The 69570-nt window shown below is 42.6% G+C and overlaps 1 protein-coding gene across 1 annotated transcript; it reads left to right on the top strand.

The window, feature by feature from the left end:
• The first annotated feature begins 33940 nt into the window (after window positions 1–33940).
• LOC128709307 (RNA-binding protein Pasilla) lies at window positions 33941–67009 on the top strand. Its single transcript, XM_053804293.1, has 6 exons — window positions 33941–34739; window positions 40795–40869; window positions 57935–58123; window positions 59236–59876; window positions 60949–61459; window positions 66750–67009. The coding sequence occupies exons 1-6, from the start codon at window positions 33941–33943 to the stop codon at window positions 67007–67009; spliced, it is 2475 nt and encodes an 824-aa protein (XP_053660268.1).
• The last annotated feature ends 2561 nt before the right edge of the window (window positions 67010–69570 follow it).

Here is a 69570-nt window from a genome sequence, read left to right as displayed (position 1 = left end):
AGCAGACATCGTAAGGACCGTTTTTTTGTCCAATTTTGTACTCGTAACATACCCATTCGGGAAACAAAACCGATCGTTGTAGTAATGGATATTTTGAATTTCCCTTGCGAATTTATAATTTTGAGGATTTTCAAAAGAAATATACGGTTCAATGAGCTCTAAGTTGCTCATAAAAGAATAACACGTAGTTATTTCGAAGCGTTGTGGATCATTTAATGTCCTTTAACTTCCTTTAATGCTACAATGTGTCAATGCCTTTGCTCATCACATGCATGCAGATACATAGCGTTTACAGGGTTTTTAGTACAGTTTTCAGGATCTTTAGTACATCGGTGTCTTTAGTACATCTCGATTTTTCTGTTGTTATTAAGCAAGATTTGGAACTATTATGCCCATTTTTATCAGTTATCAGTTGTATAAAGAGCTCTCTTCACGATTGCTTTTTTTAACCCCTTGCGTTTGTAAAGGATTGATTATAGTTATCGTATTTGTTTCTCGTTTTTCTCTTGCGTCCCCTAGCGAAAGAGATTATCCCAATTTCCGATTATTCATTTTCCCAATATCCAATCATTTATGCATGACGCGTTCGTCACGTTCTGTCTACTTATTTTTGTATTTTCGTATTTCACTCCAATAGGTGGTATGTTTCGATAGTGCTGACGTCCACCAAAAACCTTATCAAACGCGTTGACAAATGACCGCAAAACGTCATTCATCATTCCATTTTTTCGGGGGGCAAACATTTCATCGTTTGGAAGCGCAGCATAGAACGGCCTAGTTTCCCAATCCCTTCGTTCAATAGGCTAATCGAAAAGGGCAACCGTGCCGTGCCAAGGTTCGGGCGTTTAATCAATCATTGATTTTATTTGCCATTTTTCGCTCTAACTTTTTTCGCCACCAGGTTTGGTGCAGGATCGGTTCATAAAGGGGGTTTGCGGTGCGGATGCGGTGGGGTTTGAATTTTAAGTATAAGGTTAACAATATTCACCCCATCTATTTGTGCAACACGGAGCTTAGTAAATTAATCGCATATTAATTAGAAAGTTGATAGCAAATGATCTCATATTTCTATTTTGAATATTTTCAAGCAATGCTCATTTATATGCAAAAGCATTACATCCTTTTTACCCTTCAATGGCTAGCCGGTAAAGTTCGTTCCCAGACTATCGATTGAGTAATAACGAACATACTGTTTTCACTTTTTGTACGAAGGATGAACAATTTATGGTCTATATTATCACACATAGCCTGGAACGATGGAAATTGTTTTGTTTCTTTTGAATGAAACAGAAAAGATAAAAACAACCACGAAAGTAATGTGTGCAAATGTGTATTACTTCCGTAGTAAATGGTAGTCTCTGTTGTTCATTCAACAGTGCATCGATGCACTGTGCAGCTGTAACTGCTTCTGCTTCCATCATTCACAACGGCTATCGGCAACAATAGCCCATACATACCCACAGCGCAATCATTCCGATTTGTGATCATTTCCACCGTTTGATGCTTTTTTCTTCAATCCTGCACACATCGACTCCGCTTTGAACGTATCTGACAGCATCAGCTTGCCCTGCTGCCAGGCGCATTACAAACAAAAGGCATCGAGTATGAAACAAGGGCACCACCAAACGGCAATGCTCGTTCAATGGTTCGGTCCAGGTCCACGGAGGGGATTGTAACGCCATCGTTGGAACTAGGAACGAATAGGTCCCATCGTGTGGGTACAAATGGGCAATGGGAGGGTTGGGGTTCGTTGAGCGCACTTTTCTAATTCATTCGCTCGCGAGTTTCCATTGTAACCGTCAGCCGGTAACTGACAAGTCCGGGGCCTTATGCCGTAGGTGCATCGATAAATAGAATGCACCACCTTTGCAACATGTGCTGATGGCGTATGTATGTTAGTATGTTAGCCGGGATCATTGTAGTGTGTCTGCAACAATGCTTGATGAGAGCACCGTTTTTGAAGTGATGCATAGATGAACCACCACACAGACCGATAGTTCGCCATGTGTTTTTGCATTACAGTTGATGGAAATGGTGGAGACCTTCTTCTCTAGTGACTCCTCCGGGATGAACGCTGTTTCCGCATTTCCGCAAAAGTTTTTTCGTTTCACACGGGAATAATCTTTAAGAATAATTGAATTTTTCCCGAAATCATTATCAACTTTGCATAAAAAATGTCCAAAAGGTGATAGGGCAGTCGACCTGTTTTTGCTATTTTCGCTAGTCACACTCAATTACACTCACTTCCGCTGCCACTTATCTGCGCAACCACCTGCACACATTGCCAAACGAATGGGCGTTTCTGTTTCAAAATGTTTAATTAGTTTATTGTCAGTTTTCTGCTTTGCTTTGACAATGCGGGCTATATGAAGTGTCGCTTTTGCAAACGTGGTGAATCATTGTGCGCTGTAGCGTTTCGGCGTAAGTCAGGTTTTCCGAAAGCATAAACATACCCCAACATGTTAACCAGCAAATGGGAGTAAATCACCTTATCAGGAAGGCCCATTTATCAACTTTCAGTACTTTTTCTAACACAATCGTACGCTAACGTGCTTCTAATGCAGTGTGACCTGTAAGGCTCTGAAATTAGGTTACAATTTTATGCATTTTAAATGGGTTTGTTAACATTATGCGATAAGACTTTAAGTAGCGTGAAATTCGTACCTTATCACATATTATATGAACTGCCAAAAGGGAGCCTTCCTCGCTAAGTTGATAAATATTGTCGACATTATTTCAATAATATTACTCTTTATATACTTTACATAACTTTACGAAAAACTTTAACCTTATTTTGCATTTATATACGAATTTTCCACCATACTTTTTCTTTTCTTTTCGTCCCCCATAGGCGTTTTACAAATTATTCCTGAAGCCTTCCCTTGGTGACCCATTTTCGATGGGATTCATTTCAAAGATTACATTATTGTTTTATCGTCCTTTCGGCGAGTTTCATTCGATTCTCATTCTGCACACCCAGTGCTGTGTGGGGTTTTTTTTTGCACGTAGTTGTAAAGGATCCACCACTCACTCATGGAGAATCTCAGATGCGAATATGTTGTTAAAAATGGCCAACTTAACGTCCTGTTGGTCCGTTATAGGTTGTCTGTTTTTTCTCCCCAATAGAGAACTTCAATAGGGAACAAGAATACCAAACAACAGAGACACAGTTCCTAATATAGCGAATCTGTGCCCTGTACTGCTTTGATTTGTAGTGCTAAGGATCGTTTGCAGCTGCATCCATTCCCTCAGCCGAGCAGATATGCTCGGCTACCCAATTCCTTGGCAAATACAGGGTGGCACTCCCTCGGGAGGGAGTCATTCGAACAGTGTTGGCATCAAACGGACTTTAACAGCTTCGTCCGTGTCCTACATTCGCCCGCTGCTGGTTGTTTGTTTTTTTTCTACCGTACACACTCTCACACAGATATAGCGGCATGGATACGCTAGAGGAAGGCTCTCGTTTATGCTCGATTGCTCTATTTTCTAGTGTGGCATTGCGCCAAGATTGTGCAGATGGGGTTCAGGATTATACCGGGCGGGTTTCCCGCTGTGGATCAAAATATATATATCCTTTTTTCAATTTCCTTTCTTCTGTGTTTTCTTTCTTATTTTATTTTTAATCGTTTGTTTTTGGTAGAATTCTTTCCTATTTAGTAGTTGCCATTGCAGTTTTGGGCGCATCGTTCATTATTTCATCTATAGTCAGCAAACATGTTTCTAATCACAGCCTTTGGGTAGCTTTCGGACCGACTTTCACACACAAAAACATACCGTGGGTGCTTCCCTTAAGCTCTTTTTTCGTCGCCTGTAATCATAGCGACAGCTTAACACCTTCTAATACTACTCCGAATGGGACTTACGCGGTCACAAAGCTGTACACTCGCAAAGCCTGGAGATGCACTCCGTACTAAGAAACTAGGAACCAAAAGCCACCAAAAGCTTCTCTTTGGAGCATCGAACCGCAATGAAAAGCAGCAATACTCTGCCGACAGCGGGCACCATGGCAACGATGTTTCCAGCTCTTTTTATTTTCCTTCCGCCGTATTTAAATAGGAAGAAATGAGTCGAGTCTTGCTTCGACGGTTAGCAAGGCACCGAACAGCAGGCTCTGGCAGGTTGTGGGTTGAATTTTGTGTGTCAGGGCACAGCAAAGGGAGGCAAGCGACATCTGCGCAATGCATGCGACCTTGTAATAGAAACCGAGAAAGCGAAATCCATGCCCAACGCTGAAGCTTTTCACTCCGCGCATTTTGTTGCTGTGTTTTTCTTTACTGCTACTTCTGTGTCGAAGAGAGCTTACGACTGGGAGAGTATTCAATTTTTGCGTACATTTTCTTCTCTTCACTCTCAGTGTGTTTTGTTGTTACTTTGCTGGGAGCTGTTGCTACAATTCGTCGCATCCGTATGGAGCAGGAAAGCTTCGAGGAATGGTTTCCTTTTTGTTTCTTGTTTTGCCCACCATCAGGTGAACAAATAAGGGTTGAAATTGGGTATATTGGAATGAAACAAAAGCATAAAAACATAGAACAAAACAATACTGGATTCGATAAAATACGGTTCCCTTTTCCACACGACACGAAACACATATTTTTACACGGTGGAACCAGAGAACAGCTGCGCATCGTTATGTGGAGGCCCAGGGTTGATACGTGTGAGCGGAGTTTGATTGTGTGCAACGGAAGCTACCATGTGACTTATGGATAATTGATGGCCGTTTTTCCGCTTTCCAATATCGGTTTTCCGTTCCGTTTTTTTTTTGCTGTTGATAGTGGTTCGGAAGCGCACGCCGCACGTAATTTAATAATACGCTTGCATACGTCACCCCTTAGCTCCGTCACCCGGTCCGTCCCCTGCCAAGGTGCATTTCCGTCACAGTCTTAGCTCGGGGATATTCATTTGCAAACGATCACTCGATACGTGATGTGGTTATCCGCATTTAATGTACGTGGCAGCGTGAATGGTGGTACAGTCCTTTTCATTTGGGGGTTTTGGCCTGGGCCATAAAGTGTCATAATACAATCGTTCACTTGTCATGATACAATCGTTCACCACGACATGAGATTGTCGTAACACTAGAATAGAGTAGCGTTTAGGACACATTTCACACTGTAGTGATTTTCCTGTACTTTAAGCAACTTAATCAGTTAAGATTTTATACAAAAACACCCTAAAATTTATTTACATCAGTGCACTGTAGTGTTTCATTCATTGTCTGCCATCTTCATGTCTCTGTTGTACTGTTCGGCATACTTTTAAGAAAATCTTCTTATCTCAACTAACTTTTTTTTGTCAGAACAATAAGTGGTGACCTCAATACAAACGCTACAGCAACAGCTCGACGAGCAACTTCGCTTACCTTATTTATTGCCCAAAAGCTGGCGTTGAACCCTTCGCAAAAGTGGATCAATCGTGGCACGTCACGCAAAGAAAACGAGCTGCTAAAACCTTCGCACCGATGTACCCGGAGGCAACGGTGTGAGTGATAGCCCTGCACAGCCCTTTAAAAGCTGCTGCTTGGTTATTCAAACGACAGGATCCGGAACACTTGCCTTCTCGGTCATGGGCACCGTGCCGTGGTGCGGTTATGTTGTGGCATGGGCAACAGCTCAAACTGACCGATGTGACCGAATGACCGAAAAGCATCCTGAAAACCGGCCGGTCTATTTTCCCAGGTTTTCTTTGGGGTACTGTTGCCCGTGGGTGTAACTTTTTCGGAAGGTGTGATTTATGGTGTCAAGTAAACCCTGTTTAGTCGTCCATTGGACACCAATGTTTTGCGACAATCTGACATGTTCCAACACACATAGAAAATACCCAAGAGACACGTACAGGGTGGGATAAAAACATTCCGTAAGTTACAATATGGTCTTTTCTGTAAAAGACTCGTAAAATTGGGCCTACTTGATAACTTTTTTTTTTGGTGGAGTGCTTCCTAATTTCCATCGAAATTTTTGACACACAACTCCCGCAAAAGTGCTCCCCATGTCATTGAAGAAGCACCAATCTAAATAATTTATCTCGCATCATTTATGCTTCATTTGTTTGGTGGTGTTTGAGAAGGTCGCTCCGAAATAAATGAGGTTCCGAACGGACACGAATCAGGAACCAGGAGTCCTATTTTTATACAACTTTGCTCCTGGTGTGGGTGTGCCACATTATACACAACTCATTTCCGAGCTTATAAATCATCAACGTCTGTGTCACGTTGGCTGGACGCTTACGTACAATCGGGCGATCGATTGTCTGTGGGACCGTCACATAATTAAATGTTCTCCCGTCTTGCGTCCGTTGATGTCTCCCCTGGAAATACACAGTGTCCGCACCGAAACGCGAACAGATCGGATGGTATTATTTGGGCAAAGGGCCAATCTCGCTGGGTCCGCAGTGCGTCATCTTCCAACAGGATCAGGAGAGATGGGGGTTTGTTGTGCTAGGCGGGAGTAAAAAGTCATTACGGGTGCTGTTACCTACCGCGTACCGCGTGCCGGTGTACCGGCGATGGAGTTTAAATCTGTGCCAACGGATCAATCTTTAACAACTCTGCCACCTGCCAGACACGTGTACCGATATCTTCATCTACCATCATTAAACGTCACGGAGGTTCTGGCCGACTTCTGGGTTCATTTGCTTATTTGCTACCGCTAGCAGTGGGTCACGTCCCACATTCTTCTTTTTTTTTCCTGTACAGCATTAGGTCCAGCGAAGGGTAACGGTGGCAGGGCAAGATTTAATTAAATCGGAGATTGTATCACAAAAGGATACAAAAATAAATAAGAATCTACATGCATACCGAGGATTGTCGAACGTTTGGTATAAAAATTTGCTGTAAACTCCAATTGTGGCCCCGTGCTTTGCCCCCAAACTAGAGCGTGTAGAGAACACGAAACAATTAAACTGAATTATACACTAAAAACACACCAAAACGGATCAGCATACTGATTAAATCGTAGCAAAAGCCAATTTATTAACCAAATTGCGTTCTAGCTTTACGCCCGTGTTGCGTGCTGTTCCTCTAAGCCTAGCCACTGTTTAAGATGGATGATTGGGATAGAGTTTTTTTTTGTTGTTGTTAGCGAACTAGATTTCTTTCCCACAAAAGCTAACCGACACCTGGTAATAGTTTCACCACCGGGGAGAAAAGTTAGATCCCTTCATTTCTAATGTGCGGGACATTAAATTTCCATAAGCTCATCCGGACCATCCGTTTGTGTACGTGAGCGGTTTCTGTTTTCGGTAGCTTCCCGTTGGCTTTTATCCTCGGAACCACGGGCAAGACCGGAAGGATGAAAAGGCGTTTCCTGTGCCGACTTCCGTTCAAATGTCAGTAAATCTTGCCACGTTCTGAAAGCTTCCAGCAGATGGTTTATCCATTAAAATGTTGGGCCCCAAAAAAGTTTTCACCTTTAACGCAGAGCAGAGAAACAGGAATACAACATTGACCCCCCCGAAGGAAAAGGTTGTCACAGCAAACACGTGGGAGGGTTTTGGGGAGGGGAGAAGCGAAAGAGAAAATAAAAATAAATTTCAAAACAATTACCAATCGATGGTCAGCGTCAGATCGGTATCAGAAATAGAAAAAAAGATGCAGGTCATCTCAGCCTTTCGATGGCCCGGATAGGACAAATCAAGGACGTGCAAATGTGCATTCGTAATGGTATGCCGCTTTTCAGCTCACCCTGCCCCACCGAAAGCTTCGTGGCTTCGTGTTTGCTTGTACACTTGCCTGACGCCCTTGAATCTGGGGGGGGGGGATCTGCTGTACCGAAAGACTAGCTCAAGGACGGTCGGACGAATCGTTTATTTTCGGACAAGCTTTTGGTTGTGTTCCTCTTCGTCTTTTATGCTGCAGTCCCAAGCCATAAAGCTGGTTGCCCATTTTGTACATCTCATTTATTTTCATTTGTTCCATTTTTTGCTGTTGCTGAGCTGTGCTTTACACTGCCCGTTTATCGTTTGCACGGATTGTTGAATAACGAAATCGCGCTATAGCCTAGTGCTAAATGTGCAGCTTCATTATCACCTTTGGATGCCAATTTGAGGACGTTCGTAATGTGTGGTGTGGCCAAAATGGGAAATGCAAAAAAAAACACACACTCGTTGAGTAACATCAACGGATGATATTCGTGCTCGGTAGTGACGAATTTATGGTGTGACAATTAGGTAGGTGATAATATGGAGTGTCAGTATTGTTAACAATTGCACACAACTAATTGCAACAGTGTTTCTGCGTATGGTGCAACTGAACGGTGTAGGCGCACTCGCTTAACTTGAACGTTAAATAACAGTTAGCTGACGCATTCAAAATAATCAAACATTTAAAAGTTATAGTCAAGATTTATATGAAAATAACGTAAAAGTATAAAACAAAATGCAATACTTGATTAAGCGCTTAAAAAATATCATTACCTTAATGCATGTTTCTAAAGTGCTTTTTATACCATAAAAACATAAATGAATGTTACATTTTTTATTTCGGATCGTTTTTGCTTTCATGTCTTCTTAGCCACTCTTCTTAGCCACTTAGCCAATTTTAGATTTTTACTAAAATTATTTGTATAATAATTAATTTGATTGAAAATAACTCCACAATCAACGTTTAACGCACGGCGCGTATATTATTGCCAAAAAAAAAACTCCCCTACTTGCGTTGACAGCTGACATCGGCTTCAAATGTTTCTCAAAACAAAAATGTCAGCGCCGCCATGGAACAACACGATGTGAGAAAATAATTACAATAATCCAATTTCGTGTCGAACCGATTAAAAGTGGTTGCCGCTCGTCGCTTAGCCGTGGATGGCCATTTTAGTGCTGCAGTTGCGCATTGCGGCGACAGTGACATCGACGTGTGAGCGAACACGTGCAACGAGCTTTCCGTCGGTGTGTTGCAACCGGCAGGCCGGATCCGCGAAAGTTAACAAACCGTGTACCGGTACTGGTGCCGTGGGGTGGGTTTGCAATGGAAAACAATATTAAACATACCATCCGGTCGCGGCTTTAAGATTTTATGAGGATCGTTTGAATGCATGATCAAGTTGGTTACGGACCCGACTGCATGCCACCATAACGGTGGGAGTGTATTGTGTTGATTTTGTTATCCCAACAAAGAGCTCTCGCGTCCGATGGTGCGAAGATTCGTCGGTCACTTCGGGGTTGCGAAACGGTCGGCATACAATTGAAGGGATAATAGCAACCAAATCTCAACACGAACACAAATTGTATCAACTAAGCACGATTGTATGAAGCATAGGACTGTTTACCACACCTTTAGGACCGGCCACACCATGCGCTTCAGTTGCACGCAGTTTGTTGGGCAAAGGGATGCCAGCAGGTTAATGCAAAATTGTCTTCGTTTGTGCGCCCACTCGCTGCTACCATTTTTATCCATGGTCATCGGTTTGTTTTTATCATGCATATTTTTTTCCTTTTAGATGACACCCATTTTCATGATCATTACACACTCTCATTCGGGACGATTCATGCCAAATCATCATCATCGAGCAGCGGTTCTGACCTGCCGCCGATCATACAACCGTACCCGGGCAGCACGATCGGTAAGTGTTGTTGTTGTTGTTGTTTTTTTGTTTTGTCACATTTTCCACAGCTTCCTTGACGGTACTGACACTTGCTGGCTTATTGGATTGCATTATTTTGCTTTGCAATTTATTAGCAATGCAAAAATTAAGTTAGTGCAAAAGGGATGTTTTTTGTTGAACAGGGTGGTCAGGATCTCTGCCATACGGAGAAGCGACTTTTCTGGCATAAATCATATACTTTTTCCTATTAAACAACTCTATCGGGGCCCCCCACACGGCGAGTACCGAAATATCATAGCGGATTCAAATATCATAAAAAACCACTCCTGAAATAATTTTTGAAGAAACAAAGTGTGATATTTAAATAGCGAGAAAAATATGCGAGTAGCATATTATATTCAAAACTGGTGCAAAGTTGAATATAATTGAACAACATTTGCGTATTTATAAACCAGATGTAAATACTTTGGTTATAAGCCAGGACGGCCATCAAGAAATAGCTACAAAGCTGTTGAAAAAATATGCAAATCCACGAAAATCAATATTTATGTATGAACAATACGTTAAACTTACCTGAGATTTAAGACATATTAAAGCTGCATTTGTTTATGATGTGCAGTTGTGATGATGATGATGATAGTGGTAAATTTTGTAAAGAATATCTGAGGAAACATTTAAATTTAATGCAGGTTTTCGAGATATTTGGGTTAAGGATTTACGAAAAATTCATTCATTCATTCATTTATTAAAGTTATCCAGCTATCAAGCCTACATAACAATGATAATAACAATAATAACAAATTGAAAAAGCCGCCATGAAAGATAACAAAAAAGAACGAAAACGTAAACGGTTAAATTGTTTTGAGGAAACTTTGGTTGTTTCATATTTCCCAATTCCACATGTTTTTGAGATATTTTTGAGACTTCAAGAAATTGCTTCCAATTTCGAGAATGCTGACTGTATGTCTCCCATTAAAACAATTATGTATTAATAAACCTAGAATCTCGATTATATCCTATATGTTGGCGCAATGGATAGTTTACCAATGTCCCCCATATTTTTAACAACATTTCGTAACAATTTGTTTACATATCTCCTTTATCCATAAATGTTGATAGACATACTACTCTCATCTTCTGATCTCTATATTTCCGTTTCATTTAAACACATTCATTTCTACCCAAATCTATACTCCTAAATTGCACATAAATCTATCGCCCAACATATGCCCCGGGGTGTACATGTAATGTAATCGGTAATTGGATCAACTGTTCAGCGTCAAGCGAATTACTTTTCTCCACACGTCATTTAAATCGCCACCACCACGTGTTCCCTGTTAAGATGAAGATGAATTTCCTCATTACACGTTAATGTCACCGCTGCTTCGTTCTGGGAAACCGATCACAGCACCGTCTCCCAGCTTGCATTCGCTTGCCAGTTCCTCGAAGTGGGGGGGGGGGGGGGACGAGCTTCTTTTTTGTCTCCCCAAAAACGCTTTCCGTTAATTAACGTCGATTTGTGCTTCCGCTCGATTCGAAACGAAAAGAATTGCCACCGACAGCCTGAAGGACAGGGAAGATAGATGATACCGCGAATCCTGATGTCGTCATCGCTTTCACGTCACACGGGTCGCTTTCGCTTCGGTTTCTCGGATAAGGTGGAAAGTGCTTTTTTAGCAAATCGAAAAAAGGTACCCTTAAAGCCTGAAGCACTCAAATCCACGTAATTCACTCAGTCCGTGAACCAGCTTTCGTTACGCTTGAAAGCGTCCCCCTTCGGTAGCCTTAAGGGCAGCATTAGGCAGGAATGGTTTGGTTAATTTCCTAACCGCAATCGACCCAATCGGAAGGGGAATAAAAGATCGCCCGAATGAAGCAGGCATAGCTGGGAAAGCTAAGCTCAGGGTTCTCATCCCATGTCTTTTATTGGGTTTAAAATCCATCAAAATGGATTTCATTTCATTTTATTTTGATACTTCAAGGAGACCCCCAAAAATCAAGTCAAACTAGTAAGTAACAACAAGTTAAAGATTACCTGCATTGAATTTAGGGTCAGGATTAAATTAACTTCTAGTTTAACTTTCTTTAAACTCTGTTTTACCATGCAGTTTTTTGTTATCAATTATTTAACAAATTTAATCGATTTGTCAAAGAAATACGATTGTATAGCATTTTCTCAAACACACAAACAAACACACAAACACAACTTCCGCTCGTATAAACCAACGCAATGCCCCTTAAACAATGCGTAACAGGTTTTTCAAATCTTTCGGTCGTTTTTCATCTTACAAATATCCCATTCCCCGACAACCACTGTTGCAATCCATCCACAACTCACGATCGAACCTTACCCAATGCCGTTGGTAGGAATCTTGTTTACCTTCTGCGCGTGTATAATCGTATAATCACATTCCCCTCCCGTCGCGATTGTTTATTGGACCGATCAGCTGTGTTTGATATTGTCGTGGTGTTGGTGGTTGTCCGTTTGCTATTTTCACGATGCATGCATTGGTAAGACAATGTCATCGCCATCATGAATATTATCATCCACCACAAAAACTGCATCATTTGGCCAGCGTCAGTGACATCACTGTGATGTGTGGCCTATTTCCATGCGCTTACGTAAAATCGAAAAGCGAAAACCGGTTCGAAACTCCAAAAATGGAGCCACCGAATGGCATTGACAGTGAGTGAGCACCAAATATATTGCGCACTGTTGCCTGCAGGTGCAAGGTGGTTTGCAATACATAAAGTGAACCTCATTGACGACACCTGTTATCTGCTCGATTTAAATAACTTACTAAGTTAATTGAATGTTAGCTTAATTTTATAACCAAAGTCGCAGATATTAGATTGTTTTTAGTTTTATAATTATGTAATTGCACCGTACCCTTCTCGATTAACTGAGAAAAAAGGGTGCAAACCATGAAAACCCAAGAGTATCGTATAGTAAAATGGGGATAGAATATCCAATAAGAGCATCGCTTATAACTACATCACACACCTTTTCCGGAAATAATCCAAATACGGTGCTCTTAATGTGTCAAGGTGTTTGTCCCACCTCGGCCCGAGTTGACCTCCTACCCAAAAACGTGCGTTACCTCATATGGATCGGTTCGTTTTATCCTTCCGTGCTGTTACTGTAAACCCACGAAACCTGTTCACCAAATTCGGACCAATTTGACCGGTAATCGTAAGGTCAAGATGAAAAGGGAAAGTCCCATTCAACCTACTTTTATCCCACCACCGCTGTGAGCTGATAGTTGTGCATCATCGCTCCTTCCGAAAAACGTCAGAAAGAGCGCCATGAGAAGCGTGACGTAAACAGTGCGCGGCATTGTAGTAGGTCACGTTTTGCAGAAACCAATATTTGCCGCATGGTGAGGTGAGAAAATGTTATCCACAGTCGATCGCCACTACACGTACGCGTACTATCCATGTAAAACAACAATTACCAGCATGACAGAGTGGCAAAAACGACTCCATCGAAAAGTGGAACCATTTTGAATTGGAAATCATAATGAATAGTGAGAGAATAGCTTTCAAACGAGAGGGTGAAATATCTTTAATGAATGTAATAATGCGCGCGTCATGTACAGACCGCACCAACTCCAGATGATTTATGATCGCGTACTAACACCTAACACAAAGTATTTGTCTGCAGCCATCATCCAACACAGCACCAAGCGAAAGGTTATTCGTAAAAATCATTCTCCCATCGATTTATGCGCCGAGGAATGAGTTATTTCTGTGAGAGTGACCAACTTTTTTGCTTTGTTTTTGGTGCGTTTTTTTCGGTGCTGCTCGAATCCCGTAACAACTCCAAAGTCATACATCATCGAGAAATGGAAAACCAAAATGAATGTTTTGATTTTTCTAATTTTTAAGCGAACGGTTCGTCGAATAAAACGAAGCCGCAACGACGACCCATTAGAAGGGGTTGTGAAACCACAGCTAATAAAAAGGGCACACCATTTGTGTCGCTGTAAGTGTCGTTGTTGGGGATAAGGATGGTTCTTTTAGTATTTTGTTTTCATCTCATCTCATGTGTGTGTATGCTGTGGTCAGGGCAAATGGTGAGGGCAAAGGTGGTATATTTTATGACATCCGTGACGAGTAATAAAATAAAGAGAACCCCTTCCACCGAACGCGCTAAATACGCGAGATGGCTGAGCCGCTTTCGACCGTGAACGCATACGGAATGCATGTGTGGCAGTACCACACCACGAAGATGAACCTACCGGCCACACCGGCAAAACCACCGCGGGTGGTGGTGTGTGAGCGAGTGGTCAGTGATTTTTAAGGCCGCAAGTGTGCAAACCTACTGCGGCACCGACCGGCGTACCGACTACATCTGTTTGCATAATCGCACACCGAACTGGTTGGTGGTGGTGGTGGTGTGTTTGTGTGTGTGTGCAAATGTACTCATCATCTTCCCATTTCGATTGCTTGTCGCTGCGGAGTTTACTTTGGCGGTGCTTCCGTTGATTCTTTCCATAAATTCGGGTGGTTTTTTTGTTGCTGTACTTACTGCTGGACTGTTAAAAACAAACAAACAATACGAAGTCACCAGCATGGGGGCCTGCATACGGGGCTTGCAACACACGAAACAATAGCAGCTTGATGACGACAATGTCCACTTGGCCGGTGGAGGGTCGCGGACGATGGCGACGACGACGAGCGTGTTTCGTCAGTTAGCGTTCACTGGATCGCCATTCAAAAGAAGTGTTCCATGATGTGACTGCCCATCTGTGTGTGTGTGTGTGTATGTTTACCCTTACCTGACCGGCAGGGGATGATTGGTGGCAAATCTTACGCATCATAACACTTTACCGCACTTTACGCAATCAAAGCAAGCGGATCGACAACGGATTGAGTGTTAAATTCCGTGCGATCATTGCGGACGATACGATGAGATCGGTTGGTTAAGAGAGTGTGGTTGTTGAAGAGGAATCTTGGAAACGACAAAAAAAAACAGGAATAAAACGATGGAAACCCCCCCCCCCCCCCCCCCCATGTGAGCACAACCGAAGCAGGCAATCCAATTGACCAATTGTGCTGCAAACGCTACAGTGCCAGAGCCGTGTTTATCTTTGCCTGGTTCTCGCAACGAAGATGCGGGCCCGAGACTGAGATTCATCTTGCTCTCAGAACGCTCCGAACTGTTATAACTATATTTTCATCGATACAGTGTGTTTGCAGGGATGTGTGTGTGTGTGTGTGGTGCGTTTTATTTCTGCTGTCTTCAATACCCAGCGTCAGAACTTTGATAGACTCAATTGGATGCAATTTAGCATACTTGTTGAACCCGGCAAACACGAACAGAACGATACGATCCACTTTGCCGATGTGCCACCAAAATGTTTAGACGGGGTAGAGAAGGTTGGGTGAAGGGTGCGAGGCACGGCGGATGATATACGTTAAATGTAACGTGCAGCGTTAACGTATCAGCTGTGTAAAGTGCTGCCGATAGCGCCCGGATGTTTCCATTTTAAGTGATTTGAATTAGTAACAATTTATTCGGCTTCACTACAGCGTTATTTAGGCGAACCCTCTCGCGTCGTTCTATTTTTTTCATGAAGCATTGACTGTCAAATAGGTTCTTTTGCACAGGGGATCTGTTTTAGGAGGTGGGTTGTTATTTGGTTTTATTCCTATTAATTCTATTTGATCTTCTTATGCTGTTTGATATTATCAGTAAATTCACATTGATTAAATATGGTAATAAATATTCAATTCTGGGAGTTTGTAGTCCATCGCCCATATTTTATTCTCTTTATTGCTTTTAATACATAAAGTGTATGGAAAGCCTGTTTAATTTTTCTATATTTATTATTAATTTCTAGTATAGAAATATTGCAAAATTCTTTACATAGACAACACTTTAAAAATCACAAAGATCACCACACCAAAAGTACGGTGTGACGTAAGCGAAAACAATAAAAGCACACTTCCGCGCCAGAACTCGTCGCTGCACCGGTTGACAGCGATCCGTCAGCAAACCGGAAACAATGTTCCACTTGTAAGTGATGCCATCAGCAACTTTTGTGTGAATTATGCTCCCTGTTTCTCGAAGCATTCGTGCTGACTAGGCCCACTTAATAATGCCACTGTAGATGCTGGACCAATCTGTTCCCCCATTACCGGCCATCCAGTGCTGCATCCCATCGGCAGAGTGGGAAAACTTTTTTCCGAGTCACACTATCGTTGGCACACGGACAAACACACATACACACATACTTTTAAAAGCGAACAGACAATCGAGTGTGCCTTTCGGGAGAAACAGAAGTCCACTCAGTCCCGGGATGGTTTCCATTCTTGAGGGTTCCTTGCGTTCTGGTTCCTATACATGTATCGCGACAACCATTATCACATACCGGTTCGGTATTTCCCATCGTCTTTGTGTCGATTGTTTTTTTTTTTTTGCTTCATTCTCTATTGCTTTTTGGGAAACTCAACAAAAAAAAAAGTACTCCGATGCAGCGTGTCATATGACCGGGAGATGGATGGCATGTGATAGTGATGCTGGTACTTCATCAAGTGGATTATGTTTAGTTGTGTTTGATGCTTTGCTGGATCAGTTCCCTTTATTGCTTTATTTCGTTAGCTAGCTGCTTTTTCTTACGCTTCCAAACACGTGTTCGATGGTGAAGGGAAAATTGGATATTGGATGGAAAGTCGGTCTTAATGTGAATGGCATAAAATTATTGAGTCATATTTTTCTTGAGTCGTTTTTGGGTGTGATTCGATAAGAAGTCAATGTAAACTTTTACACTTCGTTAACAATCAACAATAGACAAACAATTTGTTCATGTTTGGTACGATGTTTCTTACCCGTCTGCGTGATATTTTACGCATTAAACAACTTTAAGCAAACAATTGCGTGAATACCTATTACTAAGCACACACTGTTTCACGAGAAATGGCTTGAGTAAAAAAACCTGAAAAAATGTTGTATGTATGAGCAATCAGAACAAGCTTATTTGCCCTTTGCCTTATTGCCTGACTGTTACTGCTTGTTAATTTTGTGGTACATAGCACGAGTGGTGTTCGTTGTTTTTTTTTTATTCACCGCCCGCAAATCGTATACGTAGGAAAAAGGTATTTGAGCTCAAATTTGTCGCGATAAGATTAAGCATGGACTGGCCGACCGACAACCAATGGGATCGGTGTCGTGTTCGAGCGTTCAAGTAACGCTGCCGCTCCTAATGGTAATACGCAGCGTATCTTATGCCAGCATCTTATCAGTATAGCACAATTCCATACATTTACATGCTTGGTAGTCTCGTACATTATTGTAGAGTAAGCGAAGGATAATAAGCTACCAATCGGTCAGATCATTTTTCTTAAATCAGGAAAGCGATAATGTGACACAAAACTGTTGAAACATAAACGTCTGTTGATTTCTCTTTGAAATCCTTGTTGTATTGCTTTTCTTGGAAGAGATAATTTTTTTTTATTGGCCGAAAGACGGCTATGGAAGAGATATTGTAATCAGTAAATTTTATGGTACCGTCAAGAAATGTCCTAAAAGGAAGAAAAAAATAGTTCATGTTTTTTCTTCTTCAAAGAAGGAAGATACATCTAATCAATATGAAATACTTGTCGTAAAATATGAGCACATTCGAACATAATGTGGTCATGGCATGGTCATCATGGCACATTACATATACTTGTTTATCAGGCGCTTCGTGTGGGTCTACCGTGGGAGTTCTATTAACTAGACCGCTGCTGGTACGTATCTAAAAGGGCTTTATCGGTTGAGTTGTCCACATGGTGTCATTCTCATGGCATGACCAGCCTACGGGAACCTGGAGAGTCTAGTACACTGTACGATACGAACTGTTCATCTCTTAGAGTTCGTCATTAAAACGTATCTTCCACTTTCCTTCCACGGGGCCAAAAAGTTTTTTGTGCATCTTCTCCTCGATCGCTAAGAGGGTTTCGAATTAAGTACATTCGAACCATTTATTACAAGGATTCGATTCGATGTCGTGCCACCATAATTTTAGTTTTTGCGTCACCTTACGAATACCTGTCAATACCCGTGAGTTCGCAGTTGCCTGGACAATCGACTGGCGTCTCGAGAGTGAATTTTAAACAACAAATTCGTGTCATTAATTTATTTGCATTTAGTAATGGTCAGTCTGCATGGCTTCACGTATACATGACATGACATAACCCATCACAACCGAAGGGTTTGAGATCGATTTATTTGTTTTCTAGCCATTCGGATGGCAAAACTGTGGCGGCCAAATCCACGACTATTCTTCAATGCTTGAGTAACAAATGTTACCTACCGAGAAGACACCCAGTGGTCGTTTCACGCATCGATGAATTCTATTGCTTCTTGCCTGCGCTGCTGTAGTCACTGCTGCACGGCTTCCTTTTGCGTGGATGGAATTAGAAGAAAATTCCTCTAGAATGCAGAACCGGCAAACCTGTCCCACTTACGTGTTCCATTTTGTGGTCAATGTAAAGTAGGGTTTCCTTCTTTTTATTGTCTGTATACCTATAACAAATGGCTCATAAAGGTGGCGTGTGCAATTATATGTGTGTTGGGGGATGTTGTTACGTCTTGCCACATCGCAACAACGCCGACGCTAAAAAGATCGAACGTATCAATCGCCCTAATTCCGAGTAGCAAACAATGCAAAAAGAAAAAGGGTTCTACCGCTTTTGCCCTCGGCCTCCGGGGCGTCAAGTCCTAATTAAAATCCAATAAACGGTACAGTGCGCCCGCCCACCATGTTGACGCCCTGCCGGCGTCGTAATTGAGCAGAACCACCCCGCCACCAACATAAGGGGTGTCCGGAACGGTCGTGAGGATTCTGGCAAGCGAAGCAATTTTTTCTTCTACCTGGTATAACAGTGCAATCGCTACCGGGTGAGGGTGGTGCAGCATGAAAAAGGACAACCCAGGGCGGATTCTGGCAAGGATCTTGCCAGAACCCACGCGCACTAACGCTGATTATATGTGTGGGCTCTAGTGAGGAACATACTACGGCCACAAGGCGAGAAGGAGTGTAATGAGAATTTTGAATGAATTTTAATTAGCTGCCAGTGTGTCCCTTTTTGCCGTGCTTCACATAACAACGTCGCGTCCGTCCGTCCATCCTGATCAACGTGTGCTCCCTGTCTCCTACCCCCACCAATCCCACGTCCTGCACAGTCCCACACGGCACCGGACGGCCTAATTTGACATTGAACGAGACATGGCTCTTTGGCACATTTGGCAGGAGAGCTTTGGCCGCCCGTTAGCTAATTAGAATAGGTAAGAACGTGGAAATGGTAGCACTAACCCTGCAGCGAAACGTCAGCTTCAGCCATCGGGACCCTTAAATGATGGAAACTCATTTTTTACAGTGTTTGTTAGGTACCCTGGGGAACATTTTGGGCAACTAAACAACATCAAGTGTTGCATACTCCCCAATGAGCAATGAGTGATCAGCGATGAGGGAAATAAACTTTTTTTTTGTGATAGGAACAACTATATAGCATCCACTGTAACGATAACCGCAACGCATGCATGTTTACTGTACTGAATTTTAATTGAATTAACCTACAAATGACCAATGTTTACCTTTGCAAAGTGCTCTGCGGCGCTTATTGTCAATCAATTTAATTGCACTCCATCATCACTAATTCAGTTACGTTCAATTAGTTCCAATAAAAGCTGCTTTTGAAACATTACAGCGTGAACAAAAATAATTTTGGTCTATTGTTATCTTCCACGTTGTGGTTGCTGTGTTTTTTTGTTGTTTTACCCTCTTTCCACTGTTGACTCATCACTCATCAATTAGCATTGGATGATTGATTTACATACACCTACCCTAGATGCGGTTGACATTTTTATCTGAATACTCCAAATTCTTCTAGCCTGGAACATGCTAGGAACATTTGCTTTATTTTCTACTCATGTTTTTTTTATATTTACTTATTCATCCTCTCAAACATTCAAGGCGAAAACCATAAAACGCCCATGCAGCTTTAGCTCGGTTTCAAGTTTTTAAATGCCCTCGTGGGCTTATTCAAATGACCCGCAGTGTGTTGGGGCGTGTGGTATGCCGCAGCGGTAAAACCCACACAGCCACACCTGAGATTCACCTGATTAGAGTCTGATCGTTTAATCGATGACTCGCGAATCGCTGCCGGGCCTGGTTGGACAACGGTCGAGTGCGGCAAAGAAGGGGTAGACGATCAGGGAGATGAAGTTGTACGACGCATAAAACTCACTCATACAAACATACTTACACCAAAAAAAAACTTCCATCGTAGTATCTTGGGGTGGATCGGAGGATGGTGAAGCAAGTAAAAAAAAATTAAACAGGAATTCCCAAACCGAATCAACCTTCGGATTCCGATTTCGTGTTCGTTTCCGTGCCCAACCGGTTCGATTTAAATATTTTTTTAAGAATTATTTTTCGCCATTTGTTTGCTCACACCTTAGCCTGCCTGTCCTTGTTTGCCTGTATTCGTTTCTGCTACGGACAGGCATTTGGCTCCTTGTACCCCGGCAGTGTTATGAAAAGTATTTGAATTTGAATTGGTGGTTCATGGTTCATGGTTCTCGGGTTGTTTACTTTGCCTCAGTCCCATCCCTACCTTCGTTGAAATGTCTTTAAACGCGTAGTAAAATGGCCGGTTCACCTTTTCGAAATGGTGCTTATTGTACAGTGGTTTAGTTCTTATTTTCGATTGAATATTCGAATTCGATTCGATTGAATTCGAAATGTTGACTTGTTTCGAAAAATCATCAATCATCGAAATATTGACATTTTATATTGATATATATTGAGCTATACTAACAAACATGTCCACAAATTTTTCCAATACTCCTATCTTCTCGATATATCCGGGCCTCAAATGTTCTATCATTTTAAATTCTTATCATTTGATGTCTATAGTTAGTATCTTAAGAGCCTCCCAGCCTTTGATCCCTGGCCTAATATTTCCAAATTATAGACGAACATCGCAAGGTAATTTTCAAGGATTAGCTCAAATCATTCCTTTTTCTGTTTCGCAATATTTCCTCTGCGTTGTTTTAATCCCCCCCTTTAATGCATCGTTAACATAGGACCTTCGTGATTCGCGCCATCATAATGCCATTTAGTTTTGCTTTATGCATCATTCATTATGCACATGCCATGCAAATCATGATTCTATTTGGCATATTAATTAATGTTTTCCATTAAACACCGTAAGCTAGGGGACTATTTTTCAATTTGCTATTAAATGATGATTAATGGGTACTTTTGAATATGGGATTGCAACATGAAACAATTAGCATCCATGTGGTTAGCTTTGGTTTGCATCATTCGGCAGAAAGTGTATTTCTTCAACACAGATGACCAACAATGTTTCACAGTGTGTTTGATTCTTAGTATTATTTTGTGTTTTTGTAAATCGTTCCTTCCGATTGTTCACGATTTCCCGCTGTCATCAAGGCGGACGATGCGATTGAAATGTCAACAAGCGAGCGAGAAAGGCATGACAGGGTTCTGGCGACAGTAGTTGACTAGAAAAATGCGACAGTAGCGACAATGCCTGCCGTTGCCATTCTTACCATTTTCCCAGTGACCTAGTTTTCATGCGCTGATCCGCATTATGAATACTGTCCCCCGGCAAGGAAGACTTCTGCCATCGTAAGGACACAGAACCAATAATATTGCTGCATTCTGACATCTTCTAATGCAAAAAGAACCACAAACAAAAGCTAATCAATCAAAAGGTATCCAGAAAAAGAGTTGCTCCAAAACAACGCGAATGTGCCTTTTGCCTGTGCGCTACACGTCATCAATGTCCAAAATGTATTGCTCGATTGGAGCATAGATAGCTCCATCATGGATTTTGTTCCCACTTTTTCTCACTCCAAACAAACGTCAGGGCACATGGTTTGATGTGCGCTTTGGGGATGTTGTTTGTGGAATGTCACTCTTTTTTTTTTTTGGTCATCCCCTGGCCCACACATAACATACCATTACATAAACAATTTGCTCTCCCTCGTTGGGGAATGGAGATTTCGTTCGCATTCCGTGTTGCGCTCAGTCCACAAACCACGTGGATAGCGCGCTGTGAGTCCGCTCTCACATAGTGCGACAAAATCCGTCATCACCAAACCTTGACGAACATTGGGGGGTTCTCACGCTCCAAGTCGCTCTGCGTGTTTCTCTCGGCGTCTTCAGCTGATGCCCGCCATGGCCATTCGTCCAAAAGTGTGCGCCCAGCTGACGGGAGAGGGTTGGTTCGCTGTACGGTTGGAGATTTCCATCGTCGGTATACGGTACCAGGGCACGGGCACACGCACAGTCGCAATCGGTTGCGGGCACTAGCGCTTTTGGGGCCGCCATAACTTCCTCCCATCCTTTCCAGCTGATGCGTTTTTTGGTGAGAAGAGAATAAGAGCCAATTCGCCTGCTCTCTCTCTCTCGTTTTCCCTCTCTCCCTCTCTTTTTCTATTTAACTCTCATGTTTTTCTCTCGTTTCCAAAGTATTGCGCCAAGCTGACGGTTGCGCAACCCCCGAATGGGGTGCCTCTTCCATTTCAACCCCTAGCTCAAACGACGTCTGTTTGACAGCGCGCCGTTTTGATTTTTTTTTCTCGTTGGTTCTGTTCGTACTGCAGCAAATTTGCTCGATGTTGATGTTTGTGTGTGTTGAGTGCCGTGCATGAGTGCTGCTAGTCGGAGAGCAAAAGGGTTGACAATCAGTGCGACACACGGGCAAAAAGGAGGTGGAAAGTCAGCGAGATCTGATCACTCGCGCTGCCTCGGCTCAGAACTCGGATGCCCAGGGTCTAAAGTGCTTTCCCTCCTAATCGGGCCGAGCCTTCCGCGACTCAACCGGTCATTCTCTCAATCGCGCCCGATTCGCGTACCGTTCGGCTGTTTGAACCGCGGCAATAACTGTCACTTCATCCTTCACGTATGTGGGTGTGCTTGCAAGTGTATGTGTGTGTGTGTGTGGTTGTTATTTTTTTCGGGCTGAAAGTTGGAATTCACCCATTGTGTTTTCCACAACGCGTATAGTGTAACGTTTTGTGACAACATCACACCATCGTAGTAGCCTGACACGAAAGAACACTTCCCTTCAAGGCAACTGGATAACTTCATTTTATTCCTTAACAGTGGGTTGCTTTGTTGGAGACTTTTCTTGGTGATACTTGTCGGTTCAGTTCAGTTTTCAGTGCCATCGGTATTGCAAGTGTACACTAAGAACAGTTTTGTGGTTGTACAAAAACGATCGAAAAAACAGTGTCCCCTTTTTGTTTTACCCATCAAACGATTTCTCTCGCTCTCCAGCCAGTTAATTTTTTCATTCGCGATTCCATCGTTCGTGAGCGTGTGTTGTGTGCTTTGCATTATTTTGCTAGTGTCCCGTCATTGAGTCTGGTTGGCCGAGAAGGTTCTACCCCGACACAGAACATGTACAAACGCTCGACGTGGCACATTCGGGAGATGTAACAATATCTGCAGCAAAACAAACGTTTGCCCCAACCCCAGCTCCAATTCCAGTTTCCTTCTGGTAATTCCCTGCCAACTCCCAAAAACAAGAGTGTCAATTTTCCAAAAGGCGTTCCAACGATTGTCCTCCTGCGACTGATTTCAGTGTGTTTTGTTTTCCGGTACAGTGCGGAAATGCTACACTTCCACTGGGTGGGTGTCCCATGGCCATAGCAGCATAACAACATTCATTCCGTGAGAGTGCGAGAAACGGAGAGGAGCTAAAGATCCCACAAGACACGTCCTCCAGCAGTGGCGCAGTGTTGTACTTTTTTGCCGCAGTTCTCGTTGTTGGTGTTCCCTCTCGGTGGAGAGTGGCAACGAGGGGAGATGTGAAGTGTCGGAGGGAAAACATCGGTAATCCGGGCGTCCCTGTATGCGAATGGCTCTGGGTGTTCTGTAACACCTACAGCAGCATTGGACAGACGAAACGGGCGCATTAGCAGAGAGCAGGACAGCAAAGGAGAAAACATTAAAAGTGACAGATAGAGAGCCACGAGTGGCAAAACCGAACCTACATGTGTGTCATAATAGTAGGTGCCAACCCGTTTCGTTTTGCAATTTGCCTGTGACTTCAGTATCAACATAGTTGCTTAAGAAAAATGCCCACTACTCATCCTCACTAGCGCTGGTTCCAGCCGGACCAGACAGACGCACATACACACGCGTGGAACGTACGTCATTACTGCTGCGTACACCGACCGACGGTAGTTTGCGTGTGTACGTGCGTGTGGTATCATCACGAAGGATAACAGAGCCTAGTTGCCCGGGGATTCCAACTGTCTCGCGAACTGTCGCCACACAGTTGCCAGTGCCACCAGTGCCACCAGTGTCGATTTCGGTGTGATTACCATTACCATTTTCTATCCAGCACCGGTCCATTACACTTCAAATTTTCCGAACCGAACAAAGGATCAGCCCCAGAATTCGGTGGACTCTCGCAAGAAGCGGCCAGTGTCCGTTAAACGTAGCGAAAAGTGAATAGTTCATGGCGCTCGGAGTGCGATAACTTCCGGTGTTGCTGAAGAATATGTTCATTCGTGGTCGCAGCCCCGTACAGGTCAGCGGCTGCTAGACGGCACAGATTCTCGGCGGTTTAAGCCCGTGTTTGCCGTGACCGTTTCGTGCAGTACGGTCGAACCCCGAACGCAATAAGGTGCGCTGCTTCAACTCACTGCCGGGAAAATCGATTCCACCGCAACGTTCCATCGTGTATGCCGCGTGTGTGTGGGGGCACCCTGACCGATACACGTGCGCGCACCGTCAGTGACCGGAAGCATTTGCGAGCGCCAGCAGTACTGCGGGCGCTTCTAAGGCTGCAGGTTCCGGCGACGGTCCGGTTGGGTTTGGTTTCGGTTCACAAACACACGGTCCGGTTACGGCTAGCTGCCTCATCCTGGATACCTTCATCGTCAACGGTGGTGCACACCAACGTAAGCAGTACATTTATTGTTGTTTTCTTTTGCTTATTGTTGTGTATCCTTTTGGGTTGTTTCCTTGTGGTTTCTTATTTTCTCAAACTATTGGTTGGTTCATGTTGTTTGTGTGAAGTAAGACTCCTTTCATTCGTCTTGTTTTTGTTAAATTAAGTTACACTGTTGCGTGGGGGTGTTCCTGCCATAGGGTTTCAGTAAATTATACAACCAACGCAACAACGCTGGAAAAACACTTTTCATTCTGAAAGGAAAGTGTACACATACAATATTGACGTTTGAAGGTGATATGACGATAGAACGGTGTGAGTGCAACTGAGGAGTTGGTGTGTGTGTGCATGTGCTGTAATCATTCATTCATTGCGGCAAATGCTTTTGGGTCCGTAACATTCTTCACTGAACCCACCCCCCTCCCAACCCCGTCTAAAGGGACGAATGGGTTAGGAAACGAAACCGAAACCAAAGTAGGACGATTACATTCCAGCTGGAGCCAGGAGCTGAACCAACATAACGTTTAAGTTCACCTGCATACCCTTTCGCTGTCCTGGCACTTCTCCTGCCTCTTTTGTTGAAGTTTGGTTCCATTTGAACCTTTTTGCACAGCTGTCAATAAACTAACAGAGAAGAAAACATAACAAGGGGAAAAGTCTAGAGAGAAGGCTTTCCTCCCCGTACAGGTGCTCTCGATGTCGATGGCAACATGCTTTCTCTTACCGAATGTACATAGCATGCAAAAGGAAGACACAATAAGGGAGCAAAAATCAGACCAACCATGCCAACGTGTGTCCTTGCGGAGTGTCCTCTTTCTTACAAAAAAAGCACTCTCTCTCGATTCAACGGGACGAAAAGTAGAAAATTATTTATGTAAAATTTAAGAACCTTTTAGTGGCGAATTGAAAATGAGTTTTCACTTGCAGGTTCGAGCAGTCTCTCTATTTTTCTCTCTCTCTCTCTTTCTCTTCGTCTGCTCATCGACGATAACGGACAACGCACGTGTTTTCTCGGGAAAATGTGTATGCTCTCCACTGCACATCAGGTCGTCCTTCACGGTACGCTTGTGTTGGTCAACAGAATGTCCTGTTTCGTGTTACCCAACCTAACACAAATCCGACCGTTTTGTTATTCGCTCTCGTTGTGCGTAGAATAAGCACAATGCTCCCAATGTTTTAGTCATGCCGAGGTAACTCATTCCGAGTTTCTCATGGGTGTTTTTGGGTTGCTTACCCTAATGCCTGGGCATTCCCCGTTGTCTATTGTTTCTATTGAAAAAACATGGTATCGAACTCATGCATAGAATGTCCACGAGGCTTGGTTCGGGTGAGATTTCATCCACAGGCGATCCTGTCGTGGGTTCGTCGTTCATCAGCTGTTTGTCACCCGCATATCGGTTACTCTTTAGAACGCTCTTGATTCACCCCTGCGTCACTCACACACAGGCACACTCAACATCGCTTCTCTTACCCCAATGATATTGATCCTTTTTGGCAACACAGATACGACTTTGTTTAATCTTACTCATACCTTAACCTTTCATCGTTTTCATCCCCCACAACTCGGTATGCTCCATCGGTGCGTGTGTTTGTGTGTGACGCTTTTCGTGTCGGGGTTTCGATTACGAACGTGTGTGTTTGTATAAGGCGCTGCAGTGCGATGGCAGCCCGAAACTGATGACACCCCAAATCCACCACTGCAAACCATGCGCTGTGTCACTTCATCGTTGTCCTACATTTCGCTTCAATATGTCAAATGTCAGGATTGGGGAACATTTGGAGCAGTTTGCTGACTGCGTTTGTTTTTTCACCGTCCCCTTATTTTCTGGCGGTATACTCGTGTCGTGAACGATCCTGTCTCGTTGCCGAAGTTTATGCACGTTGATCATCGATATGCATTTGTATGTGATGTTCAATCATGCGGGATGCCAATGATCGGTCAGCTGTCGCATCTGACGTAATGGTAGCGTTATCTTAGTCAATGATACCTTGTTAAAATTTATTGCTAACTTTATCGACTCTACACCATCTGCTGTATCAATAAACTTCAACGATAAGCACCGAATTTAATCCCCTTAAGTTTGTGATTAATACGTAAAATTTCGTAGAACTACACTATAAGAGACCTATTTATTTTTATTGTCCTCACAAAATAGGTAAAAATTTGTAAAAAAAAAAAGAGCGAAGATGAAATTCATTTTATGCTAAGCCCCCAAAAAGTCGCTTTCAACTGCGTGATAAGAAACAAATATTGAAATATCGTTTTTACTCTCCTCTTCGTACAATCGGGCCACCGTTGTTGAATATTTCTTATATTCTATCAAACGCGAGCTACTTTTTTGCTCACTTGGTGCAAGAAGTTCCATCGAACGTACAGTGATAAGGAAGTGAATAACTTCACTCTTTATATAGCTGCGTATATAGTCGCTTTGGAAGCAATTTTTCGTATACTTCCTCAGCGTGTTTGCGATAAGGTTCTTATCAATCACACCGCTGCTACACAGTTTGAGTCTATTTTGGTCGCTTTCTTCTTTTCATTGTTATGCGTTATTGTGGCCGTTTATGTAGCGCTCATGACCGGAATGCGGAACCCCTCAAACCATTATGATGTGATGAAGGTATTAGCCAGCCCCAAAAGCAGCTCTCACCAAACGGCTTATCTGTGCTGTTTTTTTCTTTTCCTTCGATAAATCAATCCACTATTCGGCCATTTATGAACCTTGATCGGTAATCGCGCCATTTGATATGGTGTGCACGGCGGGTATAAAAGAGCTCAACGGTGCTCAACATGTTCCCGGGAGTGGGATTTCCGTTTCTTCGTGGGTTTCCCCTGGTCTGCTTTGAATGGCCCGTCTATGTAATTGGTCGAAACCGAATGATTGCTGCAGCTGCATATTGTACTTGGTGTTCTGGTGATTGTGTGATCATCTCGTCACTCGGATATTGTTTTGTTTAAATCATAGAAACATCCGGCTACTTCCAAAGATGAGTTACGATATATCAATACTGTCCCAGCTTGTTTCATGCTTCCACTATCATTTTGCAATAGAACAATTGCAGCAGAACAAACCATCGATTGTAACTAGTGTTTTGACCGAACAGTCGAGTTTGCCTTCAGCAGTGCAACAACACGCGACGATGCAGTTGTGCAAACCTAACGTGCCTGGTGTATCGGTCGTCCATCGATGAAGAATTGCTCAATTGAATTTCTTACCTTCTAACCTTCTCGCTGGTAGTGGCAACCGCCGACTTGTCAGCCTTCGACGACAATGATTTCAACGTACGTTTGTGGGTCGCAATGAACTGTTGAAAGGATTTGTTTAAGCAGTTTTTGCCATTAAACGTTTAATGCTGTACTTCATTCCTTTCAATATAATTCTTAAAAATGATTATGATATTGAATTTGAATCACAATCGATTAAACCTTTTCACCGAAGGAAATGTCATGACCAGTTATGCTACGATTGACCACTATTTAACCAACGTGTCAGCATTGCAAAGCGGTTTACCAACTCATCTACAAAAAAAAACAAATTAGCTACACATCAGAGGAAATAATATCTAAGGCTTTCAATTTTTTTCCACACACATTCGTGACCAAATGGGCGTTTAAATCAATCACGCACAGTCCGCAAAACCCTTCTATTATCTCGTGCAAATTAGTCGCTAATTATCTGTTTCGACAAATTTTCGCACCCACCAAAATGTATGCACCCTGTGATCATGTCCGAACGGCGTTGAAGTTTCTTTACCGAGTTTCTGCTGAAATGCATACTCGCGTACATGAAAAGGATCGTTTATTTTAGCGTGACCACTCACTGACTGACGGGGCAAAGTGAATGCAAAGGGAGTGAACTGAACAAGTTTGATTTTTCGTTTCTTGCATTCTTTATCGGCAAAACTTTTCTCGGATGAAACTTTTTAAAACGTTTTTGGCATACTTCCAAACTATAACTTTCATTGTAATGTTTATAACTAGCGCAAACAGTATATTAATCAAATCTTTCATATTTTGTGTTGATTAAAGCTATAAACAAAGATTATTTGACCCTGTTGCTCAATGCAATGATTTGTCGAAATCAAAAACCATTTTATTTTCACAACCCCTAACATCTTCCTGCTCCCCACACTCACATATACATACAAACAGCTTCCAGCGGCTCCATATTGATTTAATTTGGCGATCGGGTTTATTCCATTCCTCTCTTTCTCTTTTACAAATTCTATTTCTCTTCGGTCTTATCGCGCTCTCATTTGCACTTGTGTCGACGCACAGATTACTATAAACGATCGAGATGCTACTGTCACCATGATCATTTCCATACTTACCGATCATGTTAAATCGCTAAGTGTAAAAAAGTACACCAAGGAAAAACACCTAAAATCCATTTTGTTTTGCATTTATATATGTTTACGCTTCGACCCCTAATACGATTTCTGCTCGTTCCGATAACAATCCCACCGTTCAACCAGAACGTTTCTTGCTCCGGAGTTGTGGCGTTGCGATCTAGTGGCGCCTCACGATCTTCATCATCCCTTTACCCCTTCAACCCCGTCCCCGACAAACCTTCCAGCCCCGGTGGCTCGTTGTGCCCCTTGTTGGCCGTTCTATGATTGTGCAAAGCATGGAACGGGGGAAACAACTGTGGTAGGAGGAAACGAGAGCGAAAGCAAGAGCGCGCGAGAGAGCGGGGTACAGCGATCGCAATCGAACACGCGTGCGAGCGAGAGATCCGGAACCCTGGACCACGCTGACAAACGACGACGATGAGGGCGTCCGCCACCACCAAGCGCGTGTCAGTTTCAGTCCAATATCGGTCGTGAATAGAAATAGACAAAAACGGTTGACGGTGCTGTTGCGGCTCGCACCAGGGTTGCTCACTAATTCGTGCGAGTTTCGTATGTGTATGTGTGTGTGTGTGTCTAGTCGTGCGTGTATATGGGGCCCGTGTTGTTGTTGCTAAAACCGTGACGTTGAGCGTATGTTCAAAACATGCTCTCTCCATAGCATACCTTTTCCTTTTCTCGTGGCCATCGTGTGACCGTGACAGACCGAGGCACAGTCTAAGAACAACCCCTGCCTTCTGATTACGTGTGTATATGTGTGTGTTTAAAGGGTTGATAAAGCTTCTATTGATACTGCTTCGACATCACTAGCGACATTTTGTCCACGTCAGACTGCCACCACATTATTGAAACTGTTCTGTGACAGAATTGGGTGTAAGAATCATCTTTAAACAAGACACACGAGAACAAAAAACTACGCACAGAAGTTCTCACATTCACACACCCATTCTGGGTTCGCACTTATCCACTTGTCTCTACGAGAGAGTGAGAGATAGAGTACTGTTCGCGACAAAACAGAGCCAACAAGCGTACGCGAGGCGGAACCGTCAACGTCAACAAGTGTCAACCCGCCATTCGTTCATGGAGGCCCTATGACGGTGGAGTTTCTGCGGCAGATCGGAAAGGGGCACACGACCCGGGTGTGCCGTATGCGCTTGGTGCCGATCGATCCGCGGTGACACGATTGTATGCGTTGCGTTGTGTGGATGCGCGCGCGAAAAGCCTACGATCATGTGCTGCGCTGTGTGCCACACTATCGCTCCGCTCCATTGTTTGTTTATCTAGCCAAGGCGTTACGCGTTCGTTCCTGACGCGCGCGCTCACGCTCGCGGATGTGTGTGTGTCTGTGGGTGATCTTTTTCAACCCCAAAAACCCCGACAGTCCGATCGTGTCGTGCAGCTGGTGACACGTACACGGAATTAGTTCTATCGCTCTAAACCCCAGAAAGGCTGACAGCTTCTGTGTGTTTTGGCTTTACATCCCTTTACTCGAAACCCGTGTTTGTGTGTGCGTGTGACGTGTCCCGTGTGCTAGGCTCCAACATGCTTTCTTGGTCGAATTTAAAATAGTGCTTTCGTGTGCCTTTCTTCTCCAGCATTCTGCATACATACATGGTGACGCTTTGTTTCAGTCAGCCCAACAGTCGCCGAAAAAAGAGGTTCATTCTGTGTTTAACTGCAGCAAGCAAAGTTGCCAAGTACTAGTAGGAAAAGTTTGCTTTAGGTAGTGTCTATATCCTTGCATCCGTCACCCGGCACCTCTATCAATTGCGATGTGGCGCCTGACATACGCAACGGATCACAACGAAGGCAAAGCAATGGAATCGCACCTGCTAGCAATGATCCTGCAACGTGAGTTAGACGTATTAACACTCCATTCCAGCAAAACAAAAAAATAAACAATCGTGAAATAGTATGTCCCTTCGAATCTGTCGTGCGATTTACAGAGTTGCAATGACCAATGGGAGGATCATATTTTTCCAAACATTATGTTTTGCACTCAATTTTAAGGGAATTACATCCCATCCTGCTGCAAACGTTCAACTATATGAAGGTGAAACAACAACAAAAAAACATACACGCTGGCAGCTTCTCGTCCCATACATTCTGGATGCGTGGTTGTAATGTTGCTTTTGCGATCGTATGCTCGGTTCGTATTGCGCGATGATAAGAAAAACAGCTTTACAGTCGAAGCAGTTGATACAGTGCTCGCCATGAACTACTGTACTGTATTTGTTTTTTTTTTTCGTTCTCTCCATTCACACACAAATGTCGCGTTGAATGGTCCTGTTTTGTTGGCATCGTTCACATTTTACACAGTTTGTTTGTTTGCTCATATGTGTCTGCCTTCGTACATAGCGCACACAATGTATGCACTGGCGATAGCAAAGAAAAGTTGTCTGTTTTCTGTGTGTTTCAATTTCTGTTAGTAACTTGATTTGTTTTCATTTATATAAATCCTCTATTCAAGCCTCAACTAATCGCTATAAACGCTCGCCACCCTTTAAAAATACCTTTACAACTTGTTTCGAACCACTGTCTGTTTTATTTAGAGCTATTCTATAATTGCGCCGTTTGACGCCCCGTCTATTGCTGGAACTAATAATGTACTTCCGTCCAGCTCAAAACATCTATGACATATCGTTGTGAAGCGTAGTTCCGGGGAAATTAAATCGACATTAGAGTTCAACAAACTGCGCTTATTCTCCCTAAAACCAAAAAATGGAGAATTGTTTACATAAAAAGTCAAAACTTAAGCTCAATTATTTGATTTTTCATTTTTTTGCCCAAACAATAAGCACTTTCTACGCGGTTAGTTTGAAATGTTTCCAGCGTGGGACAACATTTGAGCACACTAAAAACAGGGTCACCCAACCTAACCTGCTGCTAGCACTTGGCAATGGTGCGGTTGTGGTGTCGGAAACTCGCGCTTAACGCACACATGGTGACGATCGCTATCGCCATGACCGTCGACGGCATGGGTACCACCGATCCCCGAATTCGATCTGTTTTATTCGTCGCACGCCAGAAGAAAAAGTTAACGCATTACGATGATGTTCCCGTCATAAGGCACATTGGGATTGCTGATGTGTTCCCATTCTTCCCACATGTGCTCCCTGGCTGCTACTCCAACGATCACGCCGCGATCATCTCTTTCGCTCTTTTGCTGCTCTTACAAGGCGGGAAGATGTACCACCGAAAATGCAAACGCAATCTGCAGAGGCCGGTTTATTTGAATATTTAAATATTCAAACTTTGTCGTTGTTTCCACCAGGGGTTAACCAACACAAAAAAGCACGTTTAGCTGTTGGGTTTGAGTTTCCCATTTGTCACATTTGTGGTCTCTTTTCGTTCTGTTCGTTTTATGCTGTCAGCACTTTCCGATTTGATTCTTATTTCTTTCTTTCCTTCATGCGTGATATAGATTTTTCGTTCGTACACAAATGAGTTTGTCATCCGTTGGCAGGGTTTGGGGCGGACATTGGTGGTCAGGCAGAAGCATGAAGTGATAATGAAGCGACAGTGTTGCTGCAAGATGCTGCTGACCCCGACGGACAACATTTCGATCGAAATAGGCTTTCGTGATAGAGCGAAAACAGAAACAAAACTGTTCGGAAGAATCTCCGAAACTAACTTTCGATGAAACAGCAAACGGAACGGAAGAAACTCAACCAAAGAAGCAATTAAACCGTTTCGATTGATATTTCGGTTTTTTTGGATTTGTCTTAAATGCGCCTTCCATGCTCTTTTGTGGCGTATATGGATGTTGTACCACGTTATCGCTTGGTTGGGGAGTCGTTTTTATGGAACCTTGTTCCTAGAAATGTTTCAATATGGTAATTTAGAACAGATTAAATAGATGATTGTTTCACTAATGAGAGATGGAAAATGTTTACTTAATCTCAATTACTTACTGGTAATGTTTCTGACGGCAAACATACAATCAAATGCAAAAGGAAGATTTTGAACCTTCTTTAGTATTTAATAATGCGGGATCTTCATATTGTCGAACTCATTTTCGTGTTGTTTCTTTTCTTTGTGATAAGAGTTGTTTTGTCATGATTGTTAAACACTCACTTTACTTCCATTGCTTCTTCTCATTTGCATATCGCGAATGTTCTTCTTTATTAGGCTACCCTTTTGCTTCCAAATTGGGGCTATCTGCTTCACAGATTTCGATATTTCTATATCTCCGCTATACCTTAACAAAGTTATGCTTTGATTCGTATTCTTCATTAACTCTGCTTTATAGCATCTTGAGATGTGAAACGTAACGAATAGAATGCATATCGAGCGAGAAAGAGAGAAAGAGACGCATAAATTATTCATCGTGCATTAATTAACCCACACACACAGGCAAACGAATTATATCCTCCACCATTTTCTATTAGGATAAAACCCGCCTGTATCAACCGAACCTGTAGCTGATGTTATGAGATGTGCTATAATTTGAGTGTGTTTTTAAACAAATGTCCCCCTTTTTGCGTATCTTCATGTTATCTCTATTCTTTAATATAATTTATTGTCGCTCCAAGAAGCTTGCTCACCACTGGTAAATAATCAATCGGCTTTTAGGGCACACATACCTACGTCATCTACTATACGCTGGACAGCAAGCTGCGAGTTCCACGAAATGAAGCGACCTGGTACTGATATGAACGATTGCACAGTGCAGTAAATGAAATGTGACAAAGGTTCCGCACACGGCGACAATGCTGTACACGTCGAAACTACCAAAGTGCAATTATTTTCCGATCGAGTGTGAAACCACATTACGGGCGTAAAGTGAACCGAAAGTTACACCCCTTGCACCGCAGGCCTTCATCCCCTCACCTGCCACTCTTCGTAGAACGAAACGAGCGGGCGTTCCAGCAATTGCACGATCATTAACCTCAGCGCGACTGTTTGGCTGTGTTGTGGTCATTATAGTTTCACCGCAAAACAACTACTGGAGCAAAGAAGTCCTTCCGTGATACTACTTGCCCTCACGCGTACTGTGTGTGCCTTCACTACGCTGTGGTGTTCAATCGTATGGGCCTTATTATTGGTCGGGGTGCGAAAATAGAAAAGCGTGATTACACACGTATGCACCTGCCCGGTTTCGGCTGGCACGGGGAAAAACACAGTCCCAAATGTTGAACCACGATCAACAGCGGCAGTATGCAACGGGTCCGCGGCAGGATAGTGGACAACCGCAAGCCGGCACGAACGGTAGCCATTCGTCGGCAGAGAACTCTCCTGACCATAACTGTACCGCCACCAGCTTCTTCATGTTCGACGAGCTCAGCTCGGCACTGCACGATGAGCGTAACAATGGCAACAGCAACCACCATCATCGCCAGCAGCAGCACCGGGTGCAGCAATCGCCCGCGAACGGAAGCAGCCCCAAGTCTGCGGTCAGCTCCAACAACTCCGGCAGCACCAACAGTTTGCTCAGCAATGGCGACAGTCTAATGGCACGAATCAATCAGCTCAATCAGCAGCAGCAGCAGCAGCATCATCACCAGCAGTACAGTGCTAGTGGTACCGGATCACCGTCGAATGGTGCAACGATCGACGGTAGCACAATAGGAGTGGTCGCAACCATGCGCACTTCGCCCACGAATGGTTGTGGCAGTGCGGCGGTCAGTGCCCTTGCACAACAGCACCAGCAGCAAATGCTCGCGTCCGCATTGGTACGGAGCGGTGGTGGCGCATCCTTTGCGCAACACTCACCGATCGATGGTACGGATGGCACAACATTCCCAACTGCCGCAACGGTCACCAGCATCCAGCAACAGTATGGTGGTGGTGGTGGTAGTGCCCAGTTCCACAACAGCTTTGCTCAAACCGGTCACCAGCAACAGCACAAAGTGACCTTTTATCAGAGCCAACAGCAACAGCAGTACCATCTTCACCATCACCAGAACACACAGCAGAGGCCGGGTTTCGGTGAGTTTTCACTCTTCCAGAACCTTCCACTGGCAATCGAACAGTGCGATGTGTTGTTACCTATCTTCTTTTTCGTATGCGAATTATTGTTTCGTTCGGAGCCGAACAATCATATCAATAACATTCTAAGCAGAGAGAACTCAATTAATAACTCATGCAAGGGACGCGCAACAGTTAAGGCAGATTAAGGGCAGCAAGCAAGCCCAACACGAAGCTCAAGAAAACAAACTGCGGTCCCTTACGATCACTCAAAAATCGCTCGCTCTGCTGCCATTTTTTTGGGTTAGCTGGATATGTTAATAAATACAAGAACAAAAGAGAACTCGATTCATCTTCAGCATCATCGTACACGCATATGCATGTGAAACTCACCAAATTTTTACGAAACATTCTGCCAATCGAACGTAACAAAACAGACAAACCGTGACATCATCGCTTCACCACCAACTTCATCGCCATTATCACCACCTACCGATCATGATGCCAGGAAGGAGGTTTGTGGGCTAGCCGGAAGGACATATACGCATACCACACAGAAACACATGCACATGCACCCAAACTGGGAGAAAGATAGCTATCGGGACGGAACTGAGCAGCGTACTCACCACTGTCAATGGGACAGCTTTCATCATAAGTAAAACTGCGTCACCTATTACTACTTCTACTGCTGTTATTATTGCAACTATTACTATTACTTCCGCTATCACCATTATCACTTCTGCTACACGCGCCAGTCATGTTTAGCGGTATATTATCACGTTTATCATCCAGTGTACTAAAAGAAGAAATACATACTTTTTTACAAAGCTATAAAAAAGAGAAGCGCCATCTGATTGGTAGCTGAATATCTTCACAATATTCTACACCGCGTACAAACATTTCTCTAAACAACACATTGCGTAATGGCGATTTAAAAGGTGTAAACACTTCATCAGCTCTTATCATCCTGCATTCTGCGTACGCTTCAGACCAATCTGCTGTAAATGAAAAATATTCTTTAGAGAACTAGCAACGAAAACATTTATTTAGACACAAACACCAACTGCCAAACATAAATATGTTCAAATAAACATATAACTGCATTATTAACTCATTTAGGATCGGAAATTGAGGGAAATCAACAACAATGGTGACACATTTCATAAATTTATGAAACTTTTATGCACAGCTATCCTTACAATTAGCTAGAAAGATGTTAAAATATTTACTTATTTTGTTACACAAATTTTCCACCCTCGGTACAATTCTTTCCACGGCCAATGCTTTTCGCATTCTACATTGTGGGCACGTCAGAGTTAAGCTGCCATTAAAAACTCATTCAATTTCCATTTATTCCTTTGCCTTTAGGAGCACGAAATTTAGAACGGTTTTTATTAGGTTTCATTGAGCTGTGGATGTAACAGTAGATTGTAGGTAATTTACTATGCGCGTAAAAGCTCCAAACTACAAACGGGTTACATGTGCCATTAATTTGCTCTTAAAGTTAGATTTTAACAACCCGATTTTAACATTCTGAATCGTTTCATAGCGTAAACGCGCTTATGATAATGATACGCTATTATGAAGCAGTCGTTTAGTCCATTGCTGCCACTAATAGGTTGCTGCTGTACAGATATAGTTATTATAGAGAGGAAGAAAACTTCTTTTCATCACTTGCTGCAGCTCTCGACCAGGCCAAGGAAACGTGTTCTATCATTCCATATATATATTTTTTTTCGTTCCATTCTATGCATCATCTTTCGGTCCTTTCAGCATAATTAATGACCCTTTACGGTTGCTACTCGATGCACCTCTCAAACGCGATGCCGATGTTACTAAGCGAAGGTCCTTAGTCGATCTGCTCATTAAGCAAAATGCTTCCCTAGTCTTCCAGTTCGGTATCGCCCCAAGGAAGGCGTGTGTGTACGAGTGTCGTGCCCCTTTTGCGTTAATCCATTTACCGAAGCTGCTTGCTCTAAATCTGCGACCAGCTCAGGTCATGGCACAGTTTCTGGTGGGCTATAGCGTGGTTATGGCTACAATTTCCACCCGGCCACATAAACGAACGGCTCTAATGTGTGTGTGTGTGTGTTTGAATGAATGGGAAGTGCATGTTGGAGAGGTTCCTTTTACAATACCGTTCGTACCGTTACATAAGCGATGCAGTAAACAGCAGCAAGGATTTAAGACTATTCGATGTTCTAAACCATTGTTCTTGTTTGGTGCTACTGGCACGAGCCAACTATTTCCGGATATTCTTTACTGTCCTTCTTCATTGTGCGTGTTAACATTTTGTATAAAAAAAAAAAAAATTTTCGTAGGAGACTACTCTAGAGTAGTTATGCATGTTGGGTGAGATTGTTAAGAAGTTGTTATGTTAAGGAGAAACCATGATTTTAGAAAAAAAATCTTTAATCAAATATTCATAAAGTTACTTTCCTTTAGTACACCATAGGTACAATAATTTTCCTTTTTATAAAACTTGTACTGCATTGTCTATTACTGAAGCACAGCAACAACTAAAGCACATGCGCTTTAAACACGTGGCAGCAGCAGTACCAACGTGAGGCTTAGTTCAGAAATACGTCCCCCAATATTCGGCCTGGTGTGAGTGAAAATTTCCCACACGCATCGTGCAATGGTCTGTTTGGCCACGGCTGGTCTGTATTTGTCTAGTCCGTTGGTCTACCTCACTGCCACAGGACTTAGCTCACACAAACCACAACCCACACATGAGTCCACTGTTCAATTGGTTGAGCAGAAGAAATCGAACTTGATGGCCTAGTTTTTGTTTCACTGTTCTATCCTTTCCACACCGACGGCGGACGCATTGCTTGTTTTTCTAGTGGCAGTGAAGATGTCACTGCCTGTCTCTCCCCCGATATACGTTAAACGGATACCATTGAGGCACGAGAACACCGTGCAGCGAAATGGGAGTTGTTGATTTCGTTGACAGATTTCTTGTTTCTATTTTTTGGTTTTGTTTAAAAGATTTTTTCGGCTTGGTTATGAGAATCGTGATAATGATATTCATCAGAAGAGTGATTTTGACACGAGGTTTCGAGGTGCGCGCAAAGGTGTCCTGTGTCGCACGCTGCTCATCTCATTTGAACATGCTGATGGATTGTAACTTGACGTCTGGCATGTCATGGACGGTTTTCATTTTTCTGGCAACGCTCTGGTGGGAATCCTAAAAATGCACTGTGACTAATTCAATACGAAACATACCCGGGTAAACCCTCACCGCGTCATGAAACCAACAAAAAGGACGTCTTTCTGCGCTCATTTCGAAAGATTGCACTCACTATGACTAAACAGATCTAGCGTGGTTGAGTGTGGTCAAACTTAGCATACATCTCAAAAACCTATTCATTCGGTTGTGGTTGCCTATTGGAGTGCAATAAACCGAATATTTACCGATTAAGGCATAATGGAGGCGCCCAGTGGCTGATAAATAGTATCCTGTAAAAAGGCTTACATATTTACCTATTTAATTATAGCAAAACTGTGTCAACGAAGACAGCAAACTCATATATCCTGTATCTTATTTTATCTCCTATCACACAAATATACATTTTACTCACACGCCAATCGAAAACTAACGTTTTCATTGCACAGTTGGTGGAGGCGCCTGGTATCACAACACTACTGACCGCACGAATCCTTCGAATATTAAACATCGTTAGCACCGCCAACTCATATTGCACTACTACTATAGCACAAACGAAACATTGCTGTTTTGTTTGATTTTTAGTTCAATGCAATCAAAGCAATACTAAAAAAGCATACATTTGTGCTTGTAGTTATCTATGTTTTTCGCACATTCCTGAATGGAAGAACGATGCAACCGTCACGAAACCGTGCTGTCACAATTGTCCCCAGCTACTTGCAATAAAATCGGTATCGATATCAATTGCCAGTATGCCCCCGGCACCATCGCCGCTGCTTGTCAACACAGAGTTGCAGTTTTGTCCTCCGTATCCTGTTTCCAAACCTCCAGAGTCACACCCAACCTTTAGGTGACAGCAGCAATAATAATTACTGGCCACTGCTGACGAATCCGTGCCAATGTGTCAATTGGAGATTGGAGGTTGTGTTTTACGTTTCATTCAGTCGTTTGTAACGAATACTGCTGCAGTTACTGATAACTTCCCTGCAGCGTTAGGCACTGCGGACGTCCGCTACGACTGTTGTTTTGCTGTCATTTTTGTTTTCGTAGCAAGTGATGGGTGTTTTTGTTTTATCGTGCCCCCGAAAAATGTTTGAGATCGAAATCGTTTGATCGATATTCGCCAACGAAAATGTGAACGCTGTGTTTGACGGTGCATGCAGCGCTTCATTGCGACTGTATCGTGTAATGGGAAAATAAAACGTGTTAAACTACAAGTAGTAAATCATAAAGCATACATTGCATTATTTCGTTCACTGGCTTTTTCTAAAACCGTTTTTGGGTATAAGTTGAATATTAAAGTGCTGTCTAGAGTCGAGCTGGTTTTGATAAAATTTTACAGTTTCAGCTAGAACTTCGCAAGCAGCGCACTATTCCAATGCTGACGTAAAACAATAAACCATTTGCAACAACAAAAGTTAAAGCCATAGTTCTTCATTAGTCTCGTGGGAAATATATTTTACCCTCTGTAAAAGCTATCCTTTGCTCTTCGGTCTGCCAGCAATGAGCAAAAAGTTAAATGAACTCCCCCGCTTCGTTTATGTGCGTAAGGATGTCCGTACTTTTACGCACATCTTCATTTACATTCTGTGCGGAAAAATAAAAGTTTAGAATGCTTCGCTAGCATGATCATCGTCATGTCTCGCATACGATTTGCTTATATTATTTTCATTGCTATTATTTTGCCAAGCACCATTGGCCGATACCGTACACTGGCCCAGTGTCTTTGGTTAAGTATTTTCTAACTCGTGCGGAAACCTTCCCCGGCGGGAACATTGTTGAAATGTAAACTTTTTTTTTATTCATGATAAAATATGTAAATGAACCGTACGGACGGGGTTTGGGACGATGAGTGTAGAAAATTCTCATTTTTCCTTTCGGTTAGTCCATTCATTCTCTTTTACCGGAATGAGAATTTATTTTTCGAGATGACCGGGTTTATTGGAGATAGAAGGAAGTACGAGGCTGCAATTGTATTAGCAAACACGTTTACATAGCGATGCTGCTAGAGGTTGACCCATGCACAGCCAGTGTCGATGGTTCGATCGTTGACTCGTTTGTTTGGTTTTATTGAGATTCACGGCAATTGTTTTTTTATCGAACGCAAAAAATAACATTAGTGGATCAGATGAATTATTGTGTATTTTTATTTGTCTCTTTTAACATTCATTTGCATAAAAATATTCTACATATATTTTCTGCATAGAATTTTCTAATAATACACTCGACATTTTTGGCCAGCGATCTACACGTCACAATGTTTTATTCTCTTCTGGCATTTTCTCACATTATTCTAACTGACCGCTCGCTACAGGACCGCCTTTGTTAGCGCACAATGTAATAAATAAACCACCTAGCAAGCAAGCAGTAGGAAAACAAAATCAGCAGCCAAAGAAAACCCCCTGCAGGGGCACTCCACCCAGAACTAGCCGGTCGAAAGCGGGTCGGAACCGCTGAGCGCTAACCTTTTCGTAACGTGGGAAAGAATGGTTTGGCCACCCCAAAAACGTTGCCCTAGTTCCCTGTTCGTATCTTTCAGTCTCAGCTGTACCATTCCTGTTCATCGCATTCCCATTTCCTAACTGATTTCCTCCTTGCCTTGGGAGGAGTTAGTTGGTTTCAAAGATTATCCGAGCCAACCGGCGAAAGTCGGCCAACCGGGAAAACGCTTTTCTGTGCCTCGCTCTCTACCTTGCTTACCTTGATTCTTCGCGCCGGTCCAGCAGATCCCGGACACATTCCATTCCCGGGGATACCGTCCTTACCATTCATTCACCTGCTATTTTTGTAAACCTAACCGTATGGATGTATAAGAAATAGAACAGACACGCAATACCGCGAGTATATTACGTAAACGGGTCTAATGTTACCTTCTTTTTTTCTGTTTCTCCCTCTCAAACCCCACAGGTAAGTCTCCCGATGCGCACATTGATCCCAGCAGGACGGTCACACAACTGAACCACGCAATGGAACTGTTCGAAGGTAGGGATCACTAAGGAATAAAAGCGGCGCAGATGGAAATCTGCCTCACTATTCGCTGTATGTGTGAGGGTGTGTGTATTTGTGCGTGTAAACCTTTTGCACTGCACTAGAGGCGGTCACTGCAGCCATTCACTTTTTCTACCTTACCCGCCATAAATATCACAAATTATGGAAATGGTTGCAGATCTGCGCCGGAATGCTTGAATGTTTTCGTTCCACTTTGCTGTTTCTCCTTCAAAAGGGTGAACGAATGTTTGTGATGTGATAATGATCAAACGTAGCACTAAACGAAGAAGTAAGATGGCTAATTCCAGTCTGGGTGGGTGAGATTACTGGAAACGCTAGCAGAGATGTTGGACATGAAAAATAGGATGGTTTCAAAGTCTGATTAAAACCATTTATATTAAAGTTGGAATGAGCCAAGGAAATTCTTTAGATTATTTACGAATTCTCCAATTCCAATGCTAGTAAACAATATTTGTTTTTTTTTTTTCGAGAGTAAACAAACAATTTCACCGTTTATTAGCACTCTTTCTTCAACACAAACACTTTGCATGGTTGTTCGTAGCAATCATCATTTGGTTCCCAAACAAACAAGATGCTCACCAACTGTTGGCAGGCGTATATGTTCAAGTACAATTCAAATAGCATCAATAGCTGGCTCTCCTAATGGCATAACTTTAGCCCATCGTTTGTTTGTAAATTATTAAAATTACTTTCCTCAAACTGTAGCTTCTACTAGAATCGTTTGGTTTTTAAATTACCACGCAAAAGTATTTTCCGTTCCTGTTCCTTTCACTTGGGCTAATGTAATATTTATTAGGTAACTATCCGATTAGACAGCGCTTAGAACCGACCCGTTGGCCACTTGACAATTTATTCGATGTTTTTGATATTTTCTACGAGAAAAAAAGACAGATACTCGTCCGTTTAGTTCACCTTCGATGTGAAATTCCTTCCCGTCTGTCTGGGAAATTGTGGCGGTAAACGGAGGGCGGTGCGGTACGACGGTATTCGTCTGGGGTAGAATAATCACTATAATAGCATTACCGTGCAAAACCGAGCATTCCTGCCGGTCGGACTGAGTGTGGTTGGGCCGTGTTCTCCCGAGCGTCGTTTTGGTTGGAATTTATTCACCTACCAGGTTGGCGCACACATCACCCATGGCAACGAGACGAAGCAATTTCGTCGTACGCATATTGTAAAAATAGAAGCTACCTTCCTTCGTAATGGTCAACACCAGAACGCGCCGAGCACCTTGCCGTATTTCGTCCGGGGACAGTTTTTCTTCGCAAAGGGATTTTCCACGTCTAGTTTATATCCGAGGCGATACGTAATGTGAGATAGACCTCTTATGAAAAGCAACAGTAGCAGCAGACAATTTTGCACTGCAAGATGACAAAACTCACGTGTATCTGCTCGCCTGGTCACAATATAGTCATAGATCTCTTTCTCTCTCTCTTTCTCTTTCCGTTTTTGCAATACCCTGTGTACTGTTTTTTGAAGACCTCAATTCGTACGACAAGTGGAACAAATTCCCTACCCTCTCGACACAAACACATATCAAAGGTCGAGATCAAGCCCATAAATTGACGATTAGCTTGCTTTACTCTGTATTCCGATATTTAGTGTTGCCGGCGCGTGATTGATGATCAAAAGTTTGAGGATAGCGTGTAGCACAATTACGCATCGAAATTGGCTCGAATGATCGAAACACTCGATTTTTCAGCTTGTCACCAAGTGTTGTCAGTCTTTACGAATGTCCCTAATTGTCTATCAACTACCCTTTGGACAATGCGACCAACGTAATTTTTAATGGACTATTGGCGAACTTATTTTAAAACTAAAGTTTAGACAATTTTGAATGTGATTTAAACTGTTTTTGCTTAAGTGGACTTTATGAGCGATCGAAATAATAGTTTTTTTTCGAAATCGGCTTTAATCCACTGATATCATTTACTGTAGTTGAGCAAACGAGTAACTTGGTATTTAAAAAGTCAAACCACTTACAAAAGAATTTCAACCCATACCCATCAGTCACCAAAGACCTAACCGAAGAAAAAAAAATCTAAGAAACAGGCAAGTATGTGCTGCGAAACCAGTAAAGACCCACAAGCATGCCACTCCTCGACCCGGCACACGAGAAGGTTAAGCGCACAGGGCGGCACGCCCCCTATCCTCCCCTCCCTCCATCCGTACGGAGTGAAACGCGGCAATGTCTTGGCCTTGGTACGCATTTTCGTGGCCCAAACTAAATAAAACGCTCTCGCTCTCGTGCTCTCGTTTCCGTACCATACCGTAACACTTTCTCGTACGCGCCCTTCATTGAAGCGCACTGAAAGTGGCGATGCTCGATGAACTGCGACCAGCTACTAATTGCCGGGCGTGTGTTGTGTTGTGTGCTTTTTTCATGTTACCGCGATCATCGCGTATGCGTGTAACAGGCAGGTGAAAATTCGTGCGCTTTTATCACTGACCCATTTGTTTCAATTAGGCGCAGCACCTTACAAGACGGTGTGTGATGGCTGCTGAATAGTTTAGTATTGCATCATTTACAGAAGAAGAGCGAAATTTAACAACTATTTCTATTGGGGCACAAGCTCTTAGTTGGAGATTGGCTATGTTAGATAAAGAAGAAAAAAACGACTTAAGAGAAAGAGTCAGATGGAATTATTATGGCATTCTGTACCGCATACTACTGTTTGCAAGGAGCAAAACTGTATCCATGTGCCATGAAGTGTAAATCTGTTCTAAGTAAATAACGTGCTAAAAATGGCTCACGTTTTCTTTCTTTTCCGCTCCACATATGCTGCAGTAATTTTGCAGTGGAAGCCATTGCGATCGTTAGACTGTACCTGCGGTCGCGGCCATGCAACGTTTTAGCACCTTTTGTCACACGGTTCTAAAGTTGTGGCTTTTCCTTGTGGACAGTAACTTGTAACTGCAACATACCTACAAGCAAAACTGGTGTCGTTCGTCCGTGAAGGTCGCTTCCGAATGAAAACTGCCCGGTGTATGGTTCATTTAGAATTGTACTCCTTTCTGAATGTCCAAGAGCATCGGCCAAGCAGGAGGTTTTCCACTTCGTGGCCTTGCCCCCAATGTTCGGTATCGATGGTTGGCCACTGTAACGCTGCAACGGTTCCATGCTCTCGTCCGCCTTGACAGCGATTTGTGCGGCACATCCATTATATCATGTACGGTCCATCGAACCAGTTTGTAAGTGCACGTGCCAACTCAATCGGCGATTGATAATTGATTCCCATTAACGGTGCCATTTATTGCATTTGTATCAACGAGAACACAGTACTATGCTTATGGGTTTTTATGATGAATGAATGGTTCACACAGGAAAAAAAAACGTACGTCTAATGTGTTCATTTTGCGCAATAATTTACGGTGTATTGGTTGAATTAATGCTTTTAAATTGGAGTTTATTGCTTTTCACTATAATTCATTGCATGATATATTTGTTTGCCAGCAACTAATATTTTCACACTATGAGACTACAATTTATTGAAGTATATCGTAAAGTATATCCAAATTTTGCAAACTATAAAAACGAGTTTAGCAGAAATCGTAAGAATCAAGCAAATCCCTCTATACATAACATAAAGATATATCTCCAGAGGCGAATGAAGCTGCCCAGCTCAAAATCTCTAAAAAACAATAAACAACAACAAGATATATCTCCACATAGAACTAAAATTGCTTGCAAAAATATCGAACGTGTAGTTCTACTGTGCTCATATGAAATATGTACAACTCTCTTACCGATAACGGAGAAATTGAATCATCAACCATTCATGAGCCGCCCGTTTTGTACAAAGAGAAGAAAGAAATGATTGCAGGATTACAGGAACGCTTCAGATAATAGAAAAACATTTATTTTGCTTGCGTATGTTAGTGCTATCGACTACAGAACAGGGAATTTGATCGCACAACTATCGAAATATTGTGTTTATTGTTTGCTTATATAAATTAGCTAAAAAGTGGAAGTAGAACCTTCATTTTTTATAATCAACGCAGAAAACATCAAACAGTCGAGCTTACAAACACGCGCAACGTTGGGTTAAAATAGTTTACTAGGTTAGGTTAACGATGCACTTAACCGGAGCAATCCTCTTCTTCCCCTGACCGGCGTGCTCCGCCCTATTGCAACACACATAAATTAATGAGCATATTTTCATTTCGAATGCTGTAAACGATAACAAATTACAGTATCTTGGGGTGCCCATCTATCACGCAGCAAAGAGCAATCCCAGTGCACCGTGCTTTGTTTATTCAAATCGGGCAGCTTCGTTGAGGTATTTCCGTCGGTTTCGGTTTGTGCGTTGTGTTGATTTATGTAGGCAAATCAAAAGCAATGTGCCTTACCAATTGCCAATGAATCGATAAAAATAGTCCTGCCCGCAATGACGGCAGGGAGAGCCTTGGTGTGCGACAAATGTTGATAAATAGGATGCTTAATGAAGCACTGTGCACCGTTACTGGTGGCTCCATCTTGTGGCGAAATGGTGTTTTATTTGAAGGAAACCAAGATCCTCTTCAAAAGAGCTTACCGTCTCCAGTTTACCTACATGTACGAAGAAATCTATAACTTCAAAAAACTGTTTGCCTTTATTCGGAATTCTGTTTTGTGTGCGCTGATCCGATGATTGCTTTGAAAAGAAATTTAATTTAAAAAAAACTACACATTGGTTCCAACATTCCAGTAAGGCATTTCCACAAAGGCATCGCGAGTAAAGAAACCTGGCTACGGGAAGGTTATATCCATTGAGGTAGTGTGAAAAACAATTTGATCTAATACCACCCATATCCATCTATACCTCGGTGCTTTACATTGTATCGCAAAATACTGACGGTTTGACGATGCCTTTCACCTATACCTGTCGGAGTCACCGCTAAGAATCAACTCCCTTTGCACAGCCGAAACAAGCGAGGCGCGGGCGTATCTCAAGGGTGGTTTCATTCTTTCACGACACATTTTCCATCCGTGCCTCAACTTCTTCTGCGTAGGAATCGTCGACATACGTACAACTCCCAGCACGGCAAACCCTGCCTCTAACCTGCCCATCCGTTTGCTCGAAGAGACTTAAAAATAGACACAGAACCCTCTCGCAACCATTCCACTGAATCAACCGCCAACATAGGCCCCGTCGGAATTCGCTGGTTTGTTGGTTGGTGGTTTTGCTATTTTCTGCTGACGAGTAGGTCGTGCCATACTTGCAATGGGCGGAAGAAGCTGCAGGAAGCCCATCTCAACAGTCATCCATCCCGTGGAAGACTTCCGCCAGTACGGCCAGTTCTAATCACTTCCTGCGTTTCGGAGTTTGCGATTGTTCCACTGGCTGGGGATGTGTCGGACGAAACGTCGGGCGGTACTCAAACCAGAATAGATGTTAACTCACCCTAGCTGCTTGAAGTGGACGAGCCGAAGTTCTTCCACCGTTAAGCCTCCTTATTTCGCTCCAGCACCAATCACACCTAGCACGCTGCTTCGACGAAGCACAACGGTGAATCGAGAATAGAAAAACTCGAAGGTACAGGTACTGCCCACCGGCACGACTTGCTGGCTGAAAACGGAACGGTCTAGGAAACGGATCAATGAGTGAGCCCATGACGAAGAAAACAGGACGGCTTTCCTGTGGGATACCGATCCCCAAACCGTACGCCTTCATTTAGTGCTTCCATTGTGTCGGAAGCTTTCCGCTAGAGCGCACTTCCGTCCTGCTTCTGGCTCGATGAGCAAAAGGTGTACTTTCTTCGTGTTTGTCTCGTGTTGCGGGTGCGATAACGTCGAGGAAGTGCTTGAGAACATGCTACACAAGCATATTCGTGCAAGCCTGCATGATGAAGTGATTCCTTTGCGTCGAAGGTGCGGAATGAGAAGGCTACAGTGATACCGGAAATTTGTACACACCGTTTACCCTACCGTGTGCTGGCCTTCGAGAGTAGTGATAAATTTACTTCTGAAACACGAGAATTTTGCATATAAAAAAAAGCGGGGAGCGATACAGGAAGTTGAATGGTGATTTTTATGCGACCATAATTTTTCACTCACCTGGAGTGTAGCATAGCAATTGGTAGGCTGGTGCATTGATGAGCGGACTCATCGGCATGGCATTTAGCAACGGCATGGCATTTAGTTACCGGCAATTTACCTTTCGACCTTCCGTTTGAGACTATGGGATATATATCTTGGTAAATATGTCAGTATTCTGATTAGTGTGTTTGCCCATTTTAATGTGGGTGTCCCAGTAGTATAACGGTAGTGGTGCTCGGCTCCACACTATAGGACCGAACCATTGTTTCTAACGTTAGCAGGCCCAGATCTTAGAAGTGTTGTAGTGTCAGAAAAGAGCCAGAAAAGGATGTCATACGTAATTTGATAATTAATTACTTTTCCCCATACTGTTGATACTTAAACGATAAGAAGGGAATAAGTGCTTCAAGTATATTAGGTTAAACTGAGCGATCTACTTGCTCAGCACTGCCATTTTTATATTTCTATTTCTATACATAATTTTACCTCATATAGTCACACTTACCATGAAATATATTCCACAGAATATATTCCATTCAAACGATAACATCAAAACACAATATAAACTCCCAGTCTTATAATTTATATTATTGCAGTACGTTACTCACAGTCGCAGAACTGATATCGATGATACATTCATATGGAGTTGTCAATCCATCAGTATCGCATTTGGCTCTATATCCTAGCTCACTTGCGATATTATCATGCTACTATCAAACGTACCCCAAACCCATACAATTGTATGATAATGGATCCAAACTTGCCAAACGAACTTGTTTGCTGCGGGCGTCACCAAATGTAATCTCTAAATTGCGATCCATCAAAAGAAAAACAGTACACGCAGCCATCATCGAGCTTGACACACACATCCTACTTGAAGACTAATTAGTGTGAATTGCCCTGACGTGCCGCAGCCGGGAAAGACGCCAGGTTTTTGGCGAAATGTTCGGCGAAAAGGCGCCTTTACTTTCATGTTTTTTTTCGGTCTGTATTGCTTCCTTTCCTAAAAGAAAGTTACCTTTCTGTCGGCGAATGACCCGGGAAGCAACTAACCAAACGAAGCAAAACTCCCTCCGTGGAGGGGAATCCACTTCTGATGATGTGTAAATATTTTCATATCATTAGTCTCGGCGGCTTCTATGGTGAGTGGTGATGAGAACGAATGTTCAACTGTGTGCGTGTAGTTGAGGGTGCATATGTGTCCCACACTCGGGTGACACCTACTCGCTGCTTGGAAATTGGGAATCTGCGCTACGCAATGTTACCTTTAAGGAAATGTTTACGGTCCATCCCGATTGTACCGAAGCAAAAATACTCCAACACGTGTCCAATCTTGCAAATGTCCAAAACTGACCCCCAGGGAATTTCATCTTCCATGCAGTGTTTTTGACCGTAGAAGCCATGTTCTACCTTCTGATGGAGGTGTCATAAAATGCCGGGATCTCCACCATTGCGTACGGCAATAAACCGGGGTTGAGATTTGTCCTTCCGACCATCCCCATGGGAAGATCAGAGTACACCGGAAGTGGCTCATAAAACGTCATCTTGTTAGTGGCGATTCTTGGAGTGCGCTCACCGTGGCTGTGAGTGTGGTTAAGAGCATCACATGCGGCATATGGTTTTACTGATCCGCTGAAGGTGTTCTAATGGGCCACCAGGGTAAAGAGTCACCAGGGTATCGATTCTAGCAACTCTTTGACGCTTCTGAAAGGTCAAGAGGAAATAAATGTACGGTACAAACGAGATCCTGTTTTATCTGTTTTGCAGAAATTGCAAACCAAATTGGAATTTAAGTGTCCCGTTTAGAGGCGAGCCATTTAGTTTAAATGTTGTTAATATGATAAAAGTTTTGCTTCATCCTTTATATTCAGGTTAGCATGCCGTAGCAGCCAAATACAATCATCAAACTAAAAGAAAACATGTGATTTCAATTAACATCCATTTCGTGGATTCAAAAAACACACAGGATGAGCAGAAGGGAGTGTACAGTAAGAGAAAGAGAGGCTCATTTTACGATACTTTACTGCAAGACCTCACATTAACCTCTCATCCTCTTTATGAAATCCATCCATCAAACGGGTTCTTGAATTCATTCACCACCTACCTTGATTATTGAAAAAAACACTAGCAACACTACCCTCGGTTCTTCCACAACGGAACAGAACCGATCGGAAAGTGTTTGGATCACTTTGCATCCCATGGGCATCTGGAAACTTGAACGAACTGCGCAATAGAGCGCAACAGATCATCCAAACATTTTCACTTTATGTTTCCCGATCGCAGAGGGGTTCGTTCCCGATCGTTCACTAGTAGGGTGATCGCGCCGGCACATATGCCTAACCCTTTGCTGATCCCAAAATATTGAAACGATTCTGTCAAGTTGTTCGACACCCCACCCGCACATTCCGCATGATAATAATGAGAGGAGAGAGGTTTTAAGACTTTAGTATGGAAAAAAGTTGTATTAAACATACTTAATTTCTCTCCGTATCGTTCGATGCTCTTGACGCCACAAGGGCAACATTCGCTGCGTTTAATGGGTGCGTTAATGTGGGAAATTGCTCGGATGTGTGTTCATAATTTCACACTACAGTACCACACCGGAGAAACAGAGCCGGGAAACCCTCTTGATAAATGTTCCTTTCGTTTCTCCATCCATTAAACCCGTTTAAGCCTGTTAGTTGCTCATAAATGCTGTACTTTATGTGGGTGGGTTGTTTTTATGGGAGCTATTAATTATAAGAAACTTGATTGCGCTGTGTACTGAAACAGAAGCGTGATTTTAAAAAATGTTAAATTTAGGTTCGTTTAGTTGCACAAAGAATATTGCATTCTTTCTAAATGCACAACAGCAAACATCATAATTACATGTCACATGTTTAAATCAGACCTATCCATGCAAAGCCAAACCAAGCTCATCATCATCACTGTGGTCAGCACAGACACATTATGACCGTCACTGCGGACGGCGTTTACAATTACCGGACACTCATAACCACAGGACGAGAACGATCGACTTCCTCAACCTCTCTACCTGCCATTTCTTTACAGACGGTACGAAATGCCCAACAGTGCGATCTAAAAATAATTCCCCCCAAAAACACCCAATTCTGACCTCAGCTTACTCATAGCGCCAGTACCACCGCCACCATCGTCATCATCATCAACATCATCGCCATGACCAGTGAGCATAAAATCAGATTTTTCTTCACCTCGTTTTTGGGGTACCACGTAGACCAACTCCCATCCCTAAGGGAAAGCTGTCCGGGATGGGTAGAATGAGGGAAAAAAGGGAGGGCAGCGCCCACCATCTGCCCTGCATGATTTCACTCACTTACACAGCACACCTCACCCACGGTGTGTGCAATAAAAGTAATAATAACGCGCCCAGCCAGTCACATTTACGAGCGCATAAAGAAGAAAAAAAACTCTGTACCGCTCTTACGCGTTTTCGGTACTGCCAAAACATTTCTCGATGCCGGTTTGTGCTCCGCAGTAATCTTCACACGCCGCGCAGCGTACAACGGAGACGATCGGAGGCGTACGCTGGTACGCGCATTGAAGTTAAATCTCTCGTGATGAAGCCATCAGGCAAACGAAATTGAAGTCAGCATCAGCACCTCACCTGCGGTCCCAAAATGTTTCCGTACCAGCGGTGGGTTGGAGTTGTCGTTAGAAAACATGAAAAATGCTTATAAAAAGAAAGAATGCATAAAAAGAACTCGAATCCATAAAAACGCGACAGCATTAAGACTGTTTCCCACGTGCCAACTTGTTCTTTTCGCCGTGTGGTGCAAATTGCGAATGTGCATTTCATTTTTTTGCACCGTGCCAACAGCATTCAGAAGACGCTTGTTCCGGTTGAAATGAATCGTTTAGGCAAGATTTGGCCGTGGTTAAAGTACGACGCTTTTTATGGCACCTCACATAAACAGATTTAATTTTTATGAGTATTTTAACATTGCATTAGGAATTCTATTGCATATAGAAAATACAGTATAGTGACTATATGTTTATCAAAGACAGTTTTCAAAACAAATAGATAAAACTAAGAGATTCCCATAATGGAACATATTTGGGTCTTTTTAGTTTGCTAGGCGTCTTATTTCGAAAAATGGGCGTCCAACTTATTTCATTCTTATGGGCGTCCAACTTATTTCGATAAAAATGACAAAACTCGGTTGAAAAAAGCATCGAATTTAAACTGTTGTATTCAAACAAGTTGTAGTAATAATTTTAAGTTTGACACTTTTATGGAAATGCTTTTTTTTTGTTACATATGTTTTTAGGCGATTCCAATCGCCTTATCGAATGTCTTATTAAAACATTGAGTAATGAATAAAAAAAATATAAAAAAAATCCCTTTTATCTATTCATTCAAATTTTTAATTGCTATATTTCATAAGTGCCCTCTTGCAATAGTAATAAAATATTTTACACAATAGAAAAATATTCCATCTTCTAAAGAGTGATAAAATACCTGCTATTTAGTAAATAAATATTATTTTGATGTTTCATTCCTGCTGCAAAAGTTCAAATAATAAGTACTATATATTATTTAGTTCAATTAATTATAACTGTGTCGCAAAGTAGCTCATCTATTCTGCAGCACACCACTAAGATTTTTCGTTACAGTTAGCCAAATGCTTATTACTCTAAGTATGTCGAGCATCACTGCCACCAATGTGGCCTATTTTGTGATTTTGCCTAGCCCAATTGAGCTAGCAATTGACTTTTATTTTCCCGTATTGCTAACTGTATACCTGCAGCAACATCATCTTTTACAAGATATTTGCTGTATCGTTGGTACGATCAATGCTGGCCACATATTATTGAGAGATCGAAACATAAACACTCACGAGACACTGGCCCGACACTTTGCCTGCAACGTTCGTTGGTGAGTAAGACGTTCAAGAGACGCTTTGTTGGGTTTTCTTACTTTCCAACCACGCATTGTGTCACGTCACTGGGCCATCGTCATCGTCATAATTGTGTTCGATGGACATGTTTCGGGTGCTTGATTGGCCTTTTCGAAATGTGTTACTTGGTTATCTTGGTACAATATTTACTGTTAATTGGCTACCATACAGTCAAGCTGCTCCCAATGCAAAACTATCTTTCCCATCAGTTGGAAAAGTTTCTTCGTTAAAAAACTTTTGCCACCAACACTATTTTGATGGCGCAAAAATAGTTTCAGATCAGCTCACGAGGGAACCGTTTCCCTTTTGTCTCCTGCAATAATTTCTAGTACAGAGAAAAAGTTTCGTCTTCCTTACACCCCCCCCCCTCCCCCCCACCCCCGTGCAGGGTGGTAATAAAACTCGGAAGGATAAGTATAAGGACAAACACAAACGATAATAAACTGTCTGTGAGCGATTGTTGCAAATCAACGTGTTAAAGCCACAATCACATACTTTCAGCTCGTAATGGCAATCATTTTCCAAACTCGGTCGAATTGCTGCTTCCAGCACCAGCATCATTCTACCCTGCACAGAGACTCATGCTTTCGATATCGCCCTTCCTCGCGTCCTGCCTGGTTGCCCACAATAATAATCATAATCGTCGGATATTCGGTCGGTTGAACTCGACTCCATCGAACCGTCCGCAACTGTCTCAATCATGCTCGCAATGGGTTTTTATTGCACCCGGCTTGATGCTGTGGCTGCTCACCTTACATAATCCCACCACCCCCAAAAGCGATACTATCAACGCCACGTACCTTCACACATGCAACTTCCACGCGAGAACAATCACGAGAACAATTGCTAAAAGGCAGAACTTTCTGATTACTTCTGACAGAGGGTGTAATTTTTATTGTCGCGCTTCGAACTCATCTCCCTGCACAGGCTTCCTCCCTATGCAATACCGGATACGGAAATGGATGATCCACAGTTTCAAACCATTTGAAAACGTTGAATTCATTTATGACCACGAAATCCAAGTGCTTTCGGCAATGTCGCCACACGAAGGTAACGCGCTATGGTGTGAGGTTGACAGTGGCACTTAACCCAGAATCGATGGTGTAATATTTATCGGCTTGTAATGTTGTGGGGCAAGTAACCAAAACAAACACCAACTGTACCTTACGGATACGATTACATGGAGGTTTTATCTCTTCATAACGTTTATTGCACTGTATACTACGCTTCGGCACGGTTATTGACTGCTTATTTGGTTCCATTAAGCGTATGAACTCGATCCGCGAGTTTTGCAGCAGATTTGTGATGGTGAGCATATTTTATGTTAAACATTTGGCAGCGTGTTCCGCGTTATTGCCTTATACAAACTTTGCATTTGTAATTAAAAATGTAAACTTAATCAGTCGTTTTATTCCGGCCTAAAATAGTATTTCATTACTATTTTAATCGTTGTTTCACAACAACCATTTGCATAAAACACGCCTATGGTACTTACAAATTATTATTCTACAAAATAATCTATAGTTTATTTAACATTTACTAGTCAGAGAAACACAAATGCGCCCACACTTTTATATCTTCAGTGCATGAAAACGCGTCCCTTCGGGCATACTGATTAGCAGCTGCGTTCTGCTAGAAATGTCATTAAACGCTGCGCACGTGTCGTGGATAAGCTTTTAGGTGGAACGCTCGGTTCGTCGTCATTAAAAGTGCAGCAAACACGACCACGATCAGCCACCAGAATTGCACCACTAACAATGCAACGGCTAGTCTGGCTTTATGCTTGATCACGATTTTTTTTTACTGACGGTATTTCAATCGGCCCTAACGAACGTTGACGCAATCAACGCCCGGTCGTCGCTCACGGCCATATCCACCGAGACCTTGGACTTGATTCGAAAGTTTTATTCAAATTTTATTAGCGAACAGTGTTTCTGTGTGTCGCTGGCTGCTGTTTCGTGCCTAGTGGATCTTTCATCGATTCGGTGGTTTGGTTGTTGTTTTTTTTTTTTGCTTGTGCTCCTCTCTGCGGCCACCTTGGACGGAATGCCGATTTTCGGTTCGGTCACGTCCCATCTTCACCGAGATGCATGATTTGGTTAGTAGCGGTCACAATCGCAAAGTAGCGCAGCAACTCAGGTCACTGCGGGGATGCAGCAGTCGGCCACTGCTCGGTTTAAAAATAGTGTGTCACCAACATGTGTACCTACCGTTCGTACATCTTCGTACAAACGCCCGCTTAAAACAAACAATCGCACAGAGAAACCGAACAAACGAACGCATTCGGCTGTTCATTTCATTATTCAATCGAATTAAAGTCCGAACAGCGACAAACCCCGTCGAAGCACCGACGACGCATCTCGTTGACATCAGGGGACACTGAAATGTCACACCAATATCATCATCGCCGACCGTTGCGTCGCGCACAAAGTGGGGAATTGTAAACGGTCATAAAAATACAGCTCTAATGAATGCAGCTAACAGCATCACAAAGCGTGTTGTGTTTGGCCTGCAACACGGGGGAACTTTAAACTGTTTGAGATAATGTAGCAAGCAACACAAGCAACTGTTATTTCTTGTAATGCTTTTCTATTATACACGTTATACACGTTATACGTTATACGTTATAAGTTATACACAAATCCAACTTGATGTACTTCAACTCCAATCTTTTGCGCCTGTTGACAGTTCGATTGCGTTTGGTTCAAGACAGTGGGCTAGTAGGTTAGAATGGGTTTAACGGGCTCTAGCGCTTGTTTGCCATCGCTCTGACCCTGACCGAGAAACAGTCACATGCCGATTGTCGCAATCCTGTCCCACAGCTTCCTACCACTACCGCAATCACCACACAACCGGGGTTGTATTCGAAAGCAAACTATCATTAGCAACCGGTTGCGTCTTGGATATGTCATCGTGCAAGGGATAATTTGGTGCTCCCTGCTTCTCCAATCGTATCCACACCATCAGGCAGGTGACGTTAGGGTAAGCATTATGGTCATTACAATCAGTTAAGACGATGATGCTCAAGGGTGTTGCTCGGGATGGAAAGGGAAAGAGAATTCTGAATTCGCCGTTCTTCATTACTTCATGATATATGGTATTGTGTTTCCACTCGGTTTTTCTTATTTATGTTGATTAAAATGAATGTTCGTTTAATAGACTGAACACACGATGAAGTTGTTTCCTTTTCTTTATCGTAAGAAACCTTTGGGATGTGGCATGGTTCGCCAGCTTTTTGTAGGCGTATTATTGAAACAATAATCGATTTTTTATTTACTACAAACAGAATTTTTCGCGAAAGCAATATAATCAACTGTTAGCAGATGTACTTGCTTTAGCTACGTTCAAAGTTATAAAATTCAACAGAAAACAAATTATATATAGTTATATATCATGTTGCGCTACTTCCTTCTTATTTTGCTACCAAAGATTGTCAGTAGATTTCTAAAAGGTCTATTTCATGTGACTGTACTTCATTATTACTCATTTAAAGCTATCCGGTCTAGCAGAACGCTGCTAAAGCGAAAGTTTTCCCTTTCACCGTAATGTGTATCTAGTGCCACGTTTTTCTATGTGTTGCGTTCATTGCAAATGAAGAATAAAAACGAACTGAGTTAGTAGCATTGTTTCGCCGCAAATGCCTGAATCCTCCCGGAAGGATAACTTTAGTTACCGTACGTGACATCGACCGCTTTTGGGTGGAATTGTGTTTTTTTGCCTCCTGCCGGAACCAGATGGTCGGAAAGTAGGTTAGATAATGTTTCACGAAACCGGGCAACATGTTCTACCCGGGCGATATCTATCGTTAAACCCCTCCCAACCGGCACTATAGTTCTTGCACTGGAGTGGAGCAGGAGCAGCCCGTCCGCAAGGGACACAACACAATTAACTTTTATTGTCTGCTGGTCATGATGAGCCATCCCTGCTGGCCAGTAGTGCTCACCGTGACTGGGATTTTTACTCGGATAAAAATCCGAAACGTGTGCTAATGAAAAAAAAAACAAACCCCGAATGAGCTAGCACCAAATGAAGCATATTCACTACACATTCAGCTCTATGCTGCGAAGCGGGATACAAATAAAGCACTCTGAGCGCTACTGCTTTCAACATGCACTGAAGTTAGGCAGGAAAGGTGCATCATGCAGATTGAAGCAACTCGTTGATAGAGCACGATCCCCACTGCAACTTTTTTTAATGGGGTGGAAGCTAGTTGTAGTGTTTTTTTGTGGGTTAAACTTTTCATTCCGTGTGTTCGTTTGTAGCTACAGTTATTCTTTGGAATGATTCGGAGTTTCAAGTTGAAGTGGATGGATTAAAAATTCAACTGAAACACTAGAAACTTTTCACCCATCAGCAAGTTACCATATCGTTTATTATAGCACAAGGGTTGAACTATATTTATTTCAAGTATTGTTATACTGTGCATTATAATTAATGACAATTATAATTCATGTAATAATTTATTCAATAACTCCAATTTTCCGAACTTTGTGTAAAGCTTCGTTTATTACAAACCAACCAATTATAGTTCTCGAACGTTTGACAAAAATCTGAATTTTGTTTTATACTGAAAACCGGCACCTTTTCCCTTTCATACTCGTGTGAATCTGTGACTCAATTCGATGACTTTCTGTTTAGTCATAATGCCCAAAATCCGAATTATCCAAACAAAGTTAAGGCTTGTTAAAGTTGAAGAAGCAATTATTAAAACAAACATATTGACCTAATTGCAATTGTATGTTGCCGTGATCGAACACTATTTATTTTTTTTTTTTGTCGAGATCATTTTAACAGAAGCTTTCAGTTGGTCAACGATTTGAGTCAACAATATTCGAATAATTTTCTATGCTGCCACCAGCCAAAACACCACATTTTTCGTTCCTAAGTAGTCTAACATCATTATCTATTGTGCAACCTGTCCCAATCTCTATAGTCTGTGCGTTATTCACAAAGGAAAAGATACGATGAAAGAGCAAAACATTCCTCACTCGCCAACACTCACTGTGTCAGCTATCAATCTCTACGTATCTCATCGTCTTTGCCCCACTTTGGTTGCCACACACCCCGCCAACTGCAATTCATCAAACGAAAGTGAGAAGAGTCGTGAAAGTGAAACCGTGTAACAGTTCACACAGCTCCTCACTCCATCCGTACTTAATTGCGCAATGGGCCAGTTTGGCGCAGCGAAACCGGTACACTTATCGTGCCACCATTTACGGGTGGCATCGGTAATTGACAATTCCGCAATCTTTGATGGCTCTCCAGTCTCTTTCGCGGTTCGCCCGATAGGGAGCAGAATGAGTAGGTGAGTGGGGTTTTATGTCTTTGCTTCAACGCAACCCATTCGGATGAAGTAGTGAAACACTGGCCGCCAAGTGGTGTGATTTAAATATTGTTTCCGGTTTTTTTAAAAGTTGTGCTACTCGAAGTTTTTTGTTTTTTTGTTATCGATTTAAAATTGAATGTCTAATGGTGTTTAGTGTGGAGCTAGGGAGAGTGTGGACAACCAGCTGACGAGCGCGAGTCATTATTTGCATACTAGTTCTTTGGTTTGTGCTGTGGTCATCGGGGCCTGACCGTGACATTCAGACGTGGAATTAAAGCGCAAACAAAACTCCAGCCACCACCCACCTTGGTTTTGTTTGGGGAGCTGGAGGTTTGCTGTCACAGAGCAAGGTACAACTCATTCTTAAGTGAACATTATTTGGTTTTGTTACCAAAACCCGCAGCTCACTTAATAGGAACAACATAGGACACAACATTATCAGATTGAAGTACCGGGGATGGTAGTAAAGGTGTTACTATATGACAGTTCTCTTCTGCATAAATCAACAATAAAACCATTGTATAATGATAGCTTTAAAATTACAAGAGTTTTGCGTAGGAACATCTTATACGTAGGAGCAATCGCTAAAGCACAGATCTAACGAAAATGTGGCTTAAAAATCCCACCAAAGCTAAACACCTTCAAGCGTATGTTAAATGAGTCTTTGCCTTATTATACAATTTATGAAAACATTCTTTTGCGTGCGTCCACTTCGCCCAACTCCCTAGAATGCGGCTTGTTTTATCGTCCATTTCGCTTGTTCTTTCTTTCTAGCCGCGGGAACCACCAACGCCACCACAACCACAGCCACCAATGGCGGTGGGGACAACTATCATTTCAAAACGCTGGTACCGTCGGTCGCGGCCGGTGCCATCATCGGCAAGGGTGGCGAAACCATTGCCTCACTACAGAAGGACGCCGGTGCCCGGGTGAAGATGTCCAAATCACACGACTTCTATCCCGGTAAGTGTTGCTACCGGCACAGATGCCATCATCTCTCTGTATATCGACTTTGCTTTCTTTTCCGCTACCTTCTGTGTCGGTGCTCTGTGATATTTTCTTTGCGTTTCTATGTCTATGTCGCGTATTACGATTCGAAGTATGCTTTTGAGTTTGTCGAACAAAATGTATCCCTTTTTACGCTTTGTTGGCATTTAAATGAACAAGGTGCGTCTGTTGACTGGCAGAGATCTTTCTTTGATATTTTTTTTTATTTCAATATTATACTTTTTATTTAAACCTCCTTCAAATGTGCATCTGCGCATCTCTTTACGCAACCTTAAAAAATACATTACTCTTTATCAAAACAAATCATTCAACTATGCGAAACAAAACCCCTACATTCTTGTACTTGATCATTCGTCATGTGCGTTGTGTTGTTGTGCCTATTTATTTCCGTTATTGATGTGTTCTTTTGTTAAATAACATTGCGCAATAGCTATCCTTTCACGGAATCAAATGTACCTTGACATGCCTCCGCCCATCGTAACGCAGCACACACGCAACATACATAAATTTACGCGTCAAAATCGTCCGCACTGTCATAATCATTGTTCGCCCATCTTTTGATAGCCATCTTTGCCAAAACATCCAATCGGGAACAGTTGTTTTCGTGCGTGATAATATCCATCAGTGCATTATCTACCCTGGACCCATTTTGTAATTTCAATTTACTGACGACTCGGTCATTCTTGTACACAGTTTTTCGATATCCCATGGTATTGTACATGATCAATTAAATTATCTGCAGAATAGCTGTTATTGGAGCCCTATATTATTAACCGGTTGGATCATTTTATCATGGTCAGGTTTAAAATCACCGACACTTTCTATAGTGTAGTATTGTGTAAAAGACTCACTGTGTTCGTGGTTTGAATGTTCTTTCCCTGGTTTGCTCTCTCCGCACCGTACCGTACATGCCAAATCGAAAAACAAGCTCAACCATTTTGTAAAAAGAACTTATTCATCATTCAGGCTCATCAACTCTTTTTTTCTCTCTTTCTCTCCCTCTCTCTCTCTCTCTCTCTCTCTCTTCTATCTCTCATGTTGTACTCACTTCTCTTCATTTTCCAAAGGAACCACCGAGCGTATCTGTCTCATTAGCGGCACGGTCGAGGGCATCCTGACCGTGCTCGATTTTATCACTGACAAGATCCGTGAGAAACCCGACATTACCAAAGCACTGACCGAGGCGGACGCGAAGCAGGCCCAGGAGCGCGACAAGCAGGTCAAGATCCTGGTGCCGAACACGACCGCGGGCATGATCATCGGTAAGGCCGGTGCGTACATCAAACAGATCAAGGAGGAGTCCGGCTCCTACGTGCAGATCTCGCAGAAGCCGAAAGAGCTGACGCTGCAGGAGCGTTGCATCACGATCATCGGCGAGAAGGAGAACAACCGGATTGCATGCAAGATGATCCTGGCCAAGATCGTTGAAGATCCCTCATCCGGCACCTGCTTGAACGTATCATACGCAGACATCAACGGACCGGTGGCCAACTTCAACCCCACTGGTTCGCCATTCGCCGCCTCACAGAATCCCAATTTCAGCTCCAGCACCGCCTCACTCAACTCCGCCATCAGCGGGCCTCTGCCGAGTGCGACGGCCACCGGTTTGCTGGTCAACGGCACCGGACTCAATCTGTCATTAAACCTAGGTGCACCATCACCACAGACTAATCCTACAGCTATCACACAATTGCTTGATCATATTAAGGTAGAATCAAACGTTCATCGTTTTTTCTTTTTCTGTTATGGTTTTTTTCTCTCCTTCCCCTCCCCCACCCCCCTTCTTTTCCTTGAAATACCCTCCAACCGATCCTCTGTCCCTAACTGTTCCGACCATTCGGCAAGTCCTTTCAAGATGTCCATTTTTTTGTGATGTGATGGTCAACCACCCATGAAAGCCCACCACCTTTCACCACACAATCTGCCCATCGGTCCACTGTGAAGCATATCATCCCCTGTTGCGATCCTGCGACACGGTTCTTGATGTTGTTTTGTATGTGTGTGCGCCATTTTGTTTAGTTTTCCCTCTTCAAGTTTGCCTTTTTGCAAGTTCTCTCTTTCACTCTCTCTCTCTCTCTTTCTGTTCACCATTTAAAATACTCGTTGCTAGCAACATATATAAGATCGCATCATTACATTACATCCCGCCTGGCTCTTGCTACGATGTTTATCTATATGTGTTTTTGTTTTACTTTCTATTGACGAAATGTATAGATGTACATTTTTGTGAACCCTCGGCTCTCATCGACAGATCGAGCATCTTGCAGCCCATTCCATCCATCTTTCTTTCAAAACGGATCCCATTCGTTAGATTCGGGCAAAATGTTAGTTTTTTTTTATGCGGTTAATTTTGTTGTGTTAACTCACTCATCTCCTTCTACTCATACACATACAAACCATAAGGACTGAGCATTTTCTTTGTTTCGTTCCTACATGAACAACGCTACGCTCCTTGAGAAATAATTTTCTAAACGGCCACCTTTTTGTTACTCTCCTCCGGAAACGATGTGTTCTTATGTCGTTCTGAGTTGGTTAAAACTTCAAGCTAAAAGCTTTACCGAAGCTTACACACATCCCGTTTATCCACGTTCCCTCCCATCCATCCAAGCTTCTTTTTTGTGACTCCCTTCTTCAGTGTTACGGTGTGCCCGGTGCGCAAAACGTTTTAAATGCCAGTTGCCACATTTAACTTAAAATTTCCATTTCTCTTCTTTCCTCCCGTTTTCTCCTTTCTTTCTCTTCTTCTCCTTCTCTGCCATGCGCATATGCGTGTATTGCAGACTGCCATGAGACAGTCCGGCTACTCGGACACGGCTACGGCTGAGGTGCATGCCGCACTCACCGTGCTGGCTAAGTATGGCGTCCTTGGCATCGGTGTCGGTCTCCAGAATGGTACACACTCGACCACGCTCGGCTACCTGGGCATGCCGGAAATGCAACAGTCGACAGCGGCCGCAGCGGCTGCAGCATCGGCCGCCACCGGCGTCTACGGTGCCGTCGGTCAGCTCAACCTCGATTCGTTCCTTCACGGAGCGGGCACGGCGACGCCCCGCACCACCACCATCGATCGCTACGATCCGACCACGTTCGATCCGTTCCGGCATCCGGGCACACAGGCAGCCACACCGATCTCGATCAACAACAACGCGTTCGGTTTGGGCAACCCGAGCGCCCTGAACGCGGCCGCACAGACGCTCGGTTCGCTCAGCAAGAGCCCGACACCGGCCGAGATGACCACAAGCAAGGAGAAGAACGTCGAAATCCCGGAAGTGATCGTGGGTGCCATTCTCGGTAAGTTCCCATCACTACCCCACATCACGCCGAGTGCTGGTTACTGCGTGTGTGCGTGTGTGTGCGTTTTTTTTACTTTTGTTGTGGGATGGGACATAAATGGCTACGGAGAGCGAAGAAAAACATTTCGAAAGAAAACCCATCCATTATCATCACACTCATAAACACATTGAAACATGTACACTCTATCAATTACTCAATACATCTACACACATCCACACAAACACAGCGCTAAGTTATGTTTGATAAGAGTGGTTTCAAATTCACGCCCCTTCACTCCCCCCATTCACATTGTTATCTGCCAGCATGGTTTTGCGCTTTCTCTTAACATAAACCATCACCACATGCATCTTTACCGCCATCTTGCACCACACTCCAGAACCCCCATAACCTAACAAAACCATCAACATTGTAAGGATCTTGATCGTCTTGCCTATTCATTTGCACATCCAGTTTCGCTCTGTCTCCTACGTTTACGTTTCTCCTTTCTTTTGTAATTAAATTTTCACCCGCAAAAGGTGTGCCGTTTCTTTCGTCCATGATCGTAGCGAACTATTTTCTGATCGTTTTTTCGCTACGGCACTGCTCTGTCCTGTCACACTTTCATCTCGCGCTCACCAAGCTTCGGCTGAAGGATGCTGGAGTTTCACCAGGAACGTCACTGACCACAATTATCTCGCTCATCTTCGTGCAACGAAAGTAAAACATACTAGTCAACCATCATTACTAACCTTTAAGAAAGAAAGATCATCTCTTTCGTGGATTGTTTCATTCTTATCGCTATTTGTGTGTGTGTGTAGCTTTGTTAAACACACGTTTATCGTAAATACTAGCGAATGGATTAATTAGTCTTGTTTTAAGACTAAAACGTCATATTTGACTCAACCAAAATTGTAGTAAACTCAGCTGTGTACGTTTAGTAAACATTTTTTGTTGTAAATATACAATACAATGTTTTTTTTTTCCTTTTACAAACAGTGAATATCTTAAAATCATCAAGAATATCGTACCACTACCACACGTACGTACGTACAACATACAAACATACCACTGTAGAGAAATACAGTGTTTGGACAGTGTTCAAAGAAATTTTGAACTTTACACTTCAATCATACCGGTGAAATATTAATCACATCATCTGTGTTACACTCCCATGGCGTTGCGCTTCCTCACTCGGTTTAGTATACCGAAGGTCGTGGATCACGTGGACTCACTAAGCAAAAAAAGACCACTGACTTCCTAGCTTTACCGATACGTATTAAACATACGTCCAACAAACAGACATTAAGATATAAAGTCAAATTCAATTAAAAGTATGAAACATCTAAGAATTGTCAATCATGTTTAAGTGCTTTTAAACGGGATAATACTTCTACTTAACTTTTATTGTTAAACATATATTTGTGTGATTTGTGTAACTGCAACGTACAAGTTTTTTGACAGCTCGTGAAAGCTTCCGATGACTAAAAGATTCATCCGTTTCTGATCACCATAATATGTTTGAAAACTATAGAACCATCTGATTTTGTTCGCATCTTAAAAATTAGTAAGAATTGTTTCTCTTTAATGTTACAATTTGGCTATGTTGCCTGTGAATTACTTTGATCAAGCAGTAGGGATTAGCCTAATTATGGTGCGAGCTTCAGGAAGAATTCAAACTAGGCATAAGATATAGAAAATAACAAATCAAGCGTTGGGAAATTACCGCAATTGAATCAATTTGCCGTTGACTCAGTTGTTTGTTTGTCTCAGATATACAGCCTGGCCATTTACACGGTAAAAAGTAAAACAAACAAAGTATTTGTTTGTTTAATGTTTTGTTAGGTGGACACTAAAACTACAGAATGAAAATCATTATGCATAACTATAATTATGCTGCACCGCCCAAAATGAACCGATGAAATATTCCTACAATCTACCATGTGTAAATAAGTGTACAAATCTAAATCAATCTTCAGCAATCATACTTCTCGTCATCATATCGTCCATCTCAATCCTTCACAATCACGTATCACAATCACCGAACGGATCGTACTCGTGTGTAAATCAATGCAAAGTTTGTATCCGGCGATCTTTGCATCGACGATCCAACAGTATCGAAGTAGTTTCATTACCGCAAGATTTTTCATATTATAATCATACAAACCAACAAACAATAAGAACAAGATACAACAAATTCAGCAATCATTCGTCGTATCATTGCTAAACAGCAGATAACAACATCTTTTTTTTTGTACCATCCTGCAACCAAATACATCTTCAAACAAGTATAAAAATTAAAATCGAACAACTAAGCAAACATGTTGCCAGCAAGCAAAAATCAAACGAGCGCATGCTCCACACACGCCATCCCCAAAACGCCACCAATTTGACCAAATAAACGTTTACTCTTCCAGGTAATCCCTACCTGCAATCGACATACACGCCATTTCTGCAATGTGCATATCCCATGAGCTCGGTCGAAAACGTTATTGATCATCACTATTAAGACCACTTGCCAACCGACCAGCCAATGACCAGAGAAAGGACATACACGCATACATAGAAACACATACACCAACATATAATAGATTATAATAGGCAGCTGGCAGAGGTTTGAGAGATGTGGCCCCAAAAAAGGAGTCTCTGCGTACCCTAGCTATCGAAACAGTTCCACTACAAAGAACGTTCCATTGGGAAGGATTGTAACCCGTTCGTGTGCCTTAGAGCTCACCGTGCATGTGATAAGACCAACGGTGTCCACTAAAAACTAGTTGTTTTAACGAAAAGTGAAGAATAAAATATTCTTTTCAATCTGTTTTTGCCATTGTTCCCTAGCGTAGGATAGAGTGTAGCTTCTTGTTTCTCTCACATCTGCCATATTCTTAACCATACTTCCATTTTGAAATATTTTACACCCATTGGTACGCGGTAACACGCGTGATAGAATGTTAAGAGGCTAGTGTGTAGTAATTTAGTGTCACCATTGTTCCATTTTTAATCTATTGGATAAGATTCATATATGCCTTTCAAGGGACAAATGCGATAGCTCTTGTAATGAAAAAATAGCACTATAACCGACTAACGTAACCAAGCCTAATGTTGCCAATAGTACAAAGCAATAGGTAGAACACACACACGAAACTTCAACCGAGACTGTCACGGGACATACAAAAACTGAAACAAACCAATGACTGTACGCGGACTGTGATGCTTCGATGCGTATTTTGACGACCGGCTTTACCCACTGTCCGCCAGTGCACGGCATTGCCATGGCCATTGCGACAACCCTGCGCTACGGGGGGGGGAGACATTCCACCCGTTACGTTACCCGCCAGACAAGCGGATTGCTAAGCGTGCGAGAGCGATTGTGTGACAGACAATTTGTGCGACGATCGATCGGGACCGAATCTGGCCGCTTTTTTCGCTCCCATTGCCCAAGTATATACACACTTTTAATAATATAACGTCTTTGTTTTACTTTTCTGTTCATACCTTCCTTTCTTCCTGCTCCTGCCTGGTGTTATCGGTTATATATGTTTCCTTTTTTACGCTTCATCATACTGCGCACTTTTCATCCGGCTAACAATAACATACTGTGTGAGGGAAATATTACTATACTGTCTACTATGTCAAATAGATGTTGTCTGCGTGAATGTTTCATTGCGGTGATCTTGATCATGAATGCAAAGTCGCTAAGGGTACGAAGCATGGAGCAAATTATTGTGTGGTATTTTTTTATCCATTTCCAGCAGCAAAAGACGACTGGTCGTTACCATACGGTTAATGTTGTATCATTAGCTATAAAACTAGCTGATCTTCACGAAAAAAAATTTCATCCCATTCGTTGAAATCCCCGTCAGTGAAAACATAGTCCTTTAAAAATGATTCGTGTAATTATTTCAGATATCAAGCCACTTCGCCGTCTATAATTCTGGCATATCAAACATCCGTCAATTTTTTGCATATTGTTATTGGATTGGCCCAACCAAGCCAAATTGGAAAAACGCTTTTTTTTGTTCAGAGTATTTGGAAACTTTCTTATTCCATCCGACAATTTGAAGGCGATGCCTTGTTCATGTTGTTAACAAAATGTGAAATTAATAGCCGTTAATAGAAGATCTGCATTTATGGTCATTGGTAATATCCGGACAAGAAATAGCTGCACGTTGTACTAGAATATCCGACGGCGGAGTATAGCTTAAATGAATGTTCTCTTAGCCTCACAAATAATGGAGGAACGCACCTTTTTTGAAGGATATTTTCCTAAAAGATCGGCAATTTAAACTAGTGGAAAGAGATATGTTAATAATATAGAGATTGAAATAGATTATGGTAGATTTACATAAAAAGAATATGTTTAGACGATTCTGTAATTCTACATACTTTCATGAAATAAGAACAATTTCAAATAATAACCACAAAAACCGCTTCAAAGATCAACAAAAAACATTAAAATCGTATTCTGCGCTGATACTCAATCGATTTGCTCGACACAACTCTTGTTTGAGATGAGTTCAAAAATTTCTATTAGCACTGCGAACTAATCCGCACGACCTACATGCATCAAATGTATTCGACTCGGGAAGGTTCTTATGATGTACGTGGGATGGCAATATTGGCAGCATTTCTCCATCAATCCTTTTACAATGTTGTGTTCGGTTTTAAATAGTCCCTGGGTTGAAGTGTAGAAGTTAAAACTCTTATCGGGGCTTCTGTCTGACAAGCATTGTAAAACTCCATGGCTTATCATACATATTGGTGAATGTAGCATTTTCTTAAATCAATCATTATCAAAAATCTCCAATTTGTGAATTTTTCACGTTTTGCAAATAAATGATAGATTCACAACTGGTGTGTCACTGTTTGGAAAACTTTTTCTCACAAACCTTGCAAAAACTCATCAGAAAAAATGACCGAAACTTCAGCGTTTGATAAGAGTAAATCGCGCAATAGCACAGTTACCTTCACACCAATATCTTCACGTCTCTTCCACATCCGCTAACCAATCTAATTGTACAGCAAAAATGCATACTAACCGGTGTTTGGGGGTCTAAACTAATACAACGCTTTCGGAAATATCTATTGCCATACTTATACCGCGCGTGACGTTTTTCCATCGGTGCAATGTGCATGAGGAATGATGCGGAAAGCGCATGGAACAATGTCACTGCACGTGAAAGGAAGTGTACAAAAAGCGAAAGCAAGAACAACCTTTTGTTCATTTGCAAACGATCAATGTACTAACCGTGTTGCTTTTCTTTTCTGCTCTCTCGCACGCGTGTGTCCCGCGCATCCGCGCCATCATCAGGACCGGCCGGGCGCAGTTTGGTCGAAATCCAGCACATATCCGGCGCGAATATTCAGATTTCGAAGAAGGGCATCTTTGCGCCGGGCACGCGCAACCGAATCGTCACCATCACCGGCCAGCCGAACGCGATCAACGTGGCGCAGTATCTAATAGAGGAGCGCATCAGCCAGGAGGAGACGAAGCGGGCGTGCCAGACCGCGGCCAATGCTGCGGCCACCAACAAAACGTCTGCCGCGTCCGTCGCCACCGTGACGCAATAGGGGTGCCGAACGGCAACAGGAGCAGCAGCAACAGCAGCCGCCGCTGCTAGCCTAGCAGCTTTCGCTAGTCCGCCCAAAAGTCGCCTACAGTCCGCGATCGACGAATTTAAGGCGAACATTCATCTGTACGTAGCGCATCCTTCAATCTGAAACGGTGAATAATTGTGTGCTAGACAGCAGCAACAAAACCAGTAGGCAAAAGACGAGTGTTAGCTAGGGGTCATAGTGATAGTGGTGTGCAAAACGGAAAGGAAGACAAACTAGTAGATACTGTTCACGTTCAGTTACGTGCCCCGACATCACAGAGGAGGCGTCATAGGCGTAACGAGGGCTTTACGAGATCGCGTAAAGTGACTAGCATTAATCATCCGTTCGAGTGTTGGAGGATTTGTTGGTGGGTTCTCCACGGATTCATGGTGGCATACAACACGGTATGCCATCAGCATCACCAGAAGACGCTCGCAATGAACCGTTTTGTTGTGGGATAATGTGTTTTTTTTTAAAGGAGTTTGTTTATTGTTACACGTCCATCGTTTCATTGTACTTTGTTGTTAATATTAATTCGCGCATAATAGAGGGCCCAACGTTCTGGGCAGGCGGACCCAATTCGTTCATTTCTGTAGACATAAATTGTTCCAAAATACTGTTGACAGCTAAGTTGATAACGTGAAACGATTAAATCATAAACCAGACGTGGTTGAAAGAGCGGAAAAAAACGGAACAAACATAGTGCAGAATGCAAAAATGTATCAATGGAATGATTTCGCATTGTGATAGCGGAAATGTAATGAAGGAAAGGATTAGGTTATAACCAAATGGGGTGGTTCACACAAACACAAACACACACACACATTCGCATACACGTACACAAACTATTGCAAGTTACATCTATAGGAGAACAAAAAATGGCGGATGCACTGCTGCATAATTGTTATTTTTACTAGTTAAATTGAGTCCGTCGATTGTTCGTCGAGCGATATAATCATACATGAGCAACACAACACAAAGGAGAGAGGGAGAGAATCACACATAATTCACGTGTGCATCCATTTACCAGAACCACATACACATACACACACACATGTATAGAAAATTTTAACGAAAGAACATAAAGCATGAGCTAGAGAAAATGGTATCAAAAGAGTCTAAAATAGTAAACAAAAAAGTTAAACTAATGAAATCAAGTTATAAAACAAGTACGTTACTGTTTCATAAATAACATCACACCAACACAGATTTAAGAGAGACAAAACAAACCCACATGAACATAAAAGCATAAAGCATGTTAGGTTCGTTGGTAGGATAAATGTTTCATTTTTTCGAAAAAGAAACCTCGGTAGGGCGTAAAATGTAGGACGAAAAACAACCATTTCATGAAACAGTTAAACATGTTACCCCTTGTTCGCTTACATTTGTTTGCGTAGCAGATGCATGCAGCAATGTTGTATTCGATGCATCACAGTTCTGTAGGACGTTAAGCCTTTGTTGTGTGGATTTATGTTCGTTGCGGTTTTCACTTTTCCTTAGCAGTCTCTTAGCGTTTGTGAATGCTGCCCATGATGCCAGTCAGTCATACACATATGCCGTTAATTAATACCAAAAAGAATCATCGTTGCTAGATCAACACAACCCACTAAACATCGACATCCACCGCATCATACAATGCTTCCAGTTAGTTTGTTTTGTTTTTCTTTTATTGCAATGTTTTCTTTTTGTTTGTTTTTTTTCCCCTATTTTATGTTATTTGCGGCACAAAGTGAGTGCCGCGGCATACATTCGATTGTTAGACAACACAGGCCATAGTCACCACTAATCGATCATCAACACTAGCACTAATACCTGGCTTGCTATAGCGATATGACAAGCGGGCAGTTTTTAATCGTAGGTTAATTGGTGTATTTTGTTTTCGTTCTCGTATCTCGTTCTAACAAAACGATAGAATGCTCCAAAGGAACGTGTCGGGAAATGTGGAATATTAGGTGGGAAAATGCAAAGAACCGGCAGTAATGCTACAGCCCTCGAAAAGGAGGAGTTTCCGTTGCAATGTATCCGAACATTCGGATTGGAATGGCACACTATTTAGTCGGGACATTATTCTAGTGGTTTTAGTTTTAAGAAGTAAAAAGTAGCGTTTTCTTTCTTATCTTTCCTTTTCTTACTGTGTTACGGCATGAAAGTCTGTTGAAGCGGATGAAATGGAACGTGTTGATACCGATAGATCGGGGTATATTCGTAGGCTACATAGGTAATAAGCGATAGGGCACCGGTCTTTGCAAAAACAAAACGATTGTTGTGGGTGATATATGAAGGTACGGCTTTAACAATCGCGTATAAAAGAAAGCACGAACCGTTTCTTGCATGGATAGCTCATCTTTTCATCTATATTTTTTATTCGCTTCAAACATGTTTTGCTCGCGTTCCGGTGAATTCCCCGAGCACAGTAACTAAGGGCCAGGCCTAAGAATTCATTTCTTCCAAACAATCGTACGTTTCGTTATGCTTGCTTAATGTTACCGTCTATTAGTTTATTTAGCTAAGAAAATGGGGATAAATCGCTAAGA

The sequence above is a fragment of the Anopheles marshallii genome, chromosome 2 (genome assembly GCF_943734725.1).
Source record: "Anopheles marshallii chromosome 2, idAnoMarsDA_429_01, whole genome shotgun sequence".
In the NCBI taxonomy this organism is placed as follows: domain Eukaryota; kingdom Metazoa; phylum Arthropoda; class Insecta; order Diptera; family Culicidae; genus Anopheles; species Anopheles marshallii.
Note: the sequence above shows the minus strand (reverse complement) of the source record. Positions and strands in the feature narration are given on the sequence as shown.

What these genes read in the sequence shown, in the direction of transcription:
- LOC128709307 (XM_053804293.1), top strand. Translation starts at nt 33,941, where the DNA reads ATGTTGAACCACGATCAACAGCGGCAGTATGCAACGGGTCCGCGGCAG. An exon ending in ACAGCAGAGGCCGGGTTTCG is followed by an intron (nt 34,740 to 40,794) that starts GTGAGTTTTCAC and finishes CAAACCCCACAG; the next exon opens with GTAAGTCTCCCGATGCGCAC. An exon ending in CGCAATGGAACTGTTCGAAG is followed by an intron (nt 40,870 to 57,934) that starts GTAGGGATCACT and finishes CTTTCTTTCTAG; the next exon opens with CCGCGGGAACCACCAACGCC.